Source organism: Gopherus flavomarginatus, chromosome 6 (assembly GCF_025201925.1).
Source record: "Gopherus flavomarginatus isolate rGopFla2 chromosome 6, rGopFla2.mat.asm, whole genome shotgun sequence".
Classification (NCBI taxonomy): Eukaryota; Metazoa; Chordata; order Testudines; family Testudinidae; genus Gopherus; species Gopherus flavomarginatus.
In genome coordinates, this window is record NC_066622.1 from 21,504,299 (window position 1) to 21,570,772 (window position 66,474).

At 47.2% G+C, this 66,474-nt stretch overlaps 1 protein-coding gene across 7 annotated transcripts; it reads left to right on the forward strand.

Moving 5' to 3' along the window:
* Window positions 1–3,961: 3,961 nt before the first annotated feature.
* Window positions 3,962–44,856, forward strand: SLC41A3 (solute carrier family 41 member 3). Of its 7 annotated transcripts, XM_050960566.1 has the most exons (13): window positions 6,940–7,173; window positions 8,110–8,154; window positions 9,547–9,696; window positions 10,014–10,330; window positions 24,089–24,196; window positions 25,700–25,771; window positions 26,718–26,862; window positions 32,397–32,543; window positions 35,604–35,748; window positions 37,392–37,471; window positions 41,002–41,136; window positions 42,119–42,267; window positions 43,906–44,856. In XM_050960566.1, the coding sequence occupies exons 4-13, from the start codon at window positions 10,040–10,042 to the stop codon at window positions 44,089–44,091; spliced, it is 1,458 nt and encodes a 485-aa protein (XP_050816523.1). In that variant the 5' UTR covers window positions 6,940–7,173; window positions 8,110–8,154; window positions 9,547–9,696; window positions 10,014–10,039; the 3' UTR covers window positions 44,092–44,856. The 7 variants fall into 7 exon arrangements, with proteins under 7 accessions (XP_050816522.1, XP_050816525.1, XP_050816523.1 ...); XM_050960565.1 differs by lacking the exons at window positions 6,940–7,173; window positions 8,110–8,154 and adding an exon at window positions 3,962–4,087; XM_050960564.1 differs by lacking the exon at window positions 8,110–8,154.
* Window positions 44,857–66,474: the final 21,618 nt, after the last annotated feature.

Here is a 66,474-nt window from a genome sequence, read left to right on the forward strand (position 1 = left end):
GTGCTGGGTCTGGCCCTTTCTCTAATGAACCCTGATCAACCAAACAGCTCACTAAGATGCAGACATGGTTACCCAGATAAATGCTTCCTTTTCAGCTCTTCCAGTTTCTATGGTATACACAGAATCTCTTTCTTGTGAAAGTGACAGTGAGGTGACAAAACTTGTTGATGACGTACCGCCATTTGAGTCAGTCAAAAACAAAGACGGCTGTGAGGAACTTCAGAGCAGAGCCGGTGGAAAACTTTCCGCTGAAAAGCTTTCCACTGGAAAATGCTGAAATGACAGAATTGAAACGTTTCATGGAAATATAGGATCATAGAGTTTAAGGCCAGATCATCTAGTCCAACTTCTTGTATATCACAGGCCATCAACACCACCCAGCACCCATACACTAAACCCAACAACTGAAATTAGACCAAAGTATTACAGCCCACAGGAGACTAAACAATTATGTGCCACAGGCAGAGGACAGGAGAGCCCAAGGTGCACCAGTGCCCAAGGCCGCCGTAAAGGGAGGGAAATAAGTGAGATATACCCAGATAATCCTGGCAAGTGACCCACACTCAAATGCTGCAGAGGAAGGGGGGGAAAAAAAACCCAAGGTCACTGCCAATCTGACCTGGGGAAAAATTCCTTCCCAATCCCACATATGGATATCAGTTGGACCCTGAGCATGTGAGCAAGAACCAGCCAACCAAGCACCTGAGACAGAAAAAGCTCAGTAACACTTCAAAGCCATAGCCCCCCTCATCCAATGTCCCATCACCATCTATAGCCATCCCTGATGCTTCAGAGGAAGGCGATTTAAAAAAATGTTGATTTTATTGAAATTCTCACAGAAAGCAGGTAGGTTTCCTGCCAGCTCACCCAGCCACCTCCCCGGGCTCTTTCTCTTTAAACCTTTCAGAAGAATGAAAGGGTCCTCACACCTCCCAGGGTCTGCCTTTGCTGCAGAGTTAACACAAGCTCTGATTCGGGTGTTCCTCTAACCTCTCTCCTATCCACTCACAAACCTCACACTCGAGTTCCTGGTGCTTTAAACCCAGACTAGCTGGCCTGAGTGGGGTTAGATCTTAGATTCTGCTTTCACTTGGGCTGGTAACCTGCCCACTTCGCAGTGAGGATGCAGGCTAATTACTTAAGTGCTGATAGTCCTCCAGTATGTTCCCACAAATTCCCCTGTGCTCCCAGAAGGACAGACCAATTCTCCCAAAATTCACTGGGAAAGAATCAGCACAGCTCATCTTAGTGCAGCAGAAAGAACCACAGGCTAGGCCCCAGAAGTCCTAGTGACATACATGAGGAAGTGAGGCCCCAGTAACTCAGGTATGGTTTTGCAGTGTGGCTGCTCAGATGCAACCTAGGCTAACCTGGGTGCTCAAACCCAGGTGCTGATCACCTGAGTTAATTCTGCAGTGAAGACATATCTTATCTGTAAAGTGCCTTTTGAGGTATCTCTTAAGTAGACTCCGGCTAGCTAGCTAACGCAGGCTTCACTTTTACTGCCTAGGGCAAAAGAGATTAATCAGAGAAATGTTTTTGATAATACGGGACCCTGAAGTGATCCTGGGAAGAAAATTATTTCACAGCAGAGCCAAAGGAGCCTCCTTTGTCAGGGTGGGAAATAATATATAACAGAATAGAGGAAAGGGCTGATAGCTTCCTCCCCTCCTGGCTAAAGTAATAGCTGCCAGGAAAATTACTTTCCAGGAGAGGACCAAAAGTGGAATATTATGAATGGGGGAATAAAGAGCTTATTAAGCACTAAATGAAGGCTCTGTGGAGGGAGCAGGGAGAATAGAAGAGGTCAGAGGAGGGAGATGCTACGGGGTGGAATCCTAGCTGGAAGCAATCCTCAAACTCCTTCATAACTCTCAAGGCTGCTTCCCACACTCTGGTAGGACTATGGAAAAGCAGCATGCAGTAATTCTAGGTTGGTGGGGACAGAGAACAACTTGGCACAAATTGGCCTCCTGTCTTTGCACAATTAGATGAACACTGCCCAAGCTCTGCTATGAGCAAATGATGTGCCATTCTTTCTGGAGAGCAGCTACAACTCTGATTGCTCTTGCTCCCACAGGAGCCAGTCCAATAGATACGCTGTGCTGGATTGTGATAAACACAGGGTTTCTGTGACACTAAGTTTCAATCCAACCACTACCAGCCATTTTACATGAACCATGATCTTCTTGGCCATGTGGGAGCTAGGAGGGTGAACTTGTTTCTATCCCAAATGACTTTCTTTATTACCCTCCAAATGAGAGGCATCGGAGAGCAGGGCCACCCAGAGAATTCAGGGGCCCTGGCGTCTTTGGCGGCAGGTCCTGGAGCAGAAGGATCTCCCGCCGCTGAAGACCCGGAGCAGAAGAAGCTTCGGGGGCCCGGGCCCCGTGAGAGTTTTCCAGGGCCCCTGGAGCGAGTGAAGGACCCCGCTCCAGGGGTCCCAAAAAACTCTCGTGAGGGCCCCTGTGGGGCCCAGGGCAAATTGCCCCACTTGCCCCCCCCTTCTGGGCTTCCCTGTTGGAGAGGATGCATAGACTGGAGGGAAGTTCCAATGCCTCCTGAAGGCATCCGAAACCATCTCTCTCACCTGTCTCTGTATCTGCTCCAGAATTTTTTGTGTTTTCAGTTTTCCATAGAAACCGATACCCAGTGTACCCTGCTTGTACTCTATCCTCTGAGAGTTTACTTACTGAGATCCTTGAATATATCAGTTTTCTGCTTAACCCTCAGGTTTTATTTCAGCTTGATGGAACTCCCTCTATTTGACCAGAAAGGTCTCCTTCAGCAGGGGTCTGCTCTTTGCTCCTTGGTGATCTCTGTACACCAGCACAGCAGTGGTGTCTGCATTTAGAAGAATGCGCTGACTGTGGCAATGACTTTTTGAGACTGATCAGTGCAAGATGGACTGTTGTGAGCTCTAGCAGGCTGATGTGAAGAGCCTCTCTGAAACAGTCCATCTTTCTTGCTTTGGCTGCTTACATATGCTCCTCCAACATAGCAAACTGGAGTCAATCATCTGGAGTCTTTCTAGGTCCCGCAGGGCATCCCTTTCAATGGAAAAACCTCTTGGATGCATAAACTGCCTTTGCTATTATTAGCTGAAGGGTGTTGCTGATCAGGACACAAAAGACCTTGAAGAAGATGGTGCAGCACTATAACAGCTCTGCTCATACTTCTCAGATTCCAGAGATTAATAATTGGCAAATGCTTCTCTTCCCCAAGACCCACATTATAGACTCCCATAGGAATCTATGTTGCCCGTTCCCCTTTTCAACATATACAAGAAACTCATTGGAGAGGTGGTGATATCATTGGCTCCTGATATCCAGCTCTGCATCTCTTTGTCATCAGCTGCAGTCAACACCGTCACACAGATGTCTGACTTTGGCACCTATAAAGTCCTCTGCCCGCCATCAAACAATATATTTCTTGTCCTTATGCACAGAATCTAAACTACCACACACAACTCCCTTACACAGAACACTAATCTCCTATAGTATTGATTCATAATATTGTTGTAGCATTTCTGGAAACTGTCATGATTTGCACCAGTACCATAGAACACTGGAGTATTGATTTAATCTATGTGCTGAAACCAGTTCTGACTTTCCTAATAGTGAAACTTCTCAGGAGACTTCCCACTTGCTCTGTAGATTCTTTAGGTTCAGCTGTAAATTGATAGCATAATAAAAGCTACAAGTCTTAAAATGTCTTGTCAAGGCCACTATTTTTAACTAGCACTTCATCCCTCAGCTTTCCCCTGAGAAAAAAAAACTTTTCTGACCACTGTAAGGGAGGCATCATTTACGAAGAAGATAAGACACACAATAATGCTCAGTGTGCTGAAATTTAAGCCTGATCATTTTAGAAATGACGTTCAGAAGTAATGCATGGTCCCAGCACAGAAGCAGCTGTAGGGTTTTGTTACTGTCACTTGCAAAGGCTCACAGAACTCAGATTTACCCTGCTCAAACCATGGGCTCCCAGGCCAGGAGACACCATTCTGTCCTTATGAAACCTTTAGCATAACAACCTAACCTCCAGGACGGACTTCGTTCAGATACAACACAGTTCTGGCATTGAGGTAATGATTCTAAATCCTGAATTTTTTTGAAAATTTAAACTGCATGTTTCAATCAGTTTGCATGAGTGCAATGATTAAACATGCTTAATGGGATTTGCGTGCTTATATGCCAGGAGTAGTAAAAATATATCTCTAGCACATTGACTCTAGAGAGGGTTGAAACAAATATCAAGGAGAGAAAACCTACTCTCACTTAAGTCAATGAAGTCAGGATTTCATCCAGGAAACTTTAAACATGAGGGATGTAAATACTTTTAAAAATGAGGAAATTTCTTTCTCCCCTTCACAACTGCAGCCTCTCATTCACTCAGGTCAGTGCTGAAAGTTTTAGCTTTTAACAGCATTTATTATAGAATCATGGAATTGTGGGAGAGAAAAGTTCTGTTAGATCCCATCTAGTTCTCCACCAAAGGGCTAAGCTACAGGATTGCTGCCTTCAGTATATTTTCCAGTGCTTTGTCCAGTCTAGTTTTAAATGCAAATGTGGCTTTGATTACTTCCTTTGAGAAGACTTTCACGATGTGATAGATCTCACTGTCGGGAAGTTTTTCTTGATATCCAACTGTTTTACTGTCCTAAGGAAAAAAAAATCCCTTTGAAGTAACAGACTGAAGAAATGTTCTTGGATGAAAGAAACTTCAGCAACTGCCACGTTCCCTTTTTGATTGTACTTGGCCAAAGTCTATGTTTAATGGAGATTTTCTACTATCTATTTTTATTATCTATCTTAGGTACTTATATGATCCCTATTACCATAGTATCTGAGCAGCTCACAAAAGGCTATATTATCCTCATAGCACCCCTGTGAGGTAGAGAAGTGCTATTATCCTCATGCGACAGATAGAAAACTGAGTCACAGAGAGACTTGTCGTTCTTATTATGCTTATCAATTTACAGCTGAGCTTCAGGAATCGACAGAGTACGTGGGTAGTCTCTTGAGAAGTGTTATTGGTGAGGAAAGACAGGCCTGGGTCTACCTTGTAAATGACTGGTGTGTGTGTGTGTGTAAATATACTAGCACTTATATTAAAAGGTAACTAGGTAAACACGGTGTCTTGTTGTTTTGTAAATTATTGTCATTATTTTGCTGAGTTTTCCCCTGTTTTGTGCATGGCTTTCTGGGGAGCTGGGAATTTGTGGTGAGTCTTTTAACCCTTACATGTTTCTCCATTTTTGTCTTATGCCTCTGTTTCCTTTGAAACTCATTCTGCATCCCTTACTCACCTCAGGTAGGACTTTTTCATGCACATAGCTCTTTTTACGTTTAACTTTTTATTTTTCTGTTTGTCTTTATCTCTCATTAAAAAGGCCGGCAACAAGAATTTTGGGGGCAGGTTCACAGCAAAAAGGCCATAATATTTTTAACCCTTTCCAGTCCCTGATATACAGGGAAAACCCCCTTTTCCTTCAAATCCTCCTTAAAACTCACTTCTTCTGGGAACACACTGTTAATCTGTCAAAAAGCTGTTGCACACCTAGCGTAACCAATACAAATACTAACTGTGCTTTAAGCTGCAGAGCTTCCACAGATCAGCCAGTGTACCCTGCGCCTGGATTGTTTTGTCTGTGTAAACCCTAACCCTGCAAGTCAGTCTGTGAGTGGACCCTCTGCATCTGCACAGACCTCCATTAACTTCAGTGAGGCATAGAAGGGTTCAGGGATCTACTGAACAACTTGTAGGATGAGAGTCTTCAACTGTAAATTTCTTGAGGCAAGAATCATCTCTCCTCCTCTGCGTTTTGTACAGGGCCTAGCACACTGTTAGTGATTAACAAACAATTAATAATAGCTGCCATACCAGTGCAGAAAAATAGACCATTTAGTCTGCTGTTCTCTCAACAACAGTGGCCAAGACAAAATGCTTCAAAGCAAGATAAAGCCCTCTCTTTTGTGATGCACCTAATAATGCTAATATATCAGAAGCAAAATCTCCTGGTGTGAGCATAAGATTTTGAAAAAGAGAACTCCTGAGTCTTAATCATAGTTCTGACGATGGACTCAGTCTATGGTTTTGAGTCACAATCAAGGCAAACATTTAAAGGCAATTTTTTTCAAATGTAGATGCCTAAAGGTAGGTACCAAACTCCACATTTAGATCAGGTCTACACTACAGACTTACATCAATATAACTATCTTGCTCAGGGTTGTGAAAAATCTACGCTCCTGAGCAACCTAGTTATACTGACCTAACCCCTGGTGTAAACAGCGCTATGTCAGTGGCAGTGTTGACATAGCTACTGCCTCTCCTGGAGATGGATTAACTACACTGACAGAAAATCTCCTGAAGCCCTCTATCACCTAAGTGAAAGCACCCTGACTTTGAGTGCTGGGCACCTGCAGGGCCTATTGATGTTAGTGGAAGTTAAGGGTACTGCATAACTGAAACACAGGGTCTCTCTTTTCAGGTGTCCAGGCATGGTTTTTGGAGCGCTGACATTTATGCACCCAGCTTTGCGGGGGCCAGGGCCAGAGGCTGTGCACTGCAGACAGCGCATGGCGGCTGGGAGCTGCACTGCGGACAGTGGAAGAGGGGTCTGGGGACGACGTACACTGCAGGGTAGCAGCAGTCACTGAGGAAGTTGCAGGGTCGGCTGCAGAAGTTCGGGGGGGTGGGGGCTCGTACTGGATTGCAGATGCTACCCGTGCCATGGCTTGCCTTGATGGCTGCAGGCGGGCCACCGGCACCACCGCAGCTTGCACCAGTTGTGCAAAGCAGAGGCTATAATTGCAACGTGCATGCAGGCCTGCGGCAGCGGCGCTGAGACCGGGCCTCCCTTGCCCCGTGTCTGTCACTCACCGCCCGCCCGCCGGTCGGCAGGGGAGGGGCAGGCCTTTCCCAGCTGCTGCCGCTGTCTTTTCCGCTCTCCCCGGCGCCCCGCCGCGGCGCTTCCGGCTGTAACGCGCCCTTCGGGCGGCGGCAGAGCCCGGGCTCCGGCTCCCGCTCCCGCCGCTGCTGCGAGCCCGGCTCCAGATGTGGCGCCCTCGCCTCCTTCATTTGCATATGGTGCAGCTGCGCGATGCCCCCCTTTTCGCGGGGCGAGAGCTAGGCAGAGGCCTGCCCTGGTAGGGGAGGACAAAGAGCCTGGTGAGTGCCTGTAACAGGGGCGGGGCGTGCTGGGTCAGGGTGCTCCCTCCCCCAGCCGCTTGCTCCAGGGCACTGGAATTAGGGGTGCAGGCTCCCGCACCCCCTGGCTTGAAGTGGTTTCCATCATATCCAGGGTTTAGAGTTTAGTTCAATTGATCTCAGCACCCTCACTGTACAAATTGTTCCAGTGCCCTGGCTCCAGCTGTTTTCCACAGCTGTATTTCCTACCCCTTAGCTGTGTGTACCCTCCTCCCACACTGTTTTCTCTGGGCTGTGATGCTTTGGGCCAGTGGTTCTCAACCTATTTACTGTTGTGGGCCAGGTACAATACTATCTGTATGGACCTGAGGATGTCAAATGGTCTGCAGCTGTGTGCTGATTGGGCCACAGGTTAAAAAACACTGCTTCAGTCTAATCTGATTTGATGGGTTCAGCGTGGGTCCTGGGCAGTGTTGGTGGCCTGCAGTACATAGGGGATCAGACTAGAGTGGTCCCCAAACTGGGGGAGAAACATCTAGGGTGTGTGGTGGGGTCTGGATCAGCTTCCATGGGGGATGGGGAGGGAGCGCTACCCAGTCCTGCTCTGTCCCCAGCTCTGCTCCGGCCCCCGGCCCCAACTCCTGTCCTCAGTTCAAGCCCCCACTCCTGGTCCACGCTCCCAGCCACAGCCCCACTCCTGGCCATGGCTCCGCCCCTGGCCCAGAGGTTTAGGGGGGAAGCACAGACACATTCCATTACTGGTAAGGGGAAATATGAGAGGAAAAGTTTGGGCACCACTGGACTAGATGGTCTGGTCTTCCAAGGCATCTGGCCTTACACTCTGACTCTCCAGATGTTTGCCAAGCTGAGAGGAGAGTTCAGTGCTACCTGAACTAGAGGAATTTAGGGTTAGGATGTATCTGTCTGAGGCCTGCATCTCATGCATTCGATCCACAGCTCTCTGAACTGCAGATCGCGAAACATCAACCAGCCAGTGACAAGGTACTGGATCAGACCAGTGGGATTGGGAGTCAGTTCTCCGTAGCCTCTGTAATGCGCCTGCCAACGTGGGGGTCAGTTAGTGCCAATTTTGACATGGCCATGTGACCAAGGAGCAGGCTGAGACCAGTCTATTTCACAGAGCCATCAAATAAATGTCACATTGCACTGTTATCTGCCACTAATATGGCACCGTGGTTAGGCGCGGTAGATGCTTTGCAGACAGATATGATCTTGAGCAGGGCTGTCCTTAGGCATACGCAGCTGTGTTGGGCACCCTAAGATTGCGGCACCAAATTGCCCCAAATTTCACGATGCCCTAGGCAGCTGCATGCTGCATACATGGAAGCCCTGGCGACCAGCCCTATCCCTCAGCTGTCCCCCCCTGCAAGGGGCAGGGCTGTCCCTAGGGAGGTGTGTGGCCCCAGACAACTCCCTCTGTCCTGCCTCTTACCCTTTCCCCCTCCTCTGCCTCTGGCCTGACCCCATTCCGCCTCTTCCCCCAGCAACCCCGCACTCACTGGCAGTGGCGGGAAGCAGAGCAACCTGGCCCCAGCCCACTCTACTCCTCCAGCTCCCATCCATGGTGCTCCGCTTCCTGTCGCTGGTGAGTGCGGGGAAAGGATCAACCCCCCTGCCCCCCGCACTCACCAGTGGCGGGAAGCAGAGAGACGCGGCCCCAGCCTGCTCCGCTTCCCTTGCTCTGGCCCCAGTCGTGTCACTCAGGTTGGGGAAAGGACTGCCCTGGGCTCTCACCAGCGGCGGGAAGCAGAGCGCTGTGGCTGGGAGCTGGCAGAGTAGAGCGGGCTGGGGCTAAGCTGCTCCGCTTCCTGCCACTGCTGGTGAGTGAGGGATCCTTTCCCCCGAGCGACACAGTTGGGGCCGGGGCGAGGGAAGCAGAGCGGGTTGCTCCCAGCCCCCTGCTAATCCCCGGGCCACTCTGGGCCTGTGGGGCCCCCAAAAGTGGCCCCCCACAGCTCCTGCCTCCCAGACCCTGGGGGGAGGGAAAGGCTGTGGAGGGGCTGCATTGGGCACCCAAATGTCTAGGGATGACCCTGACCTTGAGATCCCCATATTTGTATGTGTTAGGATAGGTGTGAAAGAATGGTATAATGGAGATCTGACACATGGTCAAATAAAAATCAGCTCATCAGTTAGTGAGTTACTCTGTGCTGTAATATATGTTTGTACTGTACTGCCCCCCAGAGCTGGCGCTAGGTATAATCAGACTAAACAATTGCTTAGGGCCCTGAGCAGGTCAAGGGCCCCCATATTAATTATTAGTATATGTTGTGTGAGGGGGAACCTCAAAATACTCCTGCTTAGGGCCCCTAATGGGCTAGCATTGGCACTGCTGCCCCCTACTGGATATAATATGTCTGTTTCCTATACCAGGTAAGGTCCTGAGCCTACAAATTGCTGAGTCTACCTCTGAGTCCCCCTCTCGTAATCATTGGGGAAACTCACGGAGTGTGGGAAGCCAGCACATCCATGGCCACAGCACTGGATTGCAGTCTCCTTGGCGAGTGCCTGGCCTTTTACTGAGTGAGTTTTGGAATGCATGGCAGCAGGTGTGGCATGACCCCGTGCCAGTGCAAGGACATGGGATTATGGAGAGGAAAACCAGTGGTCTGGAATGAGAGGCAAAATGAAAGTCTAAGGACCTATACTTGGATCAACTAATAATCTGTGCCACTGCTTGGAGGAGGAGGTGGCATTTTGCCCTAAAGCTGATGGGAAGGAGGTAATTGGGGTTGAATACAAAGGGCTCCTCTCAAAAAAAAAAAAAAAAAAAAAAAACTAATGAGATTCTCCCTTTTATCACCTCTCACTTTGGCCTGTTTCTTGTCTTGCATCTTTAGAAAGCCATTGATTTGCGAGGATCAAGATGAAAGAGGAGGAAGCTCGGCAGCGTAGGAAGGAGGGCAGGACGAAAAATGGAGAGCGATCCAAGCACAAAGCAAAGAGCAAGGGTAAACACAAAGACAGCAGACTTGGCAGCCGGGAAGCAGAGAATGTCCCTTTGGTCTCACAGCAGAAGCAGCCAGCCGAGGGGAAAGGGCCCATGGCAAAGCTGCAGGACGAATCAGCCATTGCAATTGGCCTGCAGGTGCTCCTGCCTTACCTGTTAGCAGGGCTTGGCATGGTCTTGGCTGGGATGGTTTTGGACTATGTTCAGGTAAGGGTAAAAAGCTCTTCTGTATGAGTGTGTGTGGTGTGCTGTTACCAGGCTTCAGAGGTCCTGCCTTTTCTCCCTTCCTGGATATGCACAAGTGAAAGGGTTACAGCAGGTTGGGTGGATATGGGAGAGAAGATCTCCCTTCATTTTGGATGTTCATTTCCTTCCCCACCCCCAGATTTAAACCAGCATTACACAGCTACTTCTGCAGAGTGCTCTGGCTATCTCTAGGTGAGGCCTGTCGAATGTCTTCTCCTGCAGCTCCCTTGAAGACGAAAAGCATCACTATGGTGCTTCCAAACCCCAGAGCTCCCTAGTGCTGTTCTTAGTGCCAGATGCAACCTGCTGAGCACAAAGTTGCTCTTCATGTTTGTTTCTAAGGCTTTCTAATGAATGACTTGGGTTGCTTTCCAGCCTGTGTAACATGTTTTCTGTGAGAGGCATTACTTAAAGTCTAAGTTCTGATTAGGTTAAGAACTGATTGTAGGCAATTTACATTTAAAGTTACAGTTCACGTCCATAGTACAATTAAGAGGTCACAATGTGTTGTTACTAATGGGTAATGCTTTTTCAGCTTTGCATTCCTTTTTTCCCTCCCTGTGTATTTGACTAGCAAGCTATCAGGTCAGCGTGCCCCTTCGTTATCTGATATGGTGACACTGAAAGCCCCAGGCTGGTATTGACAAACTTCTAAAAAGGTGGTTATTTCTCTTCAGTCCCTTGATTACTCTTGTGGCGTAAGGAGATCAGCTAGGACCTATAGAAGCAAAGGAACTTGCTTCTTAAGACTGGCACGGTATCCTTAATTCACCAATTGATACCAGATACTGCAGCACACATTATCCACTCTTGTAAGAACTCTCCTAGAACAGAAGATGCTATGTGTCAGTAGCTCAGCAGAGGGCCTCTTAATTTAGAATGTCCTTCTTGATCCTGGTTTTGTCTCCCCCTTAATGGAGTTTTAACATATAGCGGGTTTGGTTTGGTTTTTAATTTTTAATCTCTATTTTGATTTTTTCCTTTTTTATTAATAACTGATGTTTAATATAAATTACATTTTTATCTAATGTTCACACAACCGCTTTGCAAATCATGTATACAGTGGTGGGTCAAGTGTTTCCTGAAAAGCGGTCACTTCTGGGGAAGCACGTGCCAGTTGTTAAACAGTTGCACAGCAAGGTCACTCTGTAGTTTAGAACAGGAAGTGAAATTACAAACAATTAATTACATAATACCCTTCCCTCTCATGCCAAGTTCCTAACCAGTCAGGGAAGAAATCAGCCCAGTGCAAGCTCACTTGTGGAAAGACAAGTACTCCAGCTGCTAGCACTTGGAGTCCCCCTCCCTTCTGCCCAGGGACAGACTCACTGCTGCTTGGACTCTTCTTCCCTTTTCTGCCTCCCCACCAGCCTAACCTATCCCAAACCACCAGTTGCTGCTTCTGCTGCTGCTTCTGCTGAATGAATAGGAACTCAGCATTTCCTGGTGCTCCTTTCTGGCCTCCTCCCCTGCTCACCCGTGGTCTTCCTGCTCCCAGCCCACCTGGATGTAAATGCTCCCTCCTCTCCTTTTTGTTGTTGCTCAAATAGAGGGAGAGAGATAAATACATCACAAATGAAATTGAAATGATTTGCCCCAAACTGGCAGTGAACTAGCAGTATCAGTACTGTTCTTATTCCTGGACCTCATTGGTGCTTAACAGCCCTGCACTCCAGTGATCTGAACATGGAGGACAGGAAGGTGGCCAGCCACAGTGGTATTAACAACACTGTTGGGGGACAGCTTGTGCTACCACATTCTGCCACCACGATAAGTTGCATGCAAACAAAATGTGTTTAAAATCTTGTTCTTTGGCATTTTGTGTCTTTCCCTGTGTTCCTCTTAGTGCTTCTGATTTTCTTTTGGAAGTTATTCATTAGAAGCCCTGGTCAGGGGTAGGAGCCCCACTGTGCTGGGTGCTGTCTAGGCATATAACCAGAAATGGTTTTCTGCTCCCAAAGAACTTTAGTATAAACAAAATATTGCCTTGTGGGACAGTTTGTGCTGGAAGGGGTGAGGCTCTGGATATATGACTCTCTATCAGAGGTTCCTTAAGTGTACAATAAAAAAAGCCGGTATGCAAGCATGGGCCGCCTAAGTTAACTATGTTTTCTGCCTGGCGATTTGCCAGTTGAATGCTTTTCATTGTGCTTGCTTAGTAATGGAGCATGACAGAGAGTGATAAACTCATTCACCCCAGCTTGCTGAAGCTTTAATATAGGAGATACTAGCTATTATGTCACTTTATGGCACCTGAGTCTTTCAAACAATCTGATACTTTCCTTATACTAATGCTTTTGCATATGAACAAGCGATTCACAACGTACAGTGACTTTTTAGGACTGTGTATATTGATTATCTGCATCATGCATGCAAACCCCTGAAATCCTGAGGTTGCTGCCTAGAACCAGTCCTGCATTCATTACTCAGTTGACCTCAGACTTCTGCGTGGAACCAGAGCTTCATCTTATTACCTTGAAGTTGTTGGTGGGAAGAAGCAGACTGGGTCATAAAACCCATTTAGTAGGCATTGGAGAGAGCTTTTCTGTTCAGTCTCCCCTGTTCCCATCCCTTTGAGCTCTCCTCCAGCAGGGAGGATTGAAATGACTGCCCTTCTTTGCTTCCTGACAGCCACCATATGCTGCTATTGATGGAGTCCCAAATCCCACTGGCTTTGAGGATACTGCCTCCCTGCATTGCTCCTGATCATCATCTGGGAACAGCAAAGGACTGAATCAGGAATCTGGAGCCAGGGCTCTTGCTTTGTGGCCTGTAACACTTACCTGGAGATCCTTGTGCAGCCAAACCCTATAGACTTAATAATTGTGTGTGTTCGTGTGAATTTAGGGCTGCGGAAGGTATCCACACTCCCGGCCAGTGTGCTTAGCGCTGGGGACAAATACTGGTTCAGAATCCGTGGCCCATGTGTCCTTAAATCTCCTTGCTGAGAATGCCTGTTCAGAGGCCAGCTAATGCCAAATATAGTAATGAGGGTTTTTCAATGTTGATTTTGAATGCTAGGAACTGGACTGAGACAAGCAAACTCTTTGCACTGGTCACCGAACAACTAGCAATTTCTATCAGTACTGACTGTCTGGATTTAAACCAGCAACTGATCAGTGAAAGGCTCAGTATCCAATTTCTAATATCTCAGGCTGTCCAGACTCCCTTTCATTACAAATAACTTATATAGAACCTTTTGACTCCAAGACCCTAACATGTCATCCAAATTATTACAGAGAAAGATGAGTATAAAGTGAAGATTTAAAAAAAGACTTTTTAAATTGAAATCAGATTATTTAAATTAAATTGTATTTTTAAAAAACCATTTAAAAATAATTTTGAAATTTAAATATTATCTATTAAAATCATTTAAATTAAATACAAAAAAGTACTTTCAGTAGTACATATTTGGTGCCAACTTTGAAAGAGAGAGAGCCACTGAATTGGTGGCAGCCACTAGGCTAAGCACCTGAGAGTAGAGTTGTTACGTATTTAAGCCAGCTTTTGACTGCAGAGAGAATATTTTCTTCATTTCAGTTTATTCAACTCGTTCAGTTCAGTGACTAGTTCATTCAAAATTAAGAAGCCAATTAGGAGTTGAAAAATCAGGAAAGCTTGTTATTTTCTCTTCCAATTTACGAATAGAAACTAGGTGAGAGAGGATGAGATCTACTAGTTCTAAAATCTTGGCGGACACAGCGATCAGAAATAATCGGTTCAATTCACGAACTGCAGATTATACTTCATTTAATAAACAGGTTAGTTTTAAATGCAAAATGTGTTTTGATAAACTTTTTGGTATGCTTTTTCCCCTTGTGTTTCCAGCACATTTATTTAATTAAAACAAGTAAAATGCAGTTTTTTAGCATTTTGATTGAATTTGCATTTCCATCCAAATAGGACTTGACACAAATCACAAGGAAAATAAAGTTAATCACCAGACAGTGAATAAGAAATGAATCATTTGCCATTTTCAAAAATTATAAAAATGAATCTGAATAATTGTACGTTAAGCTATATAATGTATACAGCTATAGTGTACCCTCCTGGTTAGTAGAAAGAAGCACCAAATTTAGAATAAAGGCTATATTTAGTTACAAATCAACATGGTTTAATAGTTATCAACCTGTGAGAATCAACTTTTCTTCAGGAAAATAACTGAAAAGTACAAATTCAAAACATGATTAAAATTGATGATTTAAATCGTTTCCTATTTTGCTGATTTAAATTAATCCATCCTGTCACAGAGGATCCCTGACAAAACTCCTTCCAAGATCCATTAATGCCCTCCCCCCTCAAGTTTGGATAAGTTTGGATCTGGATTTGAGCTTTACAATTTAGGCCCATCTCTACAAAGAATGGTACAAATTTACTAGCATAAATGGGCGCAACCACACTGAAGTCAATGGGCGTATGCCAGTGACTTTGGCCATGTATCTTTAAGCAGGAAGCACTGAGGTGAAGCCACCTGTGAGGTGGAACGCAAGAGCTATTCAGCAGCATACAGCAATGCTGCGCTAAGCTTTAGGACAGGAAGTGAAAGAGCATATAGTAACTATTGGAAACTTTTCCCTTCTTTCCCCATGGTCTAGTGAGATTATAGAGCTGCCTTAAATAAGCTCCTGCTGTGACTTTTATCTTGGTCTTTGCAAGGTAGCTGAAAGTTGACGTGATGACAGCAGATAAGGGTATTTGTCTTTGAAGCTCATTGGTTGGTTCTGTGGAATTTTTTTAAGTCAGTCATTCAGAGATATAGCTGACATAAGCTGATTATTCCTTCCTGAGCTTGTATACCACAGACAAGACTGGAGAGGGGGGAGCAAAAAGGGGGTCAGGCGGGGCAAACGTTTTCTCACAGCCAGTGCAGCTTTGCTGCCTTTCCCGATGGGAGCTGGGTAGTAGCCGGGGTTGTAACAGGCGTGGACTCCTGCTCTCAGCGACCTTGAGGGAAACCAAATGAAAACCTGGATATTAATTGCCCCACCCCTTAGCCTTGGAACAGTGAGAAAAGTTCAATGCCCCACACAGTGGAGCTACTTCAGCACCAGCTTATATATTAAAACCATCGTATCAAAGGCAAGCCATGTTTTGCGAAGAAATGTAACCAGAGGAGAAAGGACACTTGTGCCTTTGAGAACACTGAGAGATTCCTGCGTGGCCTGTCACTCTTATGCCATAGCCTGAGGAGCAGGTCTTTCTGGTTTTTGCTGAGCTGGGGGAAGCTGGAGCAGGGTGGGATCATCAGTATTTATCCACAAACATCTCAGCAATCTTCCTTTCTTCATTTTTAAATTCTTCTGGATGTAACATGGAGAAAGAGCTTCCATGAGGCTCCTCGCAGTCTGAGCTCAACCAAGTCAAGCTGATTTTGGAAGATAAGCTTGCTTGGTTCTCTGGAAGGGAGAACAAGAGGAAACTAAAGGACTGTGGCTTCACTGCTAGGTTGGGGAGAAGCTGGGCATGTGATGCGTGTGAGTTCCTGGCTTTTTTTTTGTGCTCTGCCTGTTTGAATATGGGTTAACGGCATTTGATCATGGTGGTCACTCAGCTACAACTGGAGCTGTGCTTCCATGGGAAGAAACTGAGAGGTTTCACCTGCAAGCTGACCAGGTCGGCTAATGGATTTCTCCCAGAGACGTCCTTCTCCATTGCCTCCCAGATCTTCGTGCCATTCCTCTTGGCTGGTTTGGGCATGGTGGCTGCTGGCCTGTTGATGGATCTTGTTCAAGTACGTATGTGTGATTAAGCAGCTTGGTAGCAAGGGGCTGGTTTGCCTGGGTGACCTTGCAATATGCATTTGTAATTTGTGTGTCTAGTAAGCATGATTGCCATTGGATCCTGCCCAGGCTAAAGAGCATCCTCTTTGTGTCAATATCTAGGAACCACTCTTCTTAAGTCAGGGTGTTTGGCTTTGTATTTAGGGATGGGCAGCTGGACAGACAGTACCCTAGGTACAGTAGAGGAAGAGTTCCTCCCGTTCTGTGTCCAGCCACACACTTTGGGGCAACTTGTATGAAACGGCACCAGGCCACAGTACTGGGATCAAACAAATGCTACAGCATATTCACCTATTGTACGATATACATTCTGTCCCCCGGGAGATCACCAGTGAGAGAGTTCCAGGTCAGAGCTATGGTTCACATATTCACATTTGGAAGCAAGATTATCATTTCAGTTCTTCGATACTAGAGGTTATTTTCATTGATTATTCTTCAGTCTTGAAGGCACTCAGCTATCTTGGTGATAGGCACAGAATAAGAAATAACCAGACTAGAATCTAAACGTGTCTGGTCCAGATTCTGATCCCATTTTCTTGGGTGTAAATTCATCATAACTCCCTCTAACTTCAGTGGAGTTATGCTGGATTTACACTACTGTGCCCGGGATCAGAATCTGGCCCATCTAGCTTTCCTTTGTACTGGTGGCACGAACAGAAACTCAACAATTGATCTTGTTTGGATACATTATGTGGGTGGATTTGCAAATCAAAATGTTGGTACAACTTCCGCTGCTTTCAGACTGTGTCCCACTGTTATCTGCAGTGCTCAAAAGCAAGCTGGAGTTCATAGGATTCTCTGGCACTTGTACCCCAGCAGGAGCCAAGTATGAGCACTGCTTTATTTTGGGGGTGGGAGGTCTTGCTCTGTCACTTGGCCGAGGAAAATAATGGTGCAAAGAATGAATTGATTCAAGGGAATATGATGTGAGGAGCAGCAAAGGAAGAATGGCTAACTGCTGCTGTACTGTGCCTAACAACCTGCCTGTGCTCTGCTCCAAGGCACAGACCTACCTTTTAGTCTTAGAGGAGCTCCTCTCCTTAACCATCTCTCCTGTGCTATATAATACTTAGAACTTATCTGCAGCCTTATCTTTCAGAGCAGGATACAGATATTAAAATACTAATCCTCACCAAGCCCTTGTCAAGTAGGTAAATTGTAGGCTTTGTCTACACTAGAAAATTATCGGTTTAACTACCTTGGTCAGGGGTGTGAAAAATCCACACCCCTGAGTGATGCATTTAAGCCAAACTAAGTCCATATATAAGCACTAGGGAAGAGTCTTCTGCCGACCTACCTATCACCACTCAAGGAGGTGGATTATGTGCACCAACAGGATAGCTTCTCCTGTCGGCGTAGGGAGTCTCTAAACAGAAGTGCTGCAGCTGAGCTGCTTCAGCATTTTAAGTATAAACGTTCCCTTATCGTAGAATGTATCCTTTGGATTTGCTGGAAAGCAGGGCCATGTTCAAGAACATTGCTGTACCTTTCTCTAGGTAGAAAATATATGACACGTATTTGAGGTACACATTCCAACATATTGTACATGTGGTATAAATACCAGACTCTGTATTTAATATATACTTAATTTATTTACACATTAGGGTCTTCGAAACTTGCACAGGATGATGTTGTGCATTAAGCAAAATAATGGGGGAATGTTTCTAAGTTAATAGGAAAAGGAACCATTGGACAGTGGAATTGACTCCCAGAGGAGGTGGTTAAGGCATCATTGCTGCTAAGAATCAAAAATATTAGAGGAGACCGTTTCTGCAATAGATTGCAGTATTTCTGACCCGAAGCATTCAGAAATCATAAGTTGGACCCTAAAACATCATTAGATGGCTTAAAAATCATGAGATTTCAAACAATAATATGTTTGGGGTGCTTTTTATTTGTGTTCTGGTCTTTGAGCTGGCAAGAGTCATGTTTTCTAGCTTTTCTCCGTAACCATGAGGACTAGAAATTTACTTCGTTTTTAAACAGGCTGAGATTTTGATATATTCATGTGACCCCAAGAGCTGTGGTCTTATGGAAAATACCTCAAGACTTGCAATGAAATTGTGAGAGTTGATAACATTGAGATTCATGGACCCCAGTGGCCCTTTCTAGCTCTCATAACTCTGACTCTGTGCCCCGCCCTTTAGCAGGAGACAGTCTGACACTCAGAAATCTGTTTTAAAGGATTTCCAGTTACTGCAACAAAGTACTTTCCAGCATCCCCTTATTTACCCTTGTTCGAGAGATGTGAACACACACAGACATTACCACCTCGATAATGGAAGTGGATGGTGTGTAGTGAGTGTATGTGACTTTACTTACACTGCTCTTGTTTCGCCAAAGAGCAGCAGAGTGGCTCTGTGCTGGAAGCTGGGATTGGCTATATATAATTTTCAAGGCCCTACCTTGCTGTAAAGGGGCATGCAAAGGCATGTGCCTCCTTCTCTGATCCTAGTGCCAAAAGACTGAGAGTGAGTTGCCACTCCACTCCATGGATTATAAGTCTGCAGGGAACCCCCAAAAGCACAGGGCCGCAAGCAGTTGCTTAACAGGGTACATTCACACAGCAAGCGGTGGCTCATGGCAGCGAGTCTCAGAGCCGCGTCTAGTGTTACAGGGCTAAAAACAGCTGTGTAGATGTTGCAGTTCAGGCTGTGAAGCCTACCCCGTCCCTCGGCTTCGGAGCCCATGCCTGACTGTGTACACAGCTACTTTTAATGCCATAGCATGAGCCCAAGACTGTAGACCTGGACTCTGAGACTTGCTGTTGCGAGCTGCCCCTTGCTGTGTAGACGTACCCAGGGAGTCTTGCCACTGATTGCAGTGGAGTAAGAATTTCACTGCCAATATTTTTCAAGCTGTGAATGAGTGAGGGGAAGAAGGAAGGCAGGTGGAAAGTAAATGCCTCTGTATTGTGGCTGCAAGCACCTCCAATTTACTTGGCTTCCTACAGAAGCCATGGGGATGGGAACTGCACCAAGTGATGCTTTCTATTTTTGGCTGCTCTTCAAGATAACTCCTTTATTCCACTTTGCAAGCTTAGGCAGGGAGAGAGGCCACGCTGTTTCTTCTGAGCATCCTCTGATCCATGGTGATAACAGGTTGGGAGAGGAAGTTGCCAGATGCACTCCATGGGTCTTTTGAGATGATAGAAAAGCAGATACAGTCAAATGAACAGCTCCCAAATCAGAGGCTAATACACCAGCAAAAAAACTATAGTAAAAGTAACTGCTTTTTGAACTGCATCCCATTTGCTTTACCAGGTTACCAGCTAAGTAATAGCAGCAGGACAGAGGATTTAAAATGTATAGGCAAGGGAGAAATGAACTGTTCTCAGCTTGAATTTGAAATCGATTGTAGAGTCGATGAGACCTGTTTTGTACTCTGTCACTCCATTGTACATTTCCTGGAATTGTGCACTTGCTTATTTCAGGGCTGAAGTTGGCACAATGACGGGTTCCGAATGTTAAATGATAGCACATCTGAGATGTATGCAAATTAATCTATTTATACTTTAATTTAAACAGAATTTGTATTGAGGGCCAAATCTTCAGCTGTGCTTGACACAACTAGAGGGGCTGGGAAGGTGGAGGTAAGTCAGCTTTATGCATCCCCAGTGAGTAGCCTCAAGGCTGCTCTAGGATGCCCTGACTGATAGCAGCCCCTCAGAGTGTGTTCCTCCCTTTGGGGATAACCAGAATGGCTTAGTGCTCTAGTCATGCCCATGATGTGCTCCCTGAACTGTGGCTGGAGTATGGCTTAGAACTGCTCTGGCTAGACACCTCCATCTACCCCACAGGAATTCCCAGCCAACTTGTTGAACTGGCTTCCAGATGACTTTGCACTGCTAGAGAAGCACAAACCTTGCAGACCACAGGTCGATATGTGGCCCACTATGTTCCATTAATGTGAGGAATCAAGTTTGATCCAGGAGGATTGCATTTCAAGCATGAAAATTCAGGAATAAAGCTTCTCTTTCATCCTCAGTGAGATGCTGTCCAGATTATAGCCATATGCGTGAAGTATTTTTCATCTTTTGTTGCTTGTAGTACGTGAGATTGTTAGCCCTGACGGGGATTTTTATAAAATGATTTGCTTTATGCAGTGTATTATGTTTAAGTTTTTCTGCTTCGATTAGTTTGGACAGTGAAATGCGGGAGGTCAGTTTTATTTTGGGTTTTTGGTGAGTTTCGCTTCCTAGTTTCGTGACATTAACACAGTGTAGGTTTGTGATACTGCAGGGCATGTTCATGTTCCTCCTAAACTTGTTTTCAGTTCACTTGGAGTTGATGGGGAGGGAGGAATCATGAAGATGTTGCTATTCTTAGACTCATTCCTGAAGTCTTTATTCAGGCATCTCCCCCCCACCCCCGCCCCACACACACACTTGGGCTGCAGTCCTGACCTGCTGCACCCATCTGTTGTTCCAGACCAGCTGCCCAATCCAGCTCTGCTAATGCACCTCAGTCCTGACCTGCTGCACCACCCAGTATTCCAGCACAGCACAGGCCAGCTCATTTCAGTTTTGATCTGTCCCCAGTGCAGATGTGAAGGGCCCCTGCCCTGCTTTTGGTCCCGTACCCCTTTGTAACGCCACAGAATCTAGCTGGAGTATTCCACCTGGGAAGTTGTCGCTGAGGACTGTTCCTCTATATCAGTGGTTTTTGATCTTTTTTTCATTTGCGGACCCCTAAAAAATTTCAAGTGGAGGTGTGAACCCCTTTGGAAATCTTAGATAGTCTGTGGATGCCCAGGGGTCCGCAGACCACAGGTTGAAAACCACCGTTCTGTGTTAAAACTGGCTTCGATCTTTGTGTTTGTCAGGGTCTCTTTCCCACTTTGAACTTTAGCGTCCAGAAAGTGGGGACCTGCCTGTTCCCTTCTAAGCTTAATTCCTAGCTTAGATCTTATTACGTTGCTGCCAACCCAAAATATAGTGTTTGGGTACACTCTCTATCCCCCAAAACCTTCCCTGGGGGACCCAAGACCCAAACCCCCTGGGTCTTAAAACAAAGGGAAATAAACCATTCCCCTTCCTCCTTTCTTCCTCCCAGATTCTCCCTGAGAGAGAGACAGTGATCCTAACACAAAGAGAAATTATCCTTTCCCTCCCCCTCTCTACTTTTTCCCCCACCAATCCCTGGTGAGTCCAGACCCCGTCCCCTGGGGTCTCACACAAGAATAATAAAAAAAAATCAACCAAGTTCTTAAAAGAAAAGCTTTTAATTAAAGAAAGAAAAAAGTAAAAATTATCTCTGTAAAATCAAGATGGAATATGTTACAGAGTCTTTCACCTTCACCTAGACCAGAGGGACTCCCCCTCCCAGCCTAAGTATACAAGTTACAGCAATCAGAGTTAAAATCCTTCCAGCAAAATACACACTTGCAATAAAGAAAACAAACAAATGCCTAATCTGCCTGCCATCTAATACTTACAGTATTGAATAGAAGAGACTTTTTCAGAAAGATTGGAGAGTCTGTATACATGTCTGGTCCTTCTTGGACCCCAGAGAGAACAGAGGACAAAGAAAACAGCACAAAACAAAAACTTCCCTCCACCCAGATTTGGAAGTATCTTGTCTCTCGATTGGTTCTTTGGTCAGGTGTCAGCCAGGTTTACTGAGCTTGTTAACCCTTTACAGGTACAAGAGACATTAACCCTTTACCATCTGTTTATGACAGTGTTTCATTCAGTTTAGATCGTAAACTCTTTGTTCAGGTTATACAGCAACCTGCACAAGGGGGGCTAGCCCAGGATGGGGCTCCAGGCACTACTGCAGTACAAATAATAATCATTAATACTGCCCTTGGATTCCTGGCATGTTATCAACGAGATTCTCTAATGGGGGGAAAATGAAGTGACCTTTTTTTCATTTTTAATTAATTGTCCGTGGACCCACAAAGTAATTCATATAAAAGATACAATATGTAAAACGAAGCATTGCCAATCATACAAGGCACTCCATTAACTTAGCCTGCTGTGGCTTGAAGCCTGCAAGATCCATACAGGAATTTGAAGAATACAGTGGAAACTCAAGAACGTATTGGTATGACAAAACCATGCTCCTTAAAGTTGGCCTGCAAAAGAAATTAAACTCTTGTGTTTCTGTCCTTTTTTGGCTTCTTTTTATGTATAAAACCTGGAAACTTGGGGGAGGGAGGAGGGCGGGAGGTAAAGTTATTCCTGTTTTTTTTGTTTGTTTTGTTTGTTTTCTTTACAGTAAGAAGATCAAGTCTGGTCTTCATGTTTTTTCTGGAAAACTCACTAGAAGGATCAAATGTGTACTGGAGGGAAGCTTTCTTAGCTCTTAAAGATTCAAACATCCCTCCACCTCTTTAATTAACAAAGATCTTTTTTTTCCCAAAAGTGTTCCAAGTGTTTGAGTTAGGTATTGACAAAATCAAACAAAAGTTAAAGACTTTCAGGTAGTATGACTAGTACGCCTTTCCCCTCTCATGTTAGCTCTTAACATCCTGTAGCTTATTTTTCCAGGTCGTCACTGCAGAAGAATCAGAAGCAATGTTTTGCCCACCACTTCCTCACTTGTGGGTGTTTATTAAATTAGGTCTGTCTGTGGCCTCATTTTTCCAAGATGCTGAACACCTGCAGCACCCAGTGTCTTCAGCTGGATTAACGTCTGCTGAGATGCCAGGCCACTGACGTCCGTACAATGGTGTCAGTGGGAGATACATTCACTTATGCCAGGAGTAAATTTGATCCTTGTATTTCTAACTGGCTCCATTGGGCAACAGTGCACTTGGAAGCGACGTTAGGAGGCACTTCGATAGTCCACCTCACAGTTTATCCCAGAATCAAATTTTCCACAGTAATTGACAAGGGGTCTTGCTGCAGCGCTGGGATCAGTTTCAGAATAGCTCTGCAGACTTCAGAAACTTCTGATAAGCTTGTCTGGTGTGTCATTTCTCTCTGCTAGGATCTCCTCTGGGTATAGCATGACTCCTTACCTACTGAATATACAGTAGTTCAGTGCATGGCCAGACGTTATCTTTGAAGGTACCATGCAGTATATTCAAATAAGTCACACAGTATTTCTGCATTAGTCACTGAAGCCACAGTAGAATCTCAGAGTTATGAACACCTCGGGAATGGAGGCTGTTCGTAACTCTGAACAAAACAAAACATTCTGGTTGTTCTTTTTAAAAGTTTACAACTGAATATTGACTTAATACAGCTTTGAAATTTTACTATGCAGAAGAAAAATACTGCTTTCTCTTTTATTTTTTTTTAGTACTTTACATTTAACAGAGTACTGTATCTGCTTCTTTCTTTCTTTCTTGTCTCTGCTACTGCCTGATTGCATACTTCTGGTTACAAATGCAGTGTGTTGTTGACTGGTCAGTTCGAAATACTGGTGTTCGTAACTCTGAGGTTCTACTGTACTTAAGATTTCAGATCGTATAGAACATCACAGTTTGAAACATCAGCTTCATGTAACTCAACTCCAAGGCAATCATCGGAATATAGGGATTGCCATACTGGATTAGACCTGCAGTCCATCGAGTTCAGTCTCCAGAAACCCAGAGTGGGAAGATGCTTCCAGAAAGGTGTCACACTAATTCCTAATAGATAGAGATTGTCTTAAGCCCTAAGGCACAAGTATTTTTTATACTCTGTTCAAAATCTCTCTTTGTTTTGACTGTTGTGACACTGGATGATAATAGGTACTACATAAATATAAGAGATTATTAATGGCTATCTGCCCAAGAGGTCAGAGAACACTTGTAAACTCAAAAATTGTTTCACCCACCATCAAATTATAGCTGCCTCTGCGGTTGGAGCATGCCAGTTGTTCACAGTGCATGCCCTATGTTTTAGGACAGGAAGTCGGGGGAGGGGAACCCATATCTGGTCAAAACAAGGAGTAGGCAGAATGGTGTTAGATGAGGTTGATGTTCTTCATGTTGCCTTCCTTTTTAGCACTGGGATGTGTTTCGGACAATTACAGAAGTTTTTATCTTGGTTCCTGCCCTGGTTGGCTTGAAGGGTAATCTTGAAATGACCCTGGCATCCAGACTCTCTACTGCTGTAAGTGTTACGCTTGGGGCGGGTGTGAGGGCGCGGAGTTGAGCAGGAAGGAATCCTTTGACCGATAGGGTCCTACTTTCGTGTGTGTGTGTGTGTGTGTGTGTGTGTGTGTGTGTGTGTGTGTGTGTGTGTGTGTGTGTGTGTGTGTGTGTGTGTGTGTGTGAGTGACTGACCAAGAAAGAGAAACAAAGACCCCATCCTCTTCTCTGTGTGTGTGTGTGAAACAGAGACCCCTTCCCTGCTAAGCTGAAACAAGTTTTTTTCAGGTATGAGCGAATGTTAAATAAGGTTTGTGCCCTGATTCTGCAGCTGGTTGGCTCTTAAAGGATTATTCATCCATATATGTCCAGTTGCCAGTGTTGGAAGGTGTTGCAAAAATTGAGAGAGACCAAAGAGAACATTGGCTGTACGCAAAGTGGCCACCAGTGGTGAGCTGTGAGCTGCACTACTGAGATGTCCCTCACTATGGCCGCTGACTGTTATGGATACCGAAGCTTTTCTTCCCATCCCTGGCAGTGAGCTGTCCCAGCAGACCAGCGCGTGAATGTTCCTAAGTCCCCCACCCCCACCCCAAGACTTCTTGGGACCTTCAGTAGCTTCTGCAACTCATTGCATGATCTAGCCCCTCTGGCAGCAGCGTGACCTGTCCTTTGGGAGCTCTTTTGTTGCTTTGGGGGATGCCCCTGAAACAGGCCAGGCCACAAAACTGCTTGTAAGGAATAAATAGTAAAAAAATGGCCCAGCTGTGCTCTGAGTCTGACGTGGGTTGAACTGGAATCTGAGTAGCCTGAGAATGGAAGAGACTATTTGGCATCTGTAGCCCATTCCTTCCACCTTATTCTGAAGGGTGTTTTTTCCCTTGTGGGAAGAAGGCTGAGTTTGTTTGGTTTTTTTAATTGTGTCATTTCTCTTCAGTTTGCACAGCACCATCACCCCAGTGGTTTCCATCAGCAGCACCAGTAGAGATGGTCCCAGACAGTTATGGGCTCTGTCAAAGGCCACAGTCAGCCTCCGGTATCTGAAAGAAGTGGCTAAACCATGGGGCTTTTCTGAACATATTCCCGTCCCTTGGCAGCCCTGGGCTCCTGACGCTGTACATCAGCGTTTTAAAGGCAGGCACCTGAGCTGCGAGCTTGGAATTTGCACGCTCATCTGTAGCGCCTGCAGATCTTGCACTGGGATGTTGGCACTAGGTGGGCATGCACACGTGGGATCGGCTCCTGCAGACACGGTGCACGCAGCTCAGGTACCTGCCTTTGAAAGTCTGGCGCAGCATGTCTGCTGATATCCTACCCTCACTGCAAGAGACAAGAGCTGAACTCTGGTGCCCTTCAGAGGCTAGGGCAGGGGGATTCTCATTAATGAGAAAGGGGGAAGTGAGGAAGACTGGGGACACTGGCTAGCATCTGTCATCATGCTCTCTGCTGGAGGGTCCACGTGAAACCCTCTTGCTGCCAGTGCCACAGGAGCATCAGGCCTTTCACTTTCTCTCTTGATTTCCAGGCTAACACTGGACAGATGGATGATACCCAGGAACAGTGGAAAATGGCCACCTGCAATTTAGCCCTGATTCAGGTTAGCATCTCCAGCTGGAGCTGGAAAAGGCTCCTTTCTTTTGCTAAACTGCCCTCTCAGGCTGTTCAATCTCGGGAATTCGTACTGAGGTGTAGTGTGGAGCTCACGTCTCCTGCCGGCTGTGTCAGAAATTTATTGTTAGTGGCACGGAATCTGTCCCTATGAAAAACCTATTGATTCTGGGAGTGATATGTTAAAATCCAGCAGTTAACCTAGAGGTTGCATGTGGTGGTGGTATCGGGGGATGTGCTTCTGTGCTGGTGGCATTTGTACTACACCATGCCTCTGCAACCCTTCCTCATCTCCTCTCACAGCAATCAGCACCACTTCTGCAGATGGGGATTCCACATTTTGGTGAGCCAGGATATCCCACAGCTGATGGGTAAACACCTCCTGCTGTACTGACATCTGGACTTTTCAGGCCTCTGTAAGGGTTTGAAATGCTCGGCTGGGATTTCTGAACCTGCATCCCATGGAGCCTTTACAGGAGGGCCCCTAAGTATCGTTAACAAATCTGGGGTCACCTATCACTTCATAATTATGCTACCTACCCAAAACTTCATTGCAACAGCAGGGACAGAACTCAAAGCCTCCTGCTTCAAAAGCACAGGCTCTTTTTACTTAATCTAAAGGAGAATCTGCATTAACAATATAAGGCATATGACACACTGTGGATCCAGTAGAGGGCAATGGAGCACATCCACTCTACCCAGCTCATTACATTCTCTAGTGAATGTTCTCATGGAATTGGAATTTTCTCTTAGAGGAAATCAGCTGGAGTTTGGCTTTCAGGGGTGCAGTTTCCTGAATGGGGGCGTGGAATGATCCCCACGTCTTATTAGTGCCATGCTGGTGGTGATGAATGGGATCGCAGTCTCCTGTGTATGTGTTTGGGGTCACTGACCCAACATGGAACACTGCCTACCAGCTGATTTTTGCCCAACAGGTACAGGCCACTGTAGTGGGGCTGCTGGCTGCCATAGCTGCTGTCATCCTGGGAGCAATCTCAAAGGGGCACGTGGAGCTGAATCAGGCTGCAGTGCTCTGTGCGAGCAGCGTGACTACAGCATTCATAGCTGCACTCTCCCTAGGTGAGTCTTGTTAACCCCACCACACCCGGTAACTTAAGACATAAGAAACCACCCTTTCCATGCACACCTGCTCTCCATGAACTGTTTGCTCCTTTCCCATCTGGGACAATGTTCAGTAACTGACATGAAATGATTTTGAGGTCTTGGTGAAACTTCCAGTGGACAGGTAGCCACATCCCCGAAACATTACCGGATTATTGAAATCACCACCACAAACTGACACCTAGGGTGGCCAAGGGCTGAATGCACTGTAGAGAGAGCACTCCCCTCACACCCCTAGTTAGGGGACGAGGCATGCTGGTGTGATGGGGGCAGCTTGCCCTGCTTCATCCACGCTGTACCTGTGCCGTGGAGAGAAGACTTCAGTCTCCAGGGAAAGTCCAAAAACCTCCTCCTTAGCCTCCTCCTGGCACTGGCCAAGGTGGTGCCATCCATCAGTCCAAGAGAAGGACATTGGATATGAGGATTTGCTGTGACTTGGGGCCTTTTTTGGGTTCTTCATTCATGTTCACATCTGCGCAGAATTCTCATGGGTGGTGTCTACTGACTCCTTGAATGCCTTCTTCAAGCTGCAGGTGTTGTCTGTGCTCCTCCTCTCCATGTCCCTTAAAATCCCAGTGCCTGTGTCCTGCACCCTGTCCCTGTTCGTTCATTTTTGTCCCCCATGATCTGTTGATTTCTGGGTTGTGTGGCCTCTACTGCATCCAAAGGGTGGGCCATTCATTTGCTCTGCCCCCAGAGCCAGTCCTCAGATATCTGGCACCATCCATCCACTCTAAACTCGCACACTTTTTTTTTAAAGAAAGGAAAGAAATTCATTGTGTTCTCAGTGCTCTGAAAGTTCAGACACTCCTCCCCCACTGGGATTCTCTTCAGACCAGTTAGGGCTCACTCTCACTGCAGGGCAGCACCAAGGGGGTGCTCTACGTTAAAAGCACCATCCTTCAGAGGAGTCCCTTCCTGTCTCTCCCTGGTGGCCAATCACGTATCATTTTGAAGACCCCAGGGAAGATCTTTGAGCAGATCCAAAGCCCAGCATTCCAGCCAATCAGTAATGCAATTCACTGATGGATACATTAAAGTGGCCATCCAAAAGCTCTGGGTGCTCCACCTTGCAGTAAGACAGCCTGTAACACTTGGGACTGAGTGTGAGTAATGACTGAGTGCAGAGTGGGTGTTGTAATCACCTTGCTGCCAGGACGTGTGGTAAAATTGGTACCACACGGTGCAAAATGCCCTGCGTTCTCTGAAGTATAAAGAGTACTGCACGCATATACACACTGCTCTTTGACAGCATCTCTCTCACACACACTTCTCTCTAGGAGCATGCCGATCTAGGGAAACGTGGTATGCTTTTGACAAGTGATGGGGAATGGCTGTCAGCGCTGTCCCTTTCCTCATGGAAGGTCATGGGTAGATTAGTGTGATAGAGTGTTTAAAGCTTGGGGCTGGGAGTCAGCTCTCTTGAGTGTTATTCCTGGCTGCATCTCTGACTCACTTTTTGAACTTGGACAAATCACTTCACTTCTCTATCTTCTTGGCCCTCTCTGTGAGATGAAGATAATCAGAGCTGAGTTCTTGGCAGGCCATTCCACAATGATGTCATTGTAAGGAGGGTCTGTTTAAAGGGAAGAGTAGGAATTCACATGTCTGCCACAAGAGGGCACCATGACATCCTTATCAGTGAGTGAGTGGGCTGCAATGTGCTGTGTATCTAGGGTTACCAACCCATCAGGATTGTCCTGGAGACTCCAGGAATTAAAGACTAGTCTTTAATTAATTAAAGATTGCCATGTGATGAAACCTCCAGGAATACGTCCAACTAAAATTGGCAACCCTATGCAGCAGCCCTGCACACATGGAGTCTTCTAAGAAAAAGAGGACAAGTCCAAGAATATGGATGTACCCAGGCCAGAGTCCAAGAACAATGGAGGTGCTTGTGCTGAGGAGCACTAGACAAGATCTCAGAAGTTTTTAAAAAACCTCACAGCTTTTATTAACCTCTGTTTCCCCCAAAGATCTGACTGGATGTAAAAAGGAAGGATTTGCTGACATACCTTGAGCTAATGTTAGGGTCTTTTCTAGCTACGGTGACAGGTCGCTGTTGTGCGCTTAAGGAAGCAGGTCGTGTTTGTATGTGGAGCCAGGTGATTTGTTGTCCTGGGGGGGAAGGTATAGTGTGTGTGCTTTTTGGGGGGGAAGCATTGTGTGTGTGTGTTAGAGGGGAGGGGCTAGCACATGCATGTGTGTGAGTTGTTCTCTGGAGGTTTGGTGTTCAGAAAAGTGGAGTATGTTCCAGACATGTGTGGAGACTCAGCACTCCCAGGCCTTTGTGAGCAGACACAGGTTTCTGAGCCAGAGTGTGCTATCCTTTCCTGGCCTGCGTCCTCAGCGCCATACCATCAGTGGTCAGCCTGGTGCCTGGGGGCAGTGGCAGAGGGCAGAATGACATGGGAGGCGCTCAGGACATTTCATCTGGGCTTGTTTTGGAGGCTGGAGATCAGCTACTGCCCTAAACAGTCACAAAGCACTGGAGTCAGGCTGGTAGATGTGTCTGTCAGTTGACTTGCCCACAGATAAGAGTTTTGACTGATCTCTGCCAAGATCTCGTTTTCTCAAGTAAAGCGAAATGAGCTATTGTTGCTGCTGTGACTCTCCAAGGCGTTTTGCTTCACTCTGTCCGTTACAGCTATTCCCCTATTCCATTTTGTTTCCCCAGACTCCATTTTGTTTTCTGTTCTCCTGTGGCCGCCCTTCCCTGGCTGTTAAGTTGTTTACCAGGGCCACTGCCCTTCTCAAAGGGAGGGCCCCTTAAGTTGTTTAACAAGAGCCATTGCCCTTCTCAAAGGGATGGCCACTTGTGCTGCATGCTAAGTGGGACCACTGCCCTTTTCAAAGGGTTAGTCCTGTTATCACCTCGTTGAACCTGGGCTTGGTGTAGGGTAGGCAATGTCCAGAGCTGCAAGGCCTATTGTGGTTTTAAGATCCTGGGCATGAGTCATAGTCTCATGTGCTCTTGAGTCACCTATTGCACAGGACTATGTCCAGGCATGTCTCTGGGCTTACCTTCAGTTTTTCCCCTGTGCCCCCTCCCCTGTGACAGAGGGAGCCTATCAGGATTACTGGTGGGAAACTGCCCAAGTTTGCCTTTAAAACCAGACATTTTTGAAACACACCTCAGAAAGGTTCCTGCATTGCTGCCTGGTCTGATCAGCCAGGGGTTCTGGGGGGTCCTTTCTCCGCTCTCGTTTTATTTTTGAGCGTACCCCCGTTTTTGAAACCCCCTCCACGAAGAACGAATTGCTACCTGAGAGATCTCCTGATTATTGAGACTGTACCGAACCCTCCTTGCCTCTTCTGATGTTGCTGCTCCTTCTGCCTTTGCTGCTGCCTTGGGGACTGGTAAGAATCCCTCTGTAAAACTTTCTATACTTTTATTTTATTATTTTAGCTGCTGGCTCTGTTTCCCCAGCACACAAACTCAAGCTAAACCTTGGTCTGTGTCTTAAAACCTCTCTTAAACTACAGGGCTCTTTGCCACTGCTGGGCTTTGCCTTGGGGCTCTCTGCTTTCAGCTGTATCCACCGCTGTAGCCACCATCCCTTGGCTTCCTTGGGAGCTGGGTCCTGGATACATACCACTCTGCCCTCTGTAACCTCCCCATAGCATAAGGTGCACCATAGGTCTTGTTTTTTTTTTTTTTTTTTTTTTTTAATTTAATAAGTCATAGTTTGTTAAGATTGTAGAGCTTGTAAGTTTCTGTGATATTTGTTGTGTTGCCTAATTGTTGGTTAAGATAAGTTTAGAAAATCATTGCCTGGTTGTATTCTGTAGCTGCTTGTCATTTTATATAAGTTTGATTAAGTTAGGGGATAGATAAGGTTTTTACTATTTGAATTTGTCTTCCCACTGCCCCAATCCCCCCCCCCGAGCTCCCCAGTCACTCATTGCAGTCTCTCTGCTGTTTAAACTTGCAGCCTGTCTGCTCTCTGTGTCTCCCTGAGTTTAAATCTCCCTCTGTAGCGCCTCTATCTTTGGTTTCTGCTCCACCACGTGCTCCTCTTCCCCCATCCCCTAACCTCATTCCTCTACCACTGCCTTTCTGTCTCTCTCTCTCTCTCTCTCTCTCTTTTAATCCCTTCCCCCACGTGTTCACCCCGCTCCTACTGCTGCCAAACCTCAATTGTATTACTGAAGTCTAGCATAAAACCCCATTGGTTACCCTTTTTCTCTCTCACACACCTCACATTTTATATTTACACCACTGTGACACATTTTTACCTAGAGTTGTTGGTTATTTAACACATTTTACCCATAACTGTTAGTTGGTTATATGCTGCTGTGACACACCCTTTACCTAGAAATTGTTAGCTACCTGTTACATTTATACTTCAGTGTTAGTTGGTTACCAACTGTATTGTACCCCACTATTGAAACCCCCTATACTATACTAAAAGAACTCCCTCCCCAATTGCCTACCTTAACAAACCCCATACCCCTCACTATTAAATTTTCCCTGTTTTTGCATTTTCTTAATAAAGTTTATTTTGCACCCCACCTGTGTGGTAATTGCTCCCCAAGATCCCATATACCTGCAGGCAGGGACACACTCTATTCTGGTTTGGGCTGCTGGAGCAGGTCGCTCTCTTGTTCTCTCAGTCTGACTCTCACCCGGCCTTTGGCGTTTAGCCTTGATCTCACCGGCTTATATTAAAATTCATTAAAATTGATATTATATCAAAATTCCACCCTCGCTAACCAGCCGGAGACTGTGCCCCAGATCCTGAACTTTGCCTAGCACACCTCAGGATGGAGGCGTGTTCGTGGCTAGGAGCTGCTTTTATACCCCCTTGATCCTGAAGCTGCCCAGCTTCCAGGCCCATTGTAAATTAGAGCAGCCCAGAGAGCTGTGGTCCCCAAGTGACTGTTCTGGCAGCCAGGGATCGCTGGGGGAGATGGATACCCAGCCAAGACCCTTACGCTGGGGACATGGAGCTTAGTTACGACCTGCACTGGCAGCCCCATGCCACTTGGGATTTAAAAGCAAGTAAAAAAAATCTGAATAATACTGAATACTGTTCTGGAAAATGCCTTTGTGCTGTGGAATCTAGATGTGACCCCAGAGAATGGCACCACTCTAGTCCCCTGCTTCTGCTGCCTGGTCTTGGGTACTCACTGTGTGCATATCTATTAATGTGCTTTGTTCCCGATCCCACTTCAAGCCAGTAGAGACTCTCTGACAGGGATGAAAGCATCTACATTTGGGCCATTCAGTGGTATCTGCACTGAGCTGTGGTGTTTGCTTTGTTGTGTATGGGCCCGTGGAAGAGCTGTGTTCTTCAGAACAAGGAGAACACTGGGCCCATTTCCTGAGGGTGACCAAACTCCACTTGGTGCAGCATCCAAGTATGGGCAAAGCCACCATGGGCCATCCCAGAACCAGGGTAGCCCTTGGCACAGTGTGGAGCAGTGGTGCCAACACCAAAAACAGCATCATCCTCTGAGTCTGAACCCCAGGTCTGTGTCTCCCCTAGGTCTGGTGATGATTGGTGTGATCATCGGTGCGAGGAAGGTGGGGATAAACCCAGACAACGTCGCCACTCCCATAGCAGCGAGCCTTGGAGATTTGATAACCCTTTCTCTGCTAGCAGGAATCAGCAGCACCCTCTTTAAATACATAGGTAAGGTACATAGCAGAGGCCCTGCGGCTCAGCTCTCAGGGAAGCCTCCTGATAGGGAGTGCTGTTCAGTTGGAGGAGGGAAGCGTCCACATTCCTGGGAATGTTAAAGCTAGACTGGACACAGCATTACAACAGGGAGTGGTCTCGTAGGCCATGGAGGTAGAGATGGAAAAGGCTTTGTAGGTAAGTCCTATGACTGTCCGGTTTATTGTAAGGGTTTGGGGCCATTCAGTGGATAATGTGGTTAGAGCAGAAGACTGGAATTCTGTCACTAACTCACTGCAACACTGGCCAAGTCACTTATGCTCTCTTTTGCCTTTGCACCCCCACGTATAAATGGGAATAATAATGCTCCCCACCTCATAAAATTATTGTGAGGCTTAGCTGATGTCTCAGATCCTGTGGGAGCCCAAAGCATTATTATCATCTTGCAATGGGGAAGAGAGTATATTCTCCAAAGAGACTCACTCTAGGCTGGTGCTGTGACTGCTGTGTTAACCATGCCCTGGGGGTATGTCTACACAGCAGCAGACGCCCATGGCTGATCCATGCTTGCTGACTCGGGCTCATGGGGCTCAGGCTGCGTGGCTGTTTCACTGCTGTGTAAATGTCTGGCTTGCCCAGGCTCTAGGACCCTGCAAGGTGGGAGGGAGTGTACACAGCAATGAAACAGCCCCACAGCCTGAGCCCTGCAAGCCTGAGTCGGCTGGCCCAGGCAAGCCACAGGTTTTTCTTTGCTGTGTAGACACAATCCTAGAGGCGACAAATTGGCTAAAAAAATTGGCACCTGAACTACTTCTCCTCTATGAGCCTGGAAAATGTACAGTACGTTTTTAGAGCAAGGGAGAAATATGATTTATGCTTTAATTGATGTTTGAAAATTGCTAAGCAAAGTACCATGGGCCTGACCTAGAAAGAGAAAAGGTTCAGAGTTGTGTGTGTGTGTGTTTTTTTTTTAATCTGTTGAGGCTCTTTTAAAAAATAAAAAGTTGGTAACAACTAAACCCAAAGTTTCACTGAAAACTGAGAGCAGAAATGGTGAGTGAGACAGCTGTTTCCTGTTACAGTAACTTATTCCACATGCCTACAAATAGGGGAACAATTGAATGCATATCCCAGAGAGAAAGAGGTTGGGGAAGGTCCAATAGTCATTTCGTTCTAGTTCTCCTATACTTCAGAAATGTATTCATTCAGTATGCAGTTTCCCAAGATGCCGTGGCATCTGCCTACACAAAAAGGGCGTGGCCTTCAGCAGCTCCATCTCCAGTAATATCTCTCCGGGACTGCATTATGGAATAAGGTGATAACATATACCATAGTGTACAAATACAGTAATGAGCAGCCGTTAATTTAGGAGACTATCATTGCAGCCAAGTAGTCTGGCTGGAGAGGACATAAATTCTGGTGGAGTTTTATTCAGCCGTGCTCTGGAAGGGGATTGGTTACATTGCGTCAGTCAGTAATGTGACATCACCCAATTGGTGGGTTTTCATAATTCCCAGGTTTCCAGAGTCTTCTGTATTTCAATGGAGGTGAGAGGGAAGTGAGACAGGGCATGTGACCCTGCCTTGATCACAGAGAAATATATTCCCCTTAAGGATATTGATGAGTCCTAGAAGGCCCAGAATGTTACATGCCTTTGAAAGTTACATTTTCCCCCTGAGGTATAATGCTCTCGTTCCAGTAGAGTATTTTATAATCTTAAAATCAGCATGTCTCCTTCCAGTTCTTAATACTTAGGGGCCGATTACACCATCCTTCCTTGCACTGAGTAGTATTTCACTCAACAAGTAATAAGCAGTGGACTGCTTACCGAGTAAGATACTACTCCTGAGGAAGGGTGTCAGAACTGGTTCCAAAGGCCTGACACACAGATTCTAAAGGGAATCGTTACAGTGGGCATTGGATCGTACGTTATAGATGTGAACAGCCTGTGTTTGTGGGGTTTAAAAATAAGCTAATTGCCAAATGCCCAAAAGAGCAAGGGGATATTGAGCACCTGACTCTGTTGGGTGTCCCATCGTGCGTCTTTGCTTCCTGCCCTGGCTGGCTTGAGGAGGTGCTGTGCATTGTTAAACAGCTGCCATTTGCACCCCAGCAGAGGCTGCATTTCAGTGGTGGGTGAAGTGCACAATGGTAAGTACCTCCCTGTGGAAAAAAACTTTCATAATGATAAGATGTTACTCTATGAAGGTTAATGCTCCTACCTTACATTTCTAACCTAAGGCCCTGACAATATCTTTGGAAAAATGCACGTATCAAGCTTGGTTTATATATCGGAATACCTGCAAAAATTGTGTTGCAGCAGGCTCAGCTTTGGACTTAATACAGAGAGCAGATGGAGAGCCCTGTAGACAAATTATTATCATATCAAAAGGCCTGGCACAATCTCCATCGCTTGAAGGTGTTTCTGGTGCTGAGTCATGTTTGTTTTCTTGTAGGGCAGCATTTTTTAAGTACCATTTGCTTCTGAAGATCGTTTCAAGGTTATGCTGCTGCCAAAGGGAAATGTAGCTAATAGAAATGCATGTAAACCAGCAAGTAAAAACCTGCCCCTCAGCTGTCTGATGTGTGGCGCATCAGAAAACAGTAGTTGTCCAACTAGTCTACTGCCCTGGCATCAACACTAGCCAGTGCCAGATGGTTCAGAGGAAGGGGTGAGATGCCGCCTCATATCTATTTATGGCATAACTTGCCCAGAGGAATAGTTTCTTCTTAGCCCCAGTGAGTTAGTGGTTGACTTATCCCTGAAATAAAAGGGTTTATATCCCATATACATTTCTATCCAATCTAATGAAATGGCATGGACATCCTGATTCATTTAGCTACCTTACTTGATTCAAATCCTCCTGATCTCTTGGCCTCTGTACTGACCTGTGCTGGTGAGTTTCACAGGTGAATTATGTATGGTGGGGGAAAACATGAAGACTTCAGTCCCAAGCACTGCTTCCTTTCTTTTAGTCAGTCAGAATGTAATGGTGGTGTCCAGTCAGATTTTACAATCTTAGGAGCTGGAGACATGTAAATCGCATATAACTTTGAATTTCTTTTCCATGCCAGATGTGAAATACCTTTCACCTCTGATCTGTGCTGTGTTTGTTATCATGATTCCTCTTTGGGTTGCTATTGCCAAGCAAAGTCCATCTATTGCTGAAGTCCTGAAGTCTGGATGGCAGCCGGTGATTGTTGCAATGAGCATCAGCAGGTAAACCTAGGAACCACCCTTTCCGCTCTCCACCCTGTGAAGATCTTTCTTTCCCTTTCAGGGATTACAGTCAACCTAATCCAAGGTCCAGGACAGTGTCCCCCCAAAAAGAAAAATTCTGCCTGTCTGAGATTCCAGTGATAATTTATAGTGGCATGGTTTTAAATTCTCTGGTCTCCAGACCTGTCATTGTTAGAGGCACTTTGTTGGACCAATGTCTTCCATAAAACAAACACATCTGCTGCATAGTCAAATGCAGCCTGTATAACTGTCATTGTTGGTATTTTGGTAGCACTTAGGAATGCCAGTCATGGCTCAGGACCCCATTATGTTAGGTGCTGTACTAACACAGAACAAAAAGAACAGGAGTACTTGTGGCACCTTAGAGACTAACAAATTTATTTGCGCATAAGCTTTCGTGGGCTACAGCCCACTTCTTTGCCACAAGTATTCCTGTTCTTTTTGCGGATACAGACTAACACGGCTGCTACTCTGAGAACAAAAAGAACAGTTAGACTCATAGGTCAGAAGGGACCAATATGATCATCTAGTCTGACCTCCTGCACAAGGCAGGCCACAGAACCCTACCCATCCACTTTTATAACAACCCCTAACCCAGGACTGAGTTATTGAAATCCTCAAAATTAGTTTGAAGACCTCAAGCTGCAGAGAATCCACCAGCAAGCGACCCATGCCCCCCGCTGCAGGGGAAGGCGAAAAACCTCCAGGGCCCCTGCCAATCCGCCCTGGAGGAAAATTCCTTCCCGACCCCAAATATGGCGATCAGCTAAACCCTGAGCATGTGGGCAAGACTCACCAGCCAGCACCCAAGAAGGAATTCTCTGCAGTAACTCAGTTCACATCCCATCCAACATCTCCCCGCAGACCATTGAGCAGACTTATCTGGTGATAATCCAAATCAATTGCCCAAATTAAACTATCCTATCATAACATCCCCTCCATATACTTATCAAGCTTAGTCTTAAAGCCAGATAAGTCTTTTGCCCCCACTACTTCCCTCGGAAGGCTGTTCCAGAACTTCACTCCCCTAATGGTTAGAAACCTTCGTCTAATTTCAAGTCTAAACTTCCTAATATCCAGTTTGTACCCATTCGTCCTCGTGCCTACATTAGTACTAAACTTAAATAATTCCTCTCCCTCCCTAACGTTAACCCCCCTGATATATTTATATAGAGCAAGCATATCCCCTCGCAGCCTTCTTTTGGCCAGGCTAAACAAGCCAAGCTCTTTGAGTCTCCTTTCATAAGGCAGGTTTTCCATTCCTCGGATCATCCTAGTAGCCTGTCTCTGGACCTGTTCCAGTTTGAATTCATCCTTCTTGAACATGGGACACCAGAACTGCACACAATATTCCAGATGGGGTCTCACCAGCGCCTTATATAGCGGTACTAACACCTCCTTATCCTTGCTGGAAATACCTCGCCTGATGCATCCTAAAATCGCATTTGCTTTTTTAACAGCCGTATCACATTGGCGGCTCATAGTCATCCTGCTATCAACCAATACCCCAAGGTCCTTCTCCTCCTCTGTCGCTTCCAACTAGTCCTTGTCTCAGTCTCTGTATTCCACACCTGGTAACAGATGATCGGTAATAAGCTTTCATTTTGTGTCATTTTTAACAGCATTGGTGGGCTGATCTTGGACAAAACTGTAACTGAGCCGAACTTTGAAGGCATGGCGGTTTTTACACCCGTGATTAATGGTAGGTTGAGAGCGGGTTATGTTTTTGTCCTTTCACCCCTAGAGGGCTGGATTCACATGCCAGCTCATGTTACCAGAGAACATGGTGGTCTCGTCTGGGTTTTTCTTTATCCACATCACACATTGCAGCACAATTGGCAATTTCAGCCGATGTCTGCAGTGCAGTCAGAGGTGTGATTGCAGCTTGTGTAGGCATAACCAGACTAGCTGTAATCATGCTAGTGTGGCTCAAAATAGCAGTGAAGATGCAGTGGCGTGGCCTGTACAAGCCCAGAACCCTGGGTATATACTCACGCTCCTAGCCTGCGCTGGGGTCTGTGCCAATCACTGCTATTTTGAGCCGTGCTAGCTAGGTTATAACTAGTGCAAGTATGCCAAACTGAGCTGCAGTCGTACCTCTGATTGCAGTGTAGACACGCCCTCAGATTGGGAGAGGCTCTGGAGTGGAATAGCAGGAGGTGCTGCAGGTCAGGACTGCAGGTGTGACTGAGGTGGCAGAGCTGTGGGGAGGAAGCCTGCATAACCCCAGCCTACAACTTCTGGGGGTTGCTGTTAGTCTGTCTACACCACAATTAGACACCTGCGACTGGCCACGGCAGCTGACTTGGGCTCTTGGGGTTTGACTAAGGGACTGTTTGCAGTATAGACATTTGGGCTCAGGTTGGAGTCCAGGCTCTGGGTCCCTGTGAAGTGGGAAGGTCCCAGGGCTTGGGCTACAGCCTTAGCTCGAACGTCTACACTGCAATTAAACAGCCCCTTAGCCCAAGCCCCGCGAGCCTGAATCAGCTGGCACAAGGGCAGCTGTGGGTTTTTAATTGCACTGTGGACGTACCCTGAGTTTCATAAGCATTAAATCACTGCAAAAATATCACAATAAATCCCATTTCCTTCCAATCTCAAATTGACATTCTGAGCTGTGCAATCAGTCCAAGCTTCTGATACACGTTAATGATCAGGATTAGCCCACTCTGGAAACAACCTGGGCTTTTGGATTGATATAATGTTTAGTGCGAGTCAGGCTCTTTCTAGAGGAAACCAACATTCATTAAGAAATTACAGCGATGTTCCATCTGCAAAGCATTTTGTCATCTAGCGGCTCTTTAAGCTGCGGTGATCCTAACACCCACAAGAGGTCTTGCTAAACCTGTCTACAGGCAGTGTAAGCCCAGGGTTCGAACTTAGGCTCAAGCCTAACCCCCCTTCTGACTACACACAAATTGCAGTGACGCAGGTCCCAAGACCTCACGGGGGTGGCGGGTCCAAGCCTGAGTCAAGCTGGGACCCAGGGTTCAAACCCTGTTGCTTTGCAGTGCAGATGCTGCCCCACTGGACTTGTGCTCTGGGAGTCCACCAAAAGTATTCCACTGTCCCATGGGCCAACTTTCTTTGTCCTTTGGACAGTCAAGTTTGGTGGACAATCGGCTTTTCCCACACTACACAAAGAGCTAGAGTGGCCATCTTTTGGGAGGGTGCTGGGAAGTCTGGGAGCTTGTCTACACTTACTGGGGAATCAACGCTGTGGTGATTGATGCAATGGTGGTCGATTTTAGTGGATCTAGTAAAGATAGGGTGACCAGACAGCAAATGTGAAAAATCGGGACGGGGGTGGGGGGTAATAGGAGCTTATATAAGAAAAAGACCCAAAAATTGGAACTGTCCCTATAAAATCAGGACATCTGGTCACCCTAAGTAAAGACCCGCTAAATCGACCGCAGATCACTCTCCCGTCGACTCCTGTACTCTACCAGAACGAGAAGAGTAACCGTCGACATAGTGTAACGTGGACCCTGTGGTAAGTAGATCTAAGCTACGTGAACTTGAGTTATGCTACTAACGTAACTCAAATTGTGTAGCTTAGATCCACTTTCCCACATAGTGTAGACAAGGCCTGGGATATGGGTGGTTGGACTCAGGGCTGCATAATGCAGTGTAGATGTTGGAGCTCCAGACTGGGACGCAGGGTTCAGCAGTTCCTAACCTGGGGTTACAAATGAGTGTAGACGTTCAAACCCTAGAATAACAAACCCAAGGTCTGCTAACTCAGGTCCTATTAACCCTGATCTTACTTTGTAGCGTAGATGTACCCTTTATGACAAACCTTTTCCAGCACTATCAGCCAAAAAGCTATATTAGGAAATCAAATCAGAGCCATTCCATTGATCAGAGTTCATAAAAGCTAACACAGACTGCTAATTCAGAGTGAAAATTTATTGTCCCAAAATCATCTGCAGAATTAAGCATGCCCCTGTTTTTGTGCATTCCCTGTTTGCATGGGCAAAGATGCCCATGAACAGTTTGAGCATTCCCTTTCAGGGAGTCGGTTTGCAAATATCACCCTTTCAGTCATATTATTATTGGATCAAGTCCTGAAGACTTTACTTGGTTTTAATTCTGGCAAATTTCACCTTTCACCTTGTGGAACTCCTTGCTGGAGGAAGTTGTGAAGGCTAGGCCTATAATAGGGTTTAAAAGAGAACTAGATAAATTCATGGAGGTTAAGTCCATTAATGGCTATTAGACAGGATTAGTAAGGAAAGGTGTCCCTAGCCTCTGTTTGTCAGAGGGTGGAGATGGACGGCAGGAGAGAGATCACTTGATCATTACCTGTTAGGTTCACTCCCTCTGGGGCACCTGGCATTGGCCACTGTCGGAAGACAGGACACTGGGCTAGATGGACCTTTGGTCTGACCCAGTATGGCCATTCGTATGTTCTTATGTTCAGAAAGAGAGAGAGAGAGAGAGAGAGAGTGCCTGAGAAAAGAAACAAGTAAAGGCTGCAGGATTTAGCTCATTATTATTTTATCCAGTGCATCCCATTCCCTCCACCACACACGTGTACATATAGACCCATAGGCAATGCAGGATTGCTCCCTAGAATATAGTCAGTGGTCTAATGGAGAATGTAGCTGCTGTTTCATATTTGCCAGAATTAAACAATTGGGAAGGAACTAATTGCCTTTTAATTAACCAACATGGTGAGGGCTGATTCATTCTCATCTGATGCTTTCTCGCTTAATAAGTGTGTCAGGTGCCTCCGGATGAACAGGATGATCACTGTCTGTTTCACTTGTGATTTAAACAATAAAGTCTCTCTAGCTGAGTCCCTCCGAGAAGCAGAACTGAGAGCAGCAGCTGCTGCCTTTGCACTGGCTGTTTGCACCACGTGTTTCCCAGAGATCAGTTCATGCTGGCTGAACTTGCATCATCGCTGGAGATCATGCAACGTTTTACTTGTCATAGCAAGCAGAAGGTCCAGGGGAGATGTTTTATATAAAACCACCAAAACGAGACATTCATCTGAACTTTCCTCTTGCTGTGATTTTTGTGAGTGTTCCTAGCATGTGAATAAAACAGCACCACAATGACACATGGGTTGGGTTGATCTTTCCTTAACCACCACGCCCACTGCACATCTGAGCAGATGCAGATTGGCCAACCTTCTGCCAAGTCCCTAGAGACCAATGCATCGTGTGTGCTTCTTGCTGCCACTAGGGGAGAGGCTTACGGGATTGTTGCATTTTGCACTTGCAGGTGTTGGTGGGAATCTGGTAGCCATCCAAGCCAGCCGCATCTCCACGTTCCTGCACTTCTGGAGTATGCCTGGAGTCCTGCCCTACAAGATGAGGCAGAACTGGCCCGGTCCATGCACTACGTTCTTCATGTCAGGTAGACAATGAACTCCAGGTGTGCACATCACAAAACCTATCATCCCAACGAGAGCACTCTTTGTCACCCTGGCTGGCTAAGGACCGAATGGGTTGTGGAGAGTGAGCTCCTCTTTCTTCCATAGAGTGGAACCTCCAGGGCAGGGTTGAGGTACGTTGGCAAGGGGCAGGTTGAGGGAAGCTTGTTCCAATATATTGCCTGTGCTGTACTTGCTCCATGAATGGAGCAGGAACATTGGTCTCCAGAGTATCTGTCACTGGCAACGGATCATTTGAAAAGAAACTTCAAATCCGCTCTCATGGAGAGTCACCCATTGTAACTGGGGCCGTCCTAGATGCCCCAGTGCATGAATTAGTAGCAGACTGTAGCACACAGTGGGGCCGATTCTGATCTCGCTGATGCTGGGAAAATCAGGGCAACGGAGATACACTGGCACAAGCAAAAGCAGAATCTGGTCTGTTACTCTTAGATGAGTTGCTTTTGCCCTGGAAGTTTGTGCACTGATGATAGGGCAGAGCCAGAGCTAGGAAAGTGGATCACAGTGATTCATAGCAGGAGCTGAGTGGGGACCGGAGCTGCACAGGACATTTGAATGGAACAGCTATGGGAAGCTAAGCAAGAGGATCAAGAGAGAATCACTGAGCTGAGTATGTACGTAGAACGTGGTTTTATTATGAGGTTAATGCCAGAAAAAGCTGCTGGAGGCAGTCCCAGAAATACTTCATATGGTGATAGGAGTGGGATCCAGAGGGATGGATAAAACAACTAGATAGTTAATATAACATTAGGGATTATGAGTAAGGAGCTGAGTATCATTCAGAAATGAGTTGTCAACAGTCCATGTCTCTCTCCTACTCCCCTGGCAGTGGTATTTAACATCCACAGATATGTGTGTGGGCATTGAAAGATGTACAGCTTTATGCTGCTTTCCCCCTCAAGCAGTAACCGCTCTGGTTTATTTTAATACTTGTGTTCTCTGCAGGGGTGAATTCCAAGTCAGCCCGTGTCCTGTTCCTGTTGGTTATCCCCGGACACCTGGTGTTCCTGTACACCATTCGCCTCCTGCAGGGCGGGCACACAGCCATCACCTTCACTTTTGTGATGTTTTATCTGACTGCTGCTTTGCTGCAGGTAATAAAAAGAGCCCGGCTGAGCTGAGGGTAAATCTGTCAGCCAGCAATGAAAATCCCAATCGCTGTCCCTTAGTCCCTGTCACTTCCTACTGCCATCCTCACCCAGTCTCCATAATCCCAGGAATTATTAGTGGCAGGAGCATCCCTGTGCCAGATGTTGGATACGTCGTACAGGCTCATGTAGTTCTTTGTCCCACTGCAGCAATAATATTATATATTTAGTGGGCAAATAACTATCTCTAGTTTGCTCCCCCTCTCCCCCATTATTGCTGGTCATCACAGCCAAAGGCAAGTGAGCAGGTTTTGTGCTAGGCTGGTTAAATATCCATGATAATTCGGCAAGGCTGATTTCACATGCCAAAGTGGAAATCTGTGGGGGGGGAACTGGACTTTGTGGGTCAGAGCTACATTCAGCAAGGTGAAAACCCAGCACTAAGAGGCCTGAGATGGCGAGAGAGCCCACATTCAAAAATAACAGCCACACATAAACCTCAGGCCACCAGTTCGATCGGTTCTGCCTTTGCCCCTTTATACTTTCACTGTTCTGCTTCCCCACCCCCACACTCCATTGTCCTCTTACACTCACTGATGCTCTTGGTTCATTCACCCTTTTAAATGAGCCATTCTACAAGTTCATTAGCTTGCAGGGTAAAAGATTTTGTTCCTCTTTTTGATTCCCTTTACAATCAGGCTTGCAGCTGTGTGTGAATTTTTTGCACAGTTGGCTTGGCCTTGCCATCCTTAGCCTGTTTATATGACCCGCAACCCTGGCACCACAGTTGAAATTGTTTAAAAAAAAAAAAGTGCATATTGTGCATATGCACCATCGCAAAACCACTCCCACACTCAGAGCCAAATATGAAAATACATGCAATAAATGACAGCACCAGTAACAGAACCTGAGCAACATCAGAGCTGATTTCTAGGGGACCCAGCAGAGAAGAAAACACTAGGCTTGTGCTCTTTTTAGTTGCATTATGATCTATGAAGACTAAGAAATGGTGCGGGCAGAGGGGAGTTGTGCTTGGTATTTTTTCTGCTTGGTTTATTCCCTTTAGAAATGCACAGTCTTGTGGTCCCTGATGTGCTGAGGTGTCCCTTGGAGGGCCGAGAGATACGGAGTGGGAGAACTCTCGCAATATTGAATTGAATTAAAAAGGCAGTCTTTAATCTTTAACACAAGCTTTTCCTCCAGCTGGTTATCAGGATCTTGAGTTAAATGTGAATGAAAAACAGAAAAAATCACACAGATTTTTAAGTAGTCTAGATAAAATATCACTTCTCTTTTCAGTGGCTCAATGTTCACTTGCTTCGTATCTTCGATGTGATAAAAACCTACTAGTTCTCCAGTTGACCAGGGAGACTGCCAAGAAAAACGAGGTAGACAAGACCTGAATCGCTAATGTAAAAGAGAAGCATAAAACCTCTGCCTACAGAAGTTACCTTCTAGGGGCTGGCCAATTGTTTTTCCCTAAAATTTTTTAGGCCCAATCCTGCTCACGGTTACGTCTCCCATTGTCTTAATTAGTGGCAGAAACTCTGTCCCTCCATCACAATGACTGTATTCCAGCAATAGGTACCGTATTCCTGATGCATGCCTGTCACTGACAGCTGGGTCTGTCTTCTCTCTGGGCAGGTGGGAATCCTGCTCTACATGGCTGATCTAATTGTGCGACTGGTGTGGAGGAAGGCCCTGGATCCAGACAACTTCTCCATCCCCTACCTCACTGCCCTGGGCGACCTCCTGGGCACGGGATTCCTGGCACTTTGCTTCCGCTTGGTTTGGCTTGTCAATGGGACTGAGATGAAACTGGGAAACTAACAGGACATCTGCTGCAGCATTGGCCCATTGCTGCTCCACCAAGCAAGTCATTCAGTATGGTGCTTTAACATGGTCCAACACGGTTGTTAGAGACTATGTCTCAGACTAAGTCTTTAAACTGAATGGGTCTGCTATCCTTGCCCTCCCCTATTGACCACTGCAGTGCCTTACAGCTGTTGAATTCAGATCAAAAGGAGCAGCACCCGTCTGGACTTACACAGCTTTGAAAGCGACCTAGACATCCTAAAACAGTATACTCTGTCCATGTGTGCATCTAGAAAACCAGGGGTTAAGGAACACAGATCATATCTTGGGAAATCTGCATTTTGATTGGCTTAAAAATGTATGACTGTAACCACCTGGTAAGTAGGAGACTAATGCACACCCCATTGAAGTCAATGGGAGTCTTTCCATTGCCTTCAGTTGGTCTTTGGATCAGATCATAGTTGAGGATGTTGCAATGTCTCTGATCAGCAGTTAGAGCCCAAGTAATATTTTCTTGCCTCCTCCCTCCCCACCACATCTTCAGGGAGGGAGAATCAATAAGGGCCTTAAAATTCTCTCTCCATAACTTCTGTATACAGTGTCTCAAAGAGCATGTTCCTCATTGGATTGCAATGCACTGAAAAATCCAGGGCAGGGCCTGCCTAAACAAACATCTCTAACTGACAAGGTGGATTATTCTTTGTTTGACAGTTTAAGGAACATCTGTTCAGTAGTTTTTATGGTTTATTGAAACACAAATAAAATGTAAACCATTTTGTAGTTTAGGGCAGGTTATTTCCATTATTTTGTTGTTGCTAATTACTGTTATTGGCACTGGACTAAGGAACTGTTAGATCACTAGCACCTAGACCTGCACTATATGGACCCATCACAGCTTGGGCCACATTTCAGCTAGGATACATAATCCAGCCACCTCTTTTAAAAATACACCATATAGCATAGAAATGCAGGACAGGGTGGGACCTATAGAGGCCCTCTAGTCCAGCCCCCCATGCTGAGGCAGGACTAAGTAAACCTAGCCCATCCCTGGCAGGTGTTTGTCCAGCCTATTCTAAAAGCGTCCAATAGGTCACACTGTTGATAGTTGTTGACTTCTGTAGAAATCTTTGGTTGGTCGTGTTCCCCAGCCCTAAGAGAGGAAGCGTGGAACAGTGGTTGAGGGCACTAGCTTGAGAGTCTAAAAACCACAGTTCAGTTCCTTACTCTGCTACAGTGCTCCTCTGTGACCTTAGGCAAATTATGTGGGGCCAGATCTGTAAAGAAATGTAGACACCCAAAGATGCAGGTAGGCAGCCAAGGGGATTTTCAGAAGTGCCTAGGTGCTTTGTCTGCGAGACGTTTAACAGATGCAGCAGCTGGAGAGATTGCAAACTGAGTTTCAGTGGCTTAAAGATTGAATCGAACCCTAAACTCCTGATCTGGCTTTTGAGCACCCTCAAGTTTTAGACTGAGATTTTTCAAAGGAGCTTATGAGAATTAGACAACCAGCACCATTAAATATGAACAGATTTGGGTGCCTAACTGTTAGGCCCTGTTGCACATCCCAGCGTTAGTGCTGCGTTGATCTTCCTATGACAGACCATTATAAAGAAAGATATTTGCAAAATTCGGATCCCAGTTTAGCTTGTGAACACCCCTAAAATTCTGGGCTGTTCAGCTCTGCGATACTGCTTGAGGCCGCGTTCTGTCTGAAAACATAGCTCCAGTGACCCCTTTTCCGTTCACAACTGTAAGTGCTGCAGCCCAGGCTGAATGGAACGTTAGCTTCCTGGATGGTTGCATTACAGCATTCACGTCACATTGTCCTCTAATCACGGCCCTTTGTGCATTATCTAACCATCTGCCACCTGTGTGAAGTCAACACAATTCAGTTTCAACCACGAGCGGACGTGTGGTAATTGCAACAGCATAGACAGGAAGACGGGTTATTTGCATTCAAATTGAAACATCATCATGAGCAATTACAGATGTGTGGGGAAGGGGGCGCCGTGCAGTCTAGGAGTTTGCAGATCTGAAGCCTATAACCAATTTTTTTTAAGAAGTGACTGTGATGCTGGCTTGAGAGCCCCTACGGAACAAAGTCCTGCCACAGAACAGGTACAGCATGGGCAGCAGCAGGGCAAACTTCCTGTGCAGACTTTCTAAGGACTCCTTTGCCTTTGCAATCTTCCCTATGAGGGTGGGGGTCTAAGTGACTTAGGCAAGCAGTCCAACAGGGGCATAAAAGAACCTACAGGTGGGATCCTAATGAGAAATCTTTCCTTCTTTTCAGAAGAGCACTGAAGAGGTGGTTGCTCCCATCATCTGACCCTACAGCAGTTTTTCCTACAGATAGTCACCTGGAGAAATTCACGCTGGAGGAAAGGGCCAGCACAAGCCTAATGCACCCTTATTTGGTACTGGCCCTCTGCACAGGGTTGAATTTTACCCTTAGTGACTGTGGGCCAGTCACTCTCCTGATTTATGATTCCCAGTAAATGACACATGGTTACACTTAGAATTTAGGAGAGTGATTTATTGCTTTAATTTTTTTTAATAAACAATATTTCTTAATGACCAGCTTCTTCTGGTTGTAAATGTTCCAGCCCAAGGACACTGTCAATATGTAATCAGTCCCAGCTGTGTGCTATTTATGTAAAAAGGGCATGATTGTCAAGCAAATGTTATACCTTTTAGCTGACGTGTTTTTGTGCAGGAGGGTTTGGCAATCCCAGATGTGTCTCAGTGGTTGAGGTCATATGCCTGGGACATAAATGGCACTGACAGAGAGGCTACTCGCTAATGTCTGGCTGTATTGAAACGCTTGTTGTTTGGCCAAGCAGCAAAATAATTGTGTTGCTGTACTGGAAGGAACAGAGTTAGGACTTAAAAGTGGTTCTTTTCTATCCTCCAGAGATATGATATAACACAGCGGTTTTCAAACTGCAGGACGCCAAAGTGGGTTGTTACCCCATTTTAACGGAGTCGCCAGGGCCAGCGTTGGACTCATTGGGGCCTAGGGCTGAAGCCGAAGTCCAAGGGCTGAAGCCCAGGGCAGCAGGGCTCTGGTTCTGGCTCTGCTCCTCCACGCCCCTATCTGGAGTCATTTAGCCATTTTTATTGTCAGAAAGTGCAATAAAGTTTGAGAACCACTGAAAACAGGAGAAAATGGTTTCTGTACAAGGGGCTTTTTAAAGTGCATATTAAAGGGACATTTATTTGTCTTCTAACCCTGTTCTCTCTCTCTCGATTGATATATATATATATATAATCAGACCTTATTTCAAAGGAGCCTCCATAACAAGACTTAAGTTTTAGTGCTAAGGCAGCAGTAAGTAGGCTGATGTGCATGTGACCAAATTTGAAAAAGGGCCTCAATGCAGGGAAAATACAAGCAAGCCCCTTTGTGATATAGACCTGATCTCGGTGCTAAATTCTTAATTCATTTCTGGGATTTATTGCTGCCAGAGGTCCTGATTCTCTGTATCTTGCTCTCTGTGTTGTCAGTCATATCTGTGCAAAGTGGATTTTCTACCATTCTGCGGTGGTGGTGTTTTTTGCACTTGCTTTGCAGAGATATTCTAAAACAAAGCTTAGTGCAATGGGGAAACAAGCCCCCAAAATGCAGATCTGCAACTGTTCCAGGCATAAAAATCCTCTTGGCTTAAGTGGACACCTGGGTTCTATTCTTGGAGCTGCCACTGGCCTGCTGGGTGACCTGGGCCATGTCATGTCACCGCTCTGTGCCTTGGTTTCTCCAACTGTAGAATGGGGCTAAGGATATTTATGTGCTTTGAGGTCTATGATGGAAAGGGCTGTAGAAGAGCTCAATTTTAAAAGGAGGAAAGGGCAGAGTCCACTTTCCTCTCAATTTTTAAGCCTTTCTTGTAAGAACAGTGAAAAACACGGATTGCCTCGGGCAAGGATAGAATGAGCTTTTTCCAATAAAGGAATGTGAAAGTCACTTGTCTCTTAGAGGATGTCTTCACTACTGGCCGGCTTGTCGGGCAGCGATCGATCCAGCAGAGATCGATTTATCACCTTCCAGTTCACTTTAGAGAGTCGTTCTTGCCATGATAGCAGCGTTTCTAAACTGACCAAAACTCAGCAGTAAGAACTGTTCAAACCTTCAGCCATTACTAACAGTAATAATGATAGCCCGACACTCAGCCTCAAAACCCCACCCCTGGAAGCTAAGCATATAGTTGGCTGAGTGAAGAGAAGCTCTACATTCAATCTGAATCACATTTCTTTGCCTGGATGTCTGGATGTAAGGTTTATCTGGTTGCCTTTGAGTCCCATTTCCAAGCAATTCCAAAGTTTCAAGGACTGGGCCAGGCACCTATGGCCTGAACCCAAGCAAACTTGATGAAAATCAGAAAACCCTATGGCACTTTGAAAGTTCCTCCTTGCTCTCCCTGCTGAGCGCTTCTTAGCAGTTCTGGGGTACAGTCTCAAGCCTTCTCTACACTACAGTTTTGCCGACAGAACAATGGAGGTGCAAAATTCTGCTGTTTTGCAGACAAAATAAAACCACCTCGATGAGAGGCATAGGGTTATTTGCAGGAACTTAAAGTAACAATGTGTTAATGTAGATGTTGTTCGTTATGTAGCCATAACTGGCCCACCCCAGTATTTCACAATGCCCACCGTGACCACATTGCTCCCTGTTTTGAACGCTGCTGCCCCACATTCCAGCTACACAGGCATGTGCCTAGGGTTGCCAGGTGTCTGGTTTTTGACGGGAACGCCCAGTCGAAAAGGGACGTGGCAGCTGCATTCAGCACTGCCAACCGCGCTGCTAAAAGTCCCGTCGGTGGTGCAGCGGCCACCAGGGCGAAGGCAGGCTTCCTGCCTGCCCTAGCGCCATGCGGACCCCGGAAGCAGTCGCTAAGTCCTTGCAGCCCCTAGGCACATGGGCAGCCAGGGAGGCACTGCGCACTGCCCCCATGCTGAGTGCTGGCTCTCCTGCTCCCATTGGCCAGGAACCATAACCAATGGGAGCTGTGGGGGTGGCGCCTGTGGTGTGAGGGCAGCACACAGAGCCTCCCTGGCCACCCATCCACCTAGGGGCTGCAGGGACCTGGGGGGGCCCCTCCTTCACTCTACATGCCTCCTTCATCCCTGGCCCCACCCCATAGCCTGAACATCTAGCCGGAGTCCACCTCCCCCCTGCCTCAGCCCAGAGCCCTCTCCCACAACCCAACCCCCTAGCCCAGAGCCCATACCTCCCTGCGCCCCCAATCCCCTGCCCCAGCTCAGAACCCCCTCCTGCACCCAAACTCCCTCCCACAGCCTGCACCCCCCAACCTCCTGCCCCAGCCCTGAGCCCCCTCCCACACTCCAAACCCTTGGCCCCAGCCTGGAGCTTCCCCCAAACCACTCAGCCCCCCACCCCGATCCTGCATCCCTGCTGGAGCCCTGACCCCCTTCTGCACCCCAAATGCCTCATCCTTAGCCCCACACTCTGACCCCCCCCATGCCCCCAGCCAGGACCCACATCCCCAACCCACAGCCCCAAGCCCAGATTTCCCCCCCCAATGCCCCCCAATTCCTCATCCTTGCCCCCCACACCCAGAGCCCACCCTCCACACCTGGAGCACTCACCCCTTGCCCTAGCCCACTGACCATGAGGGTTTGGGAGTGCGTGAGCAGGGATGAGGCCTCGGCGAAGGGGCAGGGGGCGGGTCAGAGGTGTTTGGTTGTCGGCAATTAGAAAGTTGGTAACACTATCCCCCCTCCCATACACCCCCCGCAGCCCCAAGATTGGAGACACCAGGCTCTTGCCAGGGAGTGAGTGCGCCTCCAGGCCCAGGGCCCTAGCACAGATCCATGTGCTGGGGCTTCCCCTGCCCTTCCCTGCGCTTCTGTGGGGGACTGTGTTTGGGGTGCTGGGGCTCCCCTGCCCCTCCCTGCTCACCCAGCCCATCTCCTGTGAAGAGTTGAGTGCTGGGGGGTTTCTCCTGCTGCCCTACAGCTTCTGCCAGGAATGGAGTGGGGTGCGTTTGGTCTCCCTACCCCCCACCCCCACCCCATCCCGCAGCTTCTGCCAAGCTTCTTCCAGGGGCTGGGGTGGAAGACCCCTGCTCCACCACTTCTGCTGGGGAGCAGAGTCAGGGCACAGGGGCTTTGCCCAGCGGCTGGGGCGCCGACTGGCGGATTTTTTTCCGGGGCCTCCCAGTTGGCCAGGGCCTCACTGGCCCAGTGACTAATCGACTACTGCCACCGGTGGCGGGTGCGGCTCATTGGTCTGTGGGAGAACTAGGAGGGAAGCAGCACCCCAAGGGCAGGCACAGCAGGCTGCTGCTGCACGGGGGACATACTGCTGTGCTGAGCTGGGGAGGGAGCTGGGGGGGTGTCCCCCTCCGCCTTCCTCCGGATTGGTTTGTTCTGTCTGACCCTAGCGACAGCATGCCCCTCCCCAACCCACACATTCCCCCAGCACAGACTGTCTCTCGCTCACATATACCCCCCCCCTCCACACACACACATTGTCCCAGTTCACCCACTGTCTCTTCCTCCCCACCTGCTTCAGTTGAAAAGCGGTTGGCAGTCTGTTAGGATGTCCATGGAATGATGGGATTGAAAAACCTGCATCCTGTGATGTTGTACCTACCCCATGAAGCATTGCAAACCCTTCCCGAAGTGCCCTGCAGCCAGTTGCACAGTGGGATAGCTACACATAGTGCACTGCTCTCTGTGTGAATGCGCACACGGCTAGTGTGGCTGCGCTCTGCTGACACAAGGAGCGTAATGTGGACATGCAACAGCGGTTTTAATTAAAACAGTTGCTATGTGTCACTGTACTACCGACAGATCCCAGTCATTGGCAGGTAGGATTGAATGTGGGACTCTGGAGCTAAATGCATGGGCCTCTATGCGGTGCCACTAGAGGGGCACAGAGCACCACGCCCAGGAGATGTGTGGGTTACATCGGCATACCTTTTGTCAACAAAATTCTATAGTGTAGCCAAGCCCACAACCAGCCTGGGTCGCCCGAGGGCGAAGAGAGGCAAGGCAGCTTTAGGTCTTCCTCCCTCCAGCACACTGCCTCTACAAAGCCTGCTTCAGGGTGAGGGAAAGCGAGAGAGAGGGCATCAGCCAGCCAGGAGGCAGAAAGGGCGCAGCAAAAGGAGATACACAGAGTCCTATAATAGGCATAGGAGTAAGGTGACCATAGTTCCCAAAGTAAAAAAATGGGACACAGCACAGGGCTGGCCTGATCTGCCTGGCATCACTGCATGGCCGAACCCCAGCTGGGGCCAACTGTCCAACACGTTGCCCTCCCCCCAAAAAAAAACCTGGGGGGGGGACACACCACTTTTTGGCAAAGCGTACATTTGTTCCTTTTGCTCTTGGCAACTGATGGCAAGAGCACTATGCCCAGTTTTGCGAAAAAAGACAGGCCATCCAGAACAACGCTTAAAAGGGGAACTGTCCTGGCCAAAACAGGCTGTATGGACACCCTACGTAGGAGACAATGCACAGCACACAGAGCCCTTGCGAAGAATAGGATATTCTGGTATGGAGCGAGGTGTGGGGGTAACTGGGGCCACACAGATCCTGGTGGAGGGAGGAACGGTGGAGGTACACAGAACCTCTTGAATGGGGTTGGGAAATGTGAAACCCTGGTATGCAGGGGAGCAGAGACTAGGCAACACACAGAATCCCTGGCATGAGGAAGGGAGGTAGGAGGGGTTTCTGGACGCCCCTGAAATAGTCGGGGAGGGGAGGGTAGCACACAGGCAGGGGTGGGGGAAATGAAGGGATGCAAGGAGTCAGAGGTGCACACAATGAGTGCAAAGTATAGCAGTAATCAACTGTGCACCCCTCTAGCATTATCCACATTTTAGAGGTGGGGCAACAGGCACAGAGCAGTTAACACTCAGGCGCCCACAGGTCACAGGCAGAATAGACCACAGACGTGTCTGCTGCTCTGCCATCTAAACCCTCACCCATGCCACCACTTCCACTGATTTACTACTCTGCGTTCATGGCCACTGCAGCCCAAAACACAATAGGCTTGATTCTGATCTGGGAATGACGCCATTGAAGTCAATGGAGTTATAGCAGTGTGAAGCCACTGTGAGAGGGGACTTGTTCCCTCCCCCACCCCCCACCCGCCCGCCCCCTGATTTCATGGTCAGGTGGCCCGAGGTGCCTGCTGAGATAGCATCTTGCCCCATTTAGCCTTATTTACTGAAAGCATCTGGTTTAGAGGATTTAAACCCAAAACATCAAAGGGCTTTAGGTGCCTAATCCACAGGGAGTTAGGCACCTGCATCCTGTTGCAGATCTGGGCCTTCAGTGTAGTCCTGCTTTACCCGCATGTAAGAGAGCAGAAGCTGCCAGAGGTGGTGAGTTGTAGGGGCCTGTGGTGCCTGGGCTCCAGGAATATTCAGTGCCTGGGAGCCCGGCTCCACCAATGTTCAGAGCCAGGTCTCTCCCCCAGTCCTGCCTGCCACCCTTGCGTGCCTCCTCCGGAGTGCCCCCAACCCCTGCCCGCTGGCACCATGTACCTCTCCGAGAGTGTCCCCCAGCCGCCGCATGCCTCCCCGGAATGTCCCCCAGCCCCTGCTTACTGGCCCTGTGTGCCTCCCCCAGGGCCCAGAGCCTCTAGTAGCTGGCTGCCCTGCTGCTCTGCAATGTGGTCCCTCCCCACCACTGGCAGCTGCTGCCTACAACACAAGAGCAGCGGCGGCAGGCTGAGGTGGCTGCTGCACTTCCAGAGGGAAGCGATGCTGAGGGGGCTTCTGGCAGGTGAAGTCTGGCCAGCCATATGATTCCTCCCCCCCCGCCCCCCACCTGCAGCCACCACTCCTGCCCTATGCTGAGAAAGGGGCAGCCCCATCCCGTGAGGCTATGGTGAGGAGCAGCAGGCTGCAGCAGGGAAGGAGGCTACATGTGATGGCAACTCCCCACCCCCAGCATCCACTACAGGGGAAGTGAGGGGGCTTCCTGGACCTGAGAGGGGCCCCGGCCCCTAGGAGCACATGCAGTGACAGCGCTGGGTGAATGTGCTGCTGGGGAGCGGGGGGGGGGGGGGAAAGAGGGCTGGAGGTCTGAGTCTTCCTTTCCGGTACCAACCCTGGGGCAGCGTGCCTGCACCCCAAACTCCTCATCCCCAGCCCCATCCCACCCCACCCCATAGCCTACATGCCCAGCCAGAGCCCTCACCCCCCCGCAGTCCAACCCTCTGCTCTACCTGAGCCCCCTCCTGCACTGTAAACCCCTCATCCCAAGCCCCACCCGCAGCGCTCACTCCCACACTCCAACCCTCTGCCCTAGCCCTGAGCCCCTCCCACACCGCAAACCCCTCAGCCCCACCCCAGAGCCCACACCCCCAGTTACAGCCCTCATCCCCCCACATTGTGCAATAAAGGGAAACTGTGAAACGCTTACTGTTTCCAGACCATTTTTACATTATTTAAAAGATATATATATTGGCTTACAAGGCAGGTTGGGTGGGGGGGATGAACCTTGGACTCGTTCTGGGTCCCACCAAAAATTCTACAAAACCTGCTGCCCCTGGAAGTTGCCCCTTTCCCTTGATAAGATCCCCCTCTTGTTCCATTATGCCTTCAACACTGAGGAACAAAAAGACTGGGCCTGTGGGAACAGCCTCACTCATGGCCAGTTGAGGAGCATGACCAATGCAGCCAAAACTTGCTTTCAGGCAAAGGACGCAATGACTTCAGTCTCCTAACAGAGGAGGGAATGGGGTTGGGGGGGGGTGCAGTATTCCCCAGCATATAGCACCTCACCAGCTACCTCCACAAGTGGCAGTCATAGCATAAGCCAGTGTTTTTCCAGAAGCAATACCTTGTTAGAAGTACAGCATTCTCCCAGGGTGCAAGAGCCAATAGGTAAACACCAGCAAATCTGGGGAGAGGAAAAAACCTTCACGACTAACACTGCCTCCAAAGACATACTTGACAACACAGCTGTATTTTTTCTCATTCACTGGAAGCCTGTTTATTCCTCCAGCTGGTAAACAAGCCAATCAGTGTCACCCAAGAAGCGCTGAAAGGAAACCTTGGTATCACTGAATCTCAGTTTTGTTTCACTGGCAGAAGAACCTTCACTTCATTAAATAAACCTCTGGGCGGAGGCTGGTGTTTAACATCAGGCAGTACAGGAAATATGGTTTATGGTCTGAAGAATGAAGAGCACAGTGTTGTTGAGACTGCTTAGAGTAAGGCTCTGTCTTTCCATTCGCCACTGTGATGTCAGAAAAGTAGAGCATTAAAGCCAGCAGTTGGATGTCACTTCTTTTTTTTAGTTTATAATAGCTACAGTAATTTGCATTTTTATGAATTTGTATTGCAATAGCACCAAGAGATCCCAAATAGGATCAGACTTGGTTGTGGCAGATGGTGTATAAACACACAGGAGGTCCTGGCCCCTGCCTTAACATGTTTACAGGAAGCTTTTCCTCTATCGAGCTGAAACTACTTTTGTAAGTACCTGCACTCCCACTTTACAGTTGGAGCCACTGAGGTGCTGAAGGAGAGAAGGGCCAAAGTGGCCCCTAATTTTTGGATGCCCAACCGCAACTGCTTAGCAGTGTCAAGCAGCCACAATGCCAACTTATGTCACTGGGTTGTGTGGCTGCACAGCAGTGCTGAAAAATTAGGCCGCAGGCATTTAAGGTTGAGCATTAAAAAAATAAAAATAAAAACCCCAGAGGGTACTGTTGCCAATATGGGCCTAATTGAGTTGGAGAGAGTCCCACAGTGAATCAGTAGACTAAACCCCAAGTTTCCTCATATTGCTCAGTGTAAACCTCTCAAGGTTGTGAGGCCTGAGAGTTGATCTTTTGCCCATCATTTTGCACTTACACAGCACCTTTCATCCAGGAATCTCAAGTCACTTTGGTAAAGATCATGACACAAACACCACTATTTTACAAATCCCAACACAGGGCTTCTGAGCCACCCTTATCACTGGCCATACCACCTTCCTCTTGTTTAAGGATTTGCTGCTGTTGAGGGCACTGAGCATTCCCCATAGAATATCAGGGTTGGAAGGGATCTCAGGAGGCCATCTAGTCCAACTCCCTGCTCAAAGCAGGACCAATCCTCAGACAGATTTTTGCCCCAGATCCCAAAATGGCCCCCTCAAGGATTGAACTCTGAGTTTAGCAGGCCAATGCTCAAACCACTGAGCTATCCCTCCCCCTAAGTGTACCCTCTGCCATTTCAACACCTTGTCTCCTGAGCTGTGTGTCTCGGAATGCCAGACAGGTATCTCACAGGTGGAAGCATCTTATGATCAATGGGAAGGATTTGATTTTTAAGAAAGTACTATCCTAGGGCTTGTGACTGAAGGCACCCCTGTATTCACAGCCTATACATTATTGTAATAATCTTTGTACAAAATCAAAAACTAACAACTCACTGGTCAATGATATCATGGTGAAATAGATGTAGCAACACCATCTGTAAAATTACAAATTCACCCTATGTGATGGTGGCAGCACCTGTTCAAACCCACGTAGCTCTGCTTAGGCAGGAGTGGTTTAGCAGGTCTAGCTTAAATAGAGCATGTGTATTTAATCTCAATTTATGTATAAGTAGTAAACAGGGTCTTTGAGACAGCAAGAGGGAGACAAGGCAAATCTGCATTTCAGCATACACAGGAGAAAAGAAAGAGCATGGGGGCACCTGTATCCCCATCCCACCTTCTTTGAATAAATTTTGCTTTTAGGGGTAAACCTCAGATAAATCCACTTCAAAGGGCGACTGGACTATAAAAGTGAGGAGTAAAAACATGCCAGTCTCTCTCTCGCGTGCATGCGCCCTCTCACCTAAGACAACAGAGAAACCAGCCCTTTGGCCTTTTGGGGCAGACCCTGACTTGAGAATTCAGGCAGCCTGTTGCTTGGAACATGTAAGAATTTTTACCTTGAACTCAAGTGTAGTTTGTAAAGTTTTAGTTGCTAGAAAGCATTTTGTCTTTATTTCTCTTGTAACTATGTCTGACTTTAATGCCTCATTCCTATACTCACTTAAAATCTCTCTCAGTGTACTTAACTAAACTTGTTTTATTTTTTAATCAAAACTAATCCAGTGTTTAAACGGAATTTTTTGGTAACTCCAATTAAAGTAACAAACTGTTGTGTATTGATGCCTTGCAGGGGCAACAGCCCTGTACTATTTGACCTGCCCTGGGGAGGGCTGGACAGTGCAGAACACATGTTTTGGGAGAAAATATGGGACTGGGAGTGCGTTGTGGTCACCTTGATGTAGTAACCAAGGCTACAAGAAGCCAGGGTGTGGTTGGTGTGTTGCTGATAGGCTGCTGGGGCCAGGGCTGTGGGTATATACAGACACTTCCAGGTGTGACCTCCATGCTGTTTATGATGTGCCCAGGTTGGGGGCTACAGCAGAAAATTATTATGAGACACCCTAGGTTGCAGGGCAGTGGGTGACACAACCCCTCACTAGTCTGCACTGCACCCCAGAACGTGATAGGGCTGCTGCTGTTTTTTTACAGCAGGATTTGCACGTTCATTCCTCATATATGGCTGAGCTGCATGCAATTATTTCATGTGACCTGGATTTTCCATTCATTTCTACTCTCCGACAATGACTAACCCAGATTAGCTTTCCAGGGTTTGAAGTGATTTTCCTTCAAGCACACAGCCAAGGTACTTTGCACTCTGCTAAGCTGCCTGTGGGTTACCTGCTGGTGTCACTCAGCCAAGACCGAGAGTTCACACAGAATCTGCCTTCAGGACATATGGATTTGCCATTCATTAGCGATGAGCTCAAGCCACAGTCCAGATCCAAACTCTACCAAAGCTCTGGCCGTGATTTCAGCCCAGACCATGCCAAAAGTATAGTACCCTCCCACTTCATCTAGGCACACATCCCTTTATTCCAATGGGACAGGATTTGGCCTTCCAAAGGCAAGGCTAGTTACTTATGGTGGTAGGGGGTTACTCTGTCACTCCATCAGTGCAAATGGGGCCATTAAAAGACATTTAGGAGCCAACTTCACTTTATTTAAATAGCTGCTAGTGCTCAGCTTGCTGCTCTCACCCTGTGGGAAGGAGGCTGGGGCAAAGGTTTGTTTCTCAAGCAGAAGCAGCTCAAGATTAAGGACCCGCCCAGAACGAATGAATACAAGAGAGCCATGCCCTGCAAGAGAGAGAATTAAAGTGGAGCAAAAATCTCTCTCCTCACACCGCACCATGGAAAACTGCAAGTCTCAAAGCAAAGGTTCAGCCCGTGGTGTGGTCCGTGCAGCCAAAAGCCAAAGGCAGCGAACAGAACTGGATCAATGGGTGACCAATGTATAACTGTCTTGTGCCTACCAATCTGGACACTTGCCATCACACTCACGTTGAGCATTCCATTGAAAAAAGCGTGACTGATTTCTAAAGAATTCGATGGGCCCTCTGTGGAGGGAGATGGGGAACAGAGGCACAAAGAGACAAAGGATGTGGCGAATCAGGGAATTAAACCCAAGTCTCCCAAGTCCCAGGACAATCCTCGGGCTCTACACACAGAGTTGTACCTGTTTAACTAACGGTGTGAATCTAAATTGATTTAGCTAAACCAGCACAAACGTCTGAGCAGAGGCTCTTGGTTTACTTCAAATGAGAACAGGCTTAAATTAAACTGAAATAATCTGCTCTTAAAGTGCAATAGGAGTGTCCACACAGGGGTTTGCACTGGTGCGACTGTGTGTGTAAACAAGGTCACAATTCCCATACTACACACTGGCCTTTCAGCAGGGTGAGATTATCACAGCAGCTATTTCTGCTCTTTCCAGTAATTAGATCCAGCTTTGAAGTTTCCCAGGGGAGCAGGATGGGGGCAGAGGAGAGGGAAGATTTATTACTCAGCTGCCTAAACTCTTTGGTTTTATGTTGAACTGAATTGATTACAGTTCCATGCCAAACGCTCTCTGGAGAGCACTGGATTCTCCAGCAGAAGAAGGGGATGAACGGCTGGCTGTTTGGTGGCAGTTTACTGATTAGTGAAGCGAGAAAGGGGGCAGATTATATCCTTTTATGCAATGCATTGTACTCTAAATTGACAAAGATTGAAACCACATGAAGTGCCTTGGACTCCTCAGCACAAGGGAATGATAAATGGTATGCTGCAGCTGCTCCAAAGTGGGGGGGGAGTTGGGGGGAGGAGGAGAGGGAGAGAGAGAGAGAATTAATGCAATTCCAATTAATGCACCAATCAGGTCAGGAGAAATAGGATTCTATCACATATGGTGACAAGACAGGCACACAGAAAACTGACTGTGTAAAAATGGCCCCAATTATCTCCAAAGATCGATTTTTTGTTGTATCTTCAAGTCATATCTACAGAGCTTTCTGCAAAGACAGGTTTTCCCCCTGCTAGCTAGGGGAGAAGCAGCTGGATGCTATACTGCTACATACCTCAACAAACTCATCAGCCAACACCTTTGCTTCTTAGGATTCATAAACACGTTGGCACCATGGATGTGAGGAAGTGGGAAAGTGGAGTACCATGATGTTCCTGGCAAACGTGGATCTCCTCAGAAGAGTAGGTCAGGCCTGCTCTACACTACTCGTTTATACCGATTTTAGCAGAGTTAAACCGATTTAACGTTGCACCCGTCCACACAACAAGGCCCTTTATATCGATATAAAGGGCTCTTTAAACCAGTTTCTGTACTCCTCTCTGACAAGAGGAGTAGCGCTGAAATTGGTATTACCATATCGGATTAGGGTTAGTGTGGCCGCAAATCGACGGTATTGGCCTCCGGGCGGTATCCCACAGTGCACCACTGTGACTGCTCTGGACAGCGATCTGAACTCGGATGCACTGGCCAGGTAGACAAGAAAAGCCCCACAAACTTTTGAATTTCATTTCCTATTTGGCCAGCGTGGAGAGCTCACCAGCACAGGTGACCATGCAGAGCTCATCAGCACAGGTAACAATGCAGTCTCCTGAGAATCGAAAAAGAGCTCCAGCATGGACCGCACGAGAGGCACTGGATCTGATCGCTATATGGGAAGAGGATTCTGTGCTAACAGAACTCCGTTCCAAAAGACGAAATGAAAAAACATTTGAAAAAATTTCCAAGGCTATGATGGAGAAAGACCACACCAGGGACTCAGTGCAGTGCAGAGTGAAAGTTAAGGCGCTCAGACAAGCCTACCAGAAAACCAAAGAAGCAAACGGAAGGTCTGGGGCAGGGCCGAAAACATGCCGCTTCTACGCTGAGCTGCATGCAATTCTAGGGGGGTCCGCCACCACTACCTCACCCCTGTCCATGGATTCCGAGGTGGGGGTGGTAATCTCAGCCATGGCTGAGGATTCTGCGGATGGGGAAGATGAGGAGGAGGAAGAGGAGAATGAGTTTGCAGAGAGCACACAGCACTCCGTTCTCCCCAACAGCCAGGAGCTTTTTCTCATCCAGACGGAATTACCCTCCCAGCCCTCCCAAGCCAGTAGCCCAGACAATGAAGCCATGGAAGTGACCTCTGGTGAATGTACCTTTGTAAATATAAAACATGGTTTAAAAGCAAGCATTTTTTAATGATTGATTTGCCCTGAGGACTTGGGATGCATTCGCGGCCAGTACAGCTATTGGAAAAGTTTGTTAACGAGTCTGGGGATGGAGCGGAAATCCTCCAGGGACATCTCCATGAAGCTCTCCTGGAGGTACTCCAAAAGGCTTTGCAGAAGGTTTCTGGGCAAGGCAGCCTTATTCCGTCCACCATGGTAGGACACTTGACCACGCCATGCATGTAGCAAGTAACCTGGTATCATTGCATGACAAAGCCTAGCTGCGTATGGTCCCGGTGATTGCTGGCATTCAAGCAACATTCGTTCTTTGTCTCACTGTGTTATCCTCAGGAGAGTGATATCGTTCATGGTAACCTGGTTGAAATTCAGGAATTTAATTAAGGGGACAGAGATGGCCATTCCTACTGGCCTGTTTGCCTGTTGCTTAAAAGAAATCCTTCCTTGCAGGTAGCCAAGCAGGGGGAGGGGAGGAGGGGGCAATGGCGCTGAGCTTTTTCACGTTTGGCTAGCAGGGATCTTCCCTGCTACCAGCCACGCGGGGGGTGGGAAGGGGGGTGATTAGCAGTGATCTTCCATGATATCAGCCACGCGGTGGGGGGAGGGATAAAGCGATCATCCCAGAGAATTGGATGGGGAGGGGCATTTCTGCTGCTGCATGTTAACAGGAAAGAAGCAGCACTGAACAGGATTTGCTTGGTATTTGGGAAAGGAGGGCACTGTGTATATGAAGGCTGCAGAAGCCGAAAGACAATGGCTTACCATGGACACATGCAAACTTAATTCTGCTGCTCGGACCTGCATCTGTGAGATCTCTAACACCAGAGCTGCAGGCACTCAATATTAAGATGCAAAATGCGACCTTGTAGTGAAATCACATGTGCTATGTAAGGTGAATAGTGTTGTTCACTGTGAAAGAATATAATCATTGTTCTGTAAAATGTATCTTTTTAAATACTTCTCTCCTTTTTTTTTACCTCCCTCATGCAGCTGCAAATTTTTCAAGCCTCCCTACTCCATCCCAAAGGCTATCTCAGATAAGGCGGCGGAAAAAAAAGACGCGAGACGAAATGTCCTCGGAAATCATGGAAGTAACCCGCAATGAAAGAGCTCATCTGAATGAGTGGAAGGATGTGGTATCAAATTACAGGAAAGATGCCAGTGAACGTGAGGACAGGAGGGACGCTCGAGATGAGAGGTGGCACCAGGAAGATCAGAGGTATAGGCAGGAAGATATGTGGTGGCGGGATGCAACGCTGGGGCTGCTGCGTGATCAAACTGACATCGTCCAACGTCTAGTGGAGCTTCAGGAACAGCAGCAGGGTCACAGAGTGCCACTACAGCCCCTGTGTAACCACCCTCACAAATCACCATGTTTCATATCTTCCTCACCCATACGTGTAAGAACGCGTGGGGGTAGGATTCGTGCACCCGCCCACTCCACCCCCATGGACAGCCCAGCAAAAGGCTGTCATTACTTTGAAATATTTTTAGTGGCCTTTTCCTTCCCTCCTATCCTCCTCCCAAACCATACCAGGGATACCTTGTCAGTTCTCTCCCTCTTTTTATAATGACTTTTTAATAAAGAATACATGATTTTTAAATGATGGTGACTTTATTTCCTTAAGCAAGCTGTAATAAAAGGGGGAGGGTGGGTTGCTTACAGGGAATGAGTCAATCAAGGGTGGGGGTTCATCAAGGGGAAACAAACACAGCAGTCACACCGTACCTTGGCCCGTGATGAAACTCGTTTTCAAAGCTTCTCTGATGCGCACCGCTTCATGGTGTGCTCTTCTAATTGCCCTAGTGTCTGGCTGTGCGTAATCAGCGGCCAGGTGATTTGCCTCAGCCTCCCACCCCGCCATAAAGGTCCCCCCCTTAACTCTCACAGAGATTGTGGAGCACACAGCAAGCAGCAATAACAATGTGGACATTGGTTTGGCTGAGGTCTGAGCGAGTCAGTAATGTGCGCCAGAGCGCCTTTAAACGGCCAAATGCACATTCTACCACCATTCTGCACTTGCTCAGCCTGTAGTTGAACAGCTCCTGACCACTGTCCAGGCTGCCTGTGTATGGCTTCATGAGCCATGGCATCAAGGAGTAGGCTGGGTCACCCAGGATAACTACAGGCATTTCGACATCCCCAACTGTTAATTTCTGGTCTGGGAAGTAATTCCCTTGCTGCAGCCATTTAAACAGAGTAGTGTTCCTGAAGACGTGAGCGTCATGAACCCTTCCTGGCCATCCCACGTGGATGTTGGTGAAACATCCCTTGTGATCCACCAGTGCTTGCAGCACCATTGAAAAGCACCCCTTGCCGTTTACGTACTGGGTGCCCTGGTGCTCCAGTGCCAAGATAGGGATATGGGTTCCATCTGTGGCCCCCCCACAGTTAGGAAATCCCATTGCAGCAAAGCCATCCACTATGACCTGCATGTTTCCCAGAGTCACAACCTTTTGTAGCAGCAGCTTAATGATTGCTTTGGCTACTTGCATCACAGCAGCCCCCACAGTAGATTTTCCCACTCCAAATTGATTCCCGACTGACCGGTAGCTGTCTGGCATTGCAAGCTTCCAGAGGGCTATTGCCACTCGCTTCTCAACTGTGAAGGCTGCTCTCATCTTGGTATTATGGCGTTTCAGGGCAGGGGAAAGCAAGTCACAAAGTTCCATGAAAGTGCCCTTATGCATGCGAAAGTTTCGCAGCCACTGCGAATCGTCCCAAACCTGCAAAACTATGCGGTCCCACCAGTCTGTGCTGGTTTCCCTGGCCCAAAATCGGCGTTCAATGGCTAGAACCTGCCCCATTACCAGCAGGATCTCCAAAGCACAGGGGCCCGCGGTTTGAGATAATTCTGTGTCCATGTCCTCATCACTCTCGTTGCCGCGCTGCTGTAGCCGCCTCCTCCTCGCCTGGCTTTGCATAGACTGCACGAGAATGCACGAGGTGTTTACAACGTCCACAGTTGCGGTCTTGATCTGAGCAGGGTCCATGCTTGCTGTGCTATGGCGTTTGCACAGTTCACCCAGGAAAAAAGGCGCAAAACTGTTGTCTGCTGCTTTCACGGAGGGAGGGGTGAGGCTGTACCCAGAACCACCCATGACAATGTTTTTTGCCCCATCAGGCACTGGGATCTCAACCCAGAATTCCAAGGGACGGAGGAGACTGCGGGAACTATGGGATAGCTACCCACAGTGCAACGCTCTGGAAATTGACGCTAGCCTCGGTACATGGACGCACGCCGCCGAATTAATGTGCTTAGTGTGGCCACGTGCACTCGACTTTATACAATCTGTTTTACAAAGCCGGTTTATGTAAAATCGGAATAATCCCGTAGTGTAGACATACCCTCAGAGGCACTAAAAGAAAGGAACTAAGGAATAGAAAGCTGGGCCTTTGTGCCTATTGCAGAGGATTTGGAATGAAGAGACCTGGGTCTATTCCTGGCTCTGCCACTGATTTGCTGGGTGACTTTGGGCTGCTTCTCAGCTTCCCACCTGTGGAATAGGAATGAGCCATGTCAATTTTGCAGGAACTTAACTTATGAGGTTTAATTCACCCCTGCAAAGCACATGCAGGTCCCTGGCTGGATGTTGCTAGAGAAGAGTGAGGCTCAGATACCATGGTGACAGGAGCTAAATAAAAAATGAAGATAGATAATTAGTATATGGCGTCCCAGCTCGACCTGATGCACAAGCTTTGAAGGTGCTGATGCTATTAGATTTGCTTTGAAAATCTGCAGTATAGCAGGGCGATGGACCATCACTGCCCAGAGAGCAGAGTCTGGATGTGGTCAGAATTAAGGAGAACAGGGCTCACTTAAGAAAAGCCAGCCAGCTTCCCATGTGTGCCCAGTCAGCCACCCTGCCTAGAAGGAAAGGTAGGAACTTGTCTCTTCCCATCTCACCTCAGCTGTGTTCCTGGAGTTCTCCTTGTCCTTCTGAGACCTTCTCTTCTGCTGCCAGCAAACTTTCCTCAAAGTTTGTCACAAAACACCATGCTTAAAGTATCAGAGGGGTAGCCGTGTTAGTCTGGATCTGTACAAGCAGCAAAGAATCCTGTGGCACCTTATAGACTAACAGAGGTTTTGGAACATGAGCTTTCATAGGTGAATATCTACTTCATCAGATGCATGTAGTGGAAATTTCCAGGGGCAAGTATATATATGCAAGCGAGAGATAATGAGGTAGTTCAATCAGGGAGGATGAGGCCCTGTTCTAGCAGTTGAGGTGTGAAAACCAAGGGAGGAGAAACTGGTTTTGTAGTTGGCAAGCCATTCACAGTCTGTTTAATCCTGAGCTGATGGTGTCAAATTTGCAGATGAACTGAAGCTCAGCAGTTTCTCTTTGAAGTCTGGTCCTGAAGTTTTTTTGCTGCAGGATGGCCACCTTAAGGTCTGCTATAGTGTGGCCAGGGAGGTTGAAGTGTTCTCCTACAGGTTTCTGTATATTGCCATTCCTAATATCTGATTTGTGTCCATTTTTCTTTTTCCGTAGAGACTGTCCAGTTTGGCCGATGTACACAGCAGAGGGGCATTGCTGGCATATGATGGCGTATATTACTTTGGTGGACGTGCAGGTGAATGAACCGGTGATGGTGTGGCTGATCTGGTTAGGTCCTGTGATGGTGTCGCATGCTTACAGGTTGCTCTTGGGAGTGGGAGCCCCTATAACGGTGCTTCTTCTCTGGGTCCTAATATGCTTCTCTGGCCTGATCTCCCTTCAGGCTCATCCTTATCAGACTAGCTCCTCTCTGCATACAAAGAATCTGTGCCTCCATGTATAGTCAGAAGCAGGTTTGCTACAGGTAAATCACTTTGCTATGATAGGGTTCTAGCATCTGTTCTGTTTGGATGTATTCACATGCAGGCTACTAACTGCCCTGATTCAGAATCCTTTGGACAGCCCAGAACCACTGACTTCCCCAGAACCTGTTATCTCCATGTTCTCTATGGAGGTGGCTGTCACTCCATGTTTCTGATTCATTCTCTGGGTTTCTGTGGGCATGTTGTCCATCAACAGCCACTATCTCAGAGTCACGTTCCCGAGAGAAGGCAAAGTTTTGAGTCGTATAAAGTCTTCTATGCAGTCTGAATTCCCCAGAAAATGTCTTAAGCCATGGGAGAAGGGGCTTAGAGCTGCTAGGAAGATGGAGGAGAGTGAATACGGCTCAGTTTTTAAATGCTATTCATAAATCAGGGGACATAGTGCCCAGAATCCCATAGAAAATTAAAAGGATTGCAATTTTCCTAGCTGGCCTCATGGTGTCTCCATAACTCCATTTGGATCTAACAGACACAAATCGGCTTTCCCACACTTACCTCTGACAGCAGGGACATGAGAAGGGGTGGACACCTTCTAGCTGTGGTAGGGGAAGGCACAAGGATGGAAATTTGTAACTTACTGTCCCTCTTCACCACTCAGCATGATACCAGCATGTTGTCCCCTCTTGATGGAATGGGTAGTCCTCATTGTTTTCTTTTGATACCAAGCCTGGACTCATGGCCCTTGGGTCATGGGCTGAATTTGCTGGTTTGGCTTGGCAAATGCAAAACATTTATAGTAAATGGAACTCTCCAACCCAGTGAGAACTTACTTATCTTTGCAATAAAAAGAGGCCATTTCCCATGAGGGTATATAGATTTCAGTTCACATCAGGGGGAATGCTAAAGGCATTGTTTTGGTAAGAGTAAAACCAAGAATTCAACAGCAACACCACACAGAACGATTGGTGAAAAAAAACCAATGAGGGTGATATTTTCAAAAGCACCTAGGTTATTTGGAAGCACAAGTCCCATTGACTTCCAATGGACAGTTCAGCTTTGTATAGAAGAGTTATAAACTTCCTCGTTCTATTGTCCCCTTCCTGAAGGGACCATGTCTAAGGGTGGTAGGGTATTTCTGTCTCTCAGGCCCTTTGGCCCTGGACTATTGGCTAAGTAATGTCATTCAGGGGCCCAGTTTTGCTGATGTGGATATCTGTCTGCCAGGACAGGGACTGAGATCAAACAGTCATCAAACTGGACAGCTTAAAGATGAAAGGCAATGCAGGCCATTCCCCGTCTCCTGAGCCACCCAGTCCCCAAATGTAATCACAGGGAGTGCATTATCACAGAGATGTTCCTTGTCAAAAAAAGTGATTTAGACACTTGCAAGTCTAAATCCCATTGACTGTCAATGGGACTTAGGCTCCTATCGGCCTAAATCACTCTGAGAATGTTTTAAGCTCATAAACCACTTTGGCATTGCAACACTGAGCACAGCAATGCCTAAAATATCTTTACAATCTGGTCCTAGGTCACTACTGATCATTTTAGAAGAAATGGTCACCTACTCTGGTGCCGTGGTGGAGGTTGGAATTGCGCGTGGTGTTTAAGTTGGCTATCAGCCTTTTGGTGTCCTAAGTCTGACCCATGACTACAATCCATTATCAAAAACATGACCATGTGTCATAGAAATGTGAGCAAGGCAGGTTTTTAATGGGCATGGGTAAAAGATGGCCAGGTAACGTAGACCTATGAGCAACCAAAACTTCCATGCAAAAATTCAATCCAAACCTCTGAGAAGTTCAAAATCCAAAATTTATAATATTTTTATGTTTCTGTGCTTCTGGGTTTCAGGTAAATAGAGAAGTGCCAAAATAGCCTAAGAAAGGCTATTTTCATGAGTGCTCAGATCCAGTCTGGCAGAGCAGTTCCAATACTTCAGATGATCATGAGAACTTTTCCAGTGCTCATCCAAACTCAACTACCAAACTTGATCAGATTGTCCCAGGCCTTGGCTACACTGGCGCTTTATAGCGCTGCAACTTTCTCGCTCAGGGGTGTGAAAAAACACCCCCCTGAGCGCAGCAAGTTACAGCGCTGCAAAGCGCCAGTGT

Excerpts from the sequence above, each read along its gene's own strand:
- SLC41A3 (XM_050960565.1), top strand. The coding sequence starts at position 10,040 with ATGAAAGAGGAGGAAGCTCGGCAGCGTAGGAAGGAGGGCAGGACGAAA. Across the intron at positions 37,472-41,001 it reads TTTTACACCCGTGATTAATG|GTGTTGGTGGGAATCTGGTA; the intron begins GTAGGTTGAGAG and ends TTGCACTTGCAG. Across the intron at positions 41,137-42,118 it reads CACTACGTTCTTCATGTCAG|GGGTGAATTCCAAGTCAGCC; the intron begins GTAGACAATGAA and ends TGTTCTCTGCAG.